This window comes from Lytechinus pictus, chromosome 9 (assembly GCF_037042905.1).
Source record: "Lytechinus pictus isolate F3 Inbred chromosome 9, Lp3.0, whole genome shotgun sequence".
NCBI classification, from domain to species: Eukaryota; Metazoa; Echinodermata; class Echinoidea; order Temnopleuroida; family Toxopneustidae; genus Lytechinus; species Lytechinus pictus.
The window spans coordinates 20,585,954-20,658,042 of NC_087253.1; the positions used below are offsets into that span (position 1 = coordinate 20,585,954).

Consider the following 72,089-nt stretch of genomic DNA (forward strand, 5'->3'; position numbering starts at 1 on the left):
GTAAGAGCATGAGTGAGACTGTGTTGGTTTAGTATGTTGGTTAAGTAAGGACTGCCCTCTCTAGGCCGCAAAAGCAACAACAACAAATAAGCTTAAGCGGTCAGTTGGGGCATGGTTGGGAGAAAAGTGGATGGAAAATATCCCCCTCCTCCTCGCCTAGAATCTGCCTTAGGTCAAAAAATTGTGCCCGTTCAAGATTTTACCTTACTTCCTCAAGATTTTAACCATTCAAAACTGAAAATATTTCGTAGCGTCTGTCCTCCACCTCCCCCATTTTCCCTTTCTTCCACTTTTTTTTCAATTCTTCTCCTTTTTCTATTTTCTTCTACATCTTCTTCTACTTCTTCTTCTCCTCCTCCACCTCCTTCTTCTTTTCCTCCTCCTTCTCCTCTTTGTTATCCTTCACAAATTCTTTCTATTTTAGTTTCTTTTTATACGTTTGCTTTATTTTTTTCAATGAATCACACAAATCGTACACAATAAAGCATATTCTTATTTCCGCGACAAAATGACGCGCGCGCTCTATTATGACGCAAAACGCGTCATCAACTCTACGCGCGGTTTAACTTAGAAACAGACATCCTTTATTATTGTATTCATTTAATTAATATCGTTATTAATTATTCATGTCTGTTCTCCTGTGCATTTGGTGAAGCGATTTTCAATTTAGATAGGACGGGCGTTGACTTAAAGGTAGGAACAATATCATCGTTACTTGCTTTGAACTGGAGTCCGACAGTCGTATTTTTTAAACATTTTTGTTTCGATTTCAAAGTCAATCGTAAACCTGTAATTAGCATTATTGTTATCAAATCAAGGTTAAAATGATGAATGCATTTATTTACGACCTACTCATTACAAAATGATATAGGAATTATTGATAAATTATTTACAGTTCTCATAACACATTGGGTTGGCTCTGCCCTTCCTTTGACAAATATGTCTGAAACTTGAACTAATATTTTTTTGTTTATATATAATTATAAGGAGCAGTTTGAGTATGTACCAGCATTAGACTCTAACGTTAGGCGTGATCGTGACTAAGGTTACATCGGCTAAATTAAAAGGGTGTAAGAAAACTTTTTAAGTTATAACCCCCGGACCCCAACTCCTTTCCTATATATCAATCAAAAAAGAAATGATATCAGAGATATGTCCCCATTATGGCATCCCTGATTCCAAATAAATAGGGTATGTAACCATGGTAACAGACATAAAAACCGTGAGCGCCATAATGTACGACCAACCACGTTCCGAGAATAACCATGAACTCATCTCACTTGCACCATCCCTCAAAATAAACATCATCACCGAACGGAGTATATGCCTTCGCGGAACGAACTCTCAGTGGATTCCCTCATGCATAACAATACTATTCATAAATCTATAGAGGCTTCAATATCGACCGACTCTCGCGACACCTATTGTTCCATAAATGCAATTCATCCCCACTTTTCGCCTTCGCATCATAGAGACTATGCTTCGCAAGCACTGTATACTGCGCACAAAATAGTATCCTCCATCTAGCTCCTGTACTATATTCGCGGCGCCGTACTGTGACTAGAGGACGCGGCGTTATATTTGAAATCCGGGCGTATATATTCTTTCACAAGTGACGAACATTGTGCTTCAGTTTGAAAGGTTTTATAGCACGGAATAAGGTAAGTCTTACCGACTTATGTAACCATTATGAATGTTGTTGAAAATGTTTCTGTGTTGAAAATGGTATTATGCATCTCGCGTTTATTACAGCATTTAACGTGCTGAATCTTATCTTACATAGCAACGCATAGCACCACTTCTCAATGTATTATATGAATGTATTCATGTACTGTTAATAATTCTGGTTTTGAGCATGGTGTCCTTGTTATACATGTACTTCCATACATACAGCACTGAATTCGTGTATGTATAAAGACGTCACCTCCAATAAATACGATATGAAGTCGTTAGTATAATAAAGTATTATCATGAATATAGAGGTAATATTTACGATGTTTACTTTGCTTTGCAAATATACCAATGTCTACAGTGAAATTACAAAATAAACATCGTTAGTATGAATACAAACGATGTCTTCTCGGGGACGTAACCTATTTTAACACTTTTTTCAAAACAGCAGTCAAATATTAGCTGGGTTTTGGTGTCACAGCTAGAGCACCACACCCTTGGCGTGTTAAAATTGCACCATAGAGATTTAACATAACACCAAGGAATATACAAGTAACAACCAAGTGTTATTAACACCTATATGTTATGAACGAACGCCAAGAACTGCGACACCGAATAATGATCCGTTTGGTGTGCTTATCAACACCATATTTCTTCTGTGTGTGTGTGTACTACACACACACACTACTGAAATCGGGGTAGTTTTTTGTACCCCTAAAGTCAGGTGCAAGGTAAAGTACTTCGTGGTTAAAAATAACCACGCTGCTTTTGAGGGTGTAATTTTAGACCACGCACATGGGCGGCAAACTCTTCTTTTTTCTTCTTATTCTTATTTTTCTTCTTTCTCTTCCTCTTCTTCTTTTCTTTTCTTCTTCTTCCTCTTCTTCTTCTTCTTCTTCTCCTCCTCCTTCTCCTCCTCCTTTTTTCCTTCACCTTCTCTACCTCCACCTCATCTCTCCGTTCTGCTCCTTCTCCCTCTCCCATACCCCTTCACCTCCTTGCTTTCTGACTATGTATATAATTCTATCAGATTTCAAATAAATCCATTATCATGATCACATAATTTAGATACGAATCGCTCGCTAAAATGCAAAGTCAGTAGCGTACGGGGGTACAGGGGGCCAATTTGTTTTTTAGACACTTTTTTGTTTGCTTGTCAACTTTTCATTCAGCAGGAACCCCCCCCCCCCCCTTCAAAATCCTGCTACGTTAATGTGCAAAGTGCATACATAAAAGCGCGCCACTGCTATAATACTGAACCCAGTAGCGGATCGGGGTAGGGGCTAAACCCCACCTCGGGCTCCCCTAGAAATTAAAAAAATAGTGTGGGATCAAAAACCAACATCCGTTCCCTGTAACATCGAGAGTTGGGCAAGCAGAACAGTGGCGGATCTACGGGGGGTGGGTAGGACTCATAACGTTGCAGATCTTCGTATTTGTCACCCCCCCCCCCCGCGCCACTGGAATCCACATCCACATTTTTCCTTACGAGGAGTCCAGTAACCGAAACCAACACTCCTATTAAAAACCTACCAATGTGACAAAAAAAAACAACTCAACTTTTGATCGGATAAACATGACCTTTAATCAGTTAATGGGAGAAAGAAACTCGTAGCTCTGTAGAAAGAAAAAGAAAAAAAATAATATTCTCGAAATGGATTCAGCAGCCTTATAAACGACACGCATGGATTGTTAATGCAGTAATACAGAATACATACCAAGTGTAAAGTACACATTATGACTATACTTGTGGAAAATACAAAGATCGTGTACATACCGAACAAAATGGTGTTGTTAAAATATTTGTCATTAGTACTGAAGTACATCCAGACGCCATTGTTCTTATATTGCTTTTACTATTTGAAATATTCAAAAGTTCAGCAACTCTCTTGATCAAGAAAAATTTCTTTTTGAAGAACATTCAAATAAAACAAAACAATAATAAGCAAAATATTCTTCCGTATACCTGTTTAGATATGTGTCAATGAAATGATCTTGCTTCCTAGTTTCATCCATGGCCGGTGTCATTTCTCCCACCCATCCCCCCCCCCCCCTCCGAAATTTTGAAAACTTCGATTTTTTTTTAATCATAATAATACAATAAAAGTCTTAAATTTCAATGTAGAAAATGCAAAGGTGCCCTGAAGAAAAGCTTCGCTTCCTTGCGTTTGAGTTTCTTCGAAATGTTTTATAACGTCTTGCCCCCCCCCCCCCGATAAAATTTCTGCGTATATACTGCCATGTTTCATCTGAGTTGCTCCCGTGTTATTTGATTTTTTTTTCAACCACACCCTTGCCTTGATCAAGGCGCAATTTGTTCTCGATTTTGGAAGTATATGGGGAGGTCTTTACCATTTGAAAAAGACATCATGCAGCATTTCACAAATTAATGATTCGTTCGGTAACGTGTCTGGAAGTTCGACTACTTCTCTTGTATAGATAATATTCATGAAGGTACAAAATAATAGAGATGAAAAGTCTATCTCTCTTAAGTGCATGGTTAAAGTTAATTTAATTTAGTGAGGTATTCGCGCGCGAGAGGAGAGGAGAGGGATCAGGGTCTAAAGAGTTTGGTGATCAAAACGAGTGAGGAAATCATAATATGAAAACGAAATTGCCATGCCCTCCAGGCCTCCGCCCCTAATACACCGTGATCACCACTGGAACAACAAGAACAATGGATAAAGAATGTTATTATTATTATTTTTTATGTGCTTCACAATCAGAGGAAAATTGGTAATGCCGAACACTTTTCATCCCGTCAACTCTGTATTGTTAGCTCCGCGTTTCCAAAATGGGTTTTCAAATCCATCAGTCATTTCAAAGATTATCTCCATGAATTATAATCTGAAAACATCCATTGTATAATTTCTGCGAAGCTGTTGCACTTTATTGATTAGAACAGCCTGTAGGTAACACCGTCCTCTTTCGCAGATTAGTTTATCCGACCGCGTACATTTTGAAAATAATTGTATTATTAAAAAAGAATCCTTTATAATGTTGGACGAGCGTTCATGATCAACTTTCAATGTTAGCTGCACAGATCGCGACTTGTGAACCTATAACTGTTATTGTATTCATGGTATTGATGGGGGGCGATATTTCTCTTTTCAATTTATTAGCTCGGCTTGCTCAAATTACTCAGAGAACTTCAATGAATGGCTTGAAAGTTCGCACCTTCTCATACACTGTAAAAACGCTGTTTGAAATTTTTAAGCACGTTGTTTAAGCCTGTCACTTTAACAACTACTGTTTAAACTTTTTAAACAACTGTTTGACCTTTTGAAACAACTGTTTGATTTTTTAAATAACTGAGTGAACTTTGTAAACAAGATGTTTAAAAGGTTTAAACAATTACAAAAAAATTAAACAACTTGTTAGAGTGAAAGAGTGAAGCAGCCATAAAAACAGGAAATCCTACAATGTAAAGACCAAAATACATTTGAATAATTTTTTTGTAATTGTTTAAACCTTTTAAACATCTTGTTTACAAAGTTCACTCAGTTGTTTAAAAAATCAAACAGTTGTTTCAAAAGGTCAAACAGTTGTTCAAAAAAGTTTAAACAGTAGTTGTTCAATGCTTTTTAAACTGTGTAATAGGGCAGAACAATAGGAGCAGGGGTGACCCTTATGTGCTATGATTTTTCGTAGTAAAACAAAAGAAAAAAAGAAGAAAAGTAAAGGAAATAAAGTGGAAACGAAGAGGAAGAAAGGAGAAATAAATCAAATGAGCATCTTCATACGAAGCTCGTGTGCCTCTTAATTGGCAACAGTGTGGATTTTACTTGTGCGAGCCCTGGCCCATGGGAATCCATTTTTACTCTGTTCTTTTTCCCCTTATCTATATCTAATTATTCAAAGGTATTTTGGTTTTTACATTGTAGGATTTCCTGTTCTTATGGCTGAATAAATAATCATAATTATTATTATTATATTTTCTTATTATCATTACAATTTCTATATGTATAGAGGGCCAACTCAACTGCGCATTACAATACTTGATTAGTAAAATTCTGAAATAGTTAACACGATAAGTAAACAAAAGTACGATTGAGTTATAATTACTGGAAAGGGGAGCCGACTGTCTCTACAAAAAACAAAAGATGACTTATTTATTGAAACTCTTTTGTAAAAAGGTAGGTTTTTAGTTTGGTTTCGAACGTTTGATTGAGAAAAATGACGTAAATTTTAGGCCACCTTGCCCCCCCCCCCTCCTCATCCCATCCCCCTCTCGATCGAATATCCTGACGCCCCCTCTGATTTTTATCCATGATCTGATGAAGTACTCTGCATTGTATTGCATATGAAAAAAATATTAAAATTGTTGGAATCACCCCCCCCCCCCATCCCTCTATATTCTTCCTCTACTGTTTGTCATTATCGTTTTATTATGTAAAATCTTCACCTTTTCCATTTTATCTTTATCTATGAAGAAATGTGATTTATCCTGCAAAATGCAAATGTATAAAAAAAACATGATTAAAGTCCCCCCTCCCCCCCACGGACGAATGGGGGTAACCATAATAGAGCTACACAGTAAAAAATATATATAACGCTGTTTACTATATGAACCTACAGTAATTGTTTAAACAGTTTAAACAAGTGTTTAAATCTTAAACAACAATGTTTAATTTTCAATATCTAATCTTCAACAAATTAAACATGACTGTTTAAATGGTTAAACAAATACTGTAAGGTTTATTTAGTAAACAGCGTTGTATAAAATCTTAAACAGCGTTTTTACTTTATAACCCAGTGTTCAACATGTAAATTAAAGACAACTTCTCTTTGATAAGTTTAAGGATATTTCGGAGATAGATACATGTATATACACAAAATATATATTAGGCCTATATAATCTATACAATTTTCAAATTCACTCCAAGTTCTTCTAATGATAATTTGGATGCACACAAAAATTCACCAGGTTGGGTTTAATCTTGTTTATTGTACATGGTCGAACGGTTGCAATTTCTTTCACGTATTTTTTAATGCATTTCCCAAAAAATGTATCGCTACACAAAATCGCAATTTTTTAGCGTGTGTGACATAACATATACATTATACATAGAAAGAGAAATTTGTGTGTTTCTTGAGCGCTTTTTTTTTCTTTCTTTTTTGCTATCGAGGTTGATATCAATAGGCATACAGCATGATTATAATTATGGTTGTGGCATTGTTTTTTTCAAATTAAATTTATTACCAAATATCACTGTCAGGTACAATCATAAGGAATAGTACATCACATATAAAAAAAAAACATTTGGTAATTGGAGCTAACATGATAGCAAGATGCTAATCGAGGTTACTCCAAATAATGTCATTATCATAGTTTAAACAATAATTTTAAATAAATCTCAATATTGTACATCAGTTTTACAATGTGAAAGCAGACTAATAAATATTTATCCATATTTCCTTTTCCCCCTGCATCTTTTGAACTCCACTTCACCTCCACTTCACACGAAAAGGCTTTATGATTTATCAAGGAATGTATAGGTCCTTAAACTATATCAATCACAGCTCGAGTGACAGAGACACAGGCATTTCGAACAATATGGTAGGAGTAGTAGTAGATGGGTAGTCTACGAGCACAGACTCACATTTGACACTTCAACCAATAACAGGTCTAGAGTGAAGACTAGACTCCAGAGACTAATGGGGTGTTGCAAGAAACTTTCGATCAATTGCAAGTCTATTTCCGTTCCCCAAATCAAGCACATGCCGTGCAATTTATTGCAAATTTGCGATTGATTGCTAATCTGCTCCATGAAACAAGGAGTGTATAAATCTGATTTGCTGTAGTTAAAAGTGATCAATCAATTGTAAAATTGCAACTGAATATTTGCGATTGATTGCAAATATTTTTTGCGATACCCCCTTAGTGTGCGTCAACCAGAGCACATAATGAATCTAGTCTTGCTAACTCAGACTCTGAGTTATGCACTGTGCGAGTTGCGAAAACCCAAAGGTCTGTCCCTGCAGACTAGTATGTGGAGTGAAATAACAACCATATTCATAACATAGCGGGAAAAGCATATGGATTAAGCTCTATGAACCCTGTGCTGGAAATCATTCTAAATTATTTGATTAAGACATTTTCTGCAAAGATTGTACTTTTTAGTGTGGAATTTAGTTTTCTAATCGACAATTTTTGTAATTTTCATTAATTCAATTATTCATTTACTATTATTGGCTATTTTCATCCGAGGGGTCCACGATTTAAAAGATAGCTTCACAGTGACCTTCTCCATTTCCCACATTGATATGTTATTTTCAGCTGTGATTGTTTCATGATCCATAAAAAAGTATTAAATAAATGTATTATTAAGATATGTTATATTTATACAATATCGAATTAAATGTTAGTTTCTTCATTCAATTGTTATGATTGCATTTCTATGAATTTTGTACTGATCTGTTGGAAATTAGGAAAATAAATCATTGCAGAAACTCTTTTATACTCCTACTAGGCAAAATATTAATATAGAGTTTTTCATATGGCTCTTTGATTATTAAAACATAGCGCGTTAGGAGACTTTTTGAACCACGCATGCTTCTTAAAATCGATTGAACGTGGACATGATTATTTAGTCGTATCTATGGAAGCTATCTTCATTGACGTTTGACAAGCGCATTTTATCCTCAGCTTATCTATATTACGTAACAATCACTTTCACTCAACGGTGCGTAACAGCTCACAATAGTCATTGTTACGTCAACACTGGCACCGATTATATTCACAATGCAATACACACGATCGAAAGAGTAACCAGCTTTTTCTCGGAGAGCAAAAAGAAATTCCGAAGACCTCCCCCCCCCCCCCCTCTCTCTCTCTCTCTCTTTCTCTCTCTGTCCCTGATTCTTCTAAAACCGTTGTATTTTGCGAGCTAGGGAAGCAAGCGACTGAGTGTAAATCATGAGTTTCTACTCAATAATGACGTGTGAATTTGGCCATACCATATGTACACATTGATCAAGTATTTTGATTTATTTTTATTCATCTCTTTTACTATAATGCATATACCCAAGTCTGATACCCCTTTCATAAACCTATCCTCCAATTAGCCGCCTAATAGTAATGCGGATAATTCAATAAAAATTGCGTTCACAAACTCAGAAAATTATCCGCATTATTTTTACGAGCGCCCGTCCTGAAAAAGGCGGATAATCGTCATGACAACTGGACACGCCCCCTCCGATGCGGTTGTGTTGGAAAAGGGTGACCTTGTGACCGCACCATGGCAATTATCCGCATTATTTGGAAATACGTTCATAAACTCAAAATCTTGTCCCGATGCTGCTATTATGCGGATAATTGCAGCATCAAAATAATGCGGATAACTCTGGTCCTCCTCCGATTTTACGACCAAATTATGCTGCTATTAGCCGCATAATTGGGTTTATGAAAGGGGTATGATAGAATGCATGTCAATCTACTTAACTTGCTGATGGCGTTGCTTTGCCTAGAAAATCCTGTATTTGCCCCTCTATTGAAATATCAATTTGCACATTCTATAAGTGCATACTTCTTTTTAACAGATTTCTTTCTCAAAGTTCAGAATGTATAATCTCTGTAATGAAATTTACGTAAAACACCATGTTTTAAGGCAATTAGAGGCATACACATCTCGCAAATATGATGAAAATGTAGGCCAATATAAACCGTGTTTACACTTGATCGGCTTTTGGTTCAGAACCAAAAGCCGATGCAGAATCGGCTTTTGGTTTATCCTGCACTGCGTTTACACGCTGTTACAGCTCGCGGTTCAGAACCGCGAGCCGATGCAAAAACCTGAAATGATACGCACACCAACAATATACGTCATAATAAAGACAACGCTGGATCCGTGCGCTTACAATTACGTCACAATGGTAAAGTAAATGAAATGCGCACCAATTGCCGATGCAGAATCGGCTTTCTGTTTAAACGTAGTAAACAAGCCGATTCTGCATCGGCTCGCGGTTCTGAACCTACTACTTTGGTGGTGCAAATTGCCGATTCTGAACCGCGAGTCGATGCAAGTTAATCGCGTTTACACGCTATGAAAAAGCCGATGCTGCGCAGGGCCGTAGCTAGAGGGGGGGTATGGGGGGGTGTGACACCCCCCCAACATTCATGGCAGTCGGCAAAATCATGTACCAGTTGGCAAAATGGAGGACAGGGGAGAAAAGGAAAGAGGGAGAGAAAGGAAGAGAAAAAAGAAGGAGAGAGGGGGAAAGAAAGAAAGAGAGAGAGGGGGAGAGAGAGAATGAAAGAAAGAAAGAAAAAAGGAAAGAAAAATAGGGGTACTAACTTCGAAGAAGGTTACGACTTTTAGAGTAAAGACAACCAGTTGGCAAATCCAAGTCCATGTAGCCAGGCTTAGAGCCCTACTAGTCAGCAAAATACAAAGGACAATACAGATGGAGCCATAACACACAAAGTAAGCCCCTGGCCCTCCCCCAATATAAACAAGCTTGTGAGTTTGCAAATTATACCACAATTATTGACGATTTAACAAACACATGAGTTTTGTAAGATTAGAGGCAAGACTAGGTAAATAAATATGGGGTGGGATGAATTTCCAAGGTTTAAGTTGAATAATCACAGCCAAAGTATAGTTGGCAAATTATAAAGTGGGCCTATTAAAATGGCAGAACACTATACGATCTACCAGTTAGCAAAGTGATGTACAAGTACTGCCCCGTTTCAGATCTGAAAAAAAACAGAACACAAGACTTTAAAAACTGGTAACTCTGCAGTTGGAAAATCCATAAAGACAAGTCTACAACTTGTAGACTTGCATGTCTACAAGTTTGCAGTTGGCAAATAACACAAAAATGTTCTAAGTTATTTTTACTAAATTCTGTCGCCGAAGATTTTTTTTTAATTTATGGTGTCAGAATGTGCTTGGGGTGGGGATGGGTGGGAGTGGGGGCAGGTTAGGGTTGCATCATTCCTGGTGCTCGCATTGTCTGACTAATGAGATATATAGTCCTGTTGTATTTTAAGTCCATATATATTATGCACCAATTTATCTCCTCACACTTCAAGTTATTATTGTTTTATGTAGTGACATATGCTTTTTTCATGACTATATACTTAAAGTGATTGCCCCCTTTTAAGGCCTTCATAAAAAAATTCCACTCTGTGCTTACGTTCGCATTGGTGAGGACCGATATAGATACCGGGCTGGTGTTAAATCAACACTGGCGTTTATGCAGTGCACGAATTCCTAAAGACAGTCCTTAAAATGTCCCTTTTTCTGATCTAATTATAACAAATTTTCAGCTCGCGCTTCGCGCTCGCATCACATAATTATTGAAAAAGTAAATTCCTACAAACAAGCCATAGAATGCCCCTTTTCAGGTCTGAATTTGTCAGCTCGCGCTTCTCGCCCCCAATATTCCATTAGTGAAATACGTATCATGTTCATGATTACAATGCCCACAAAAAGTGCTTCATGTGCCAGTGTAATTCTAACAAAATCAGCAAGCACTTGGCGCTCGCATTAGATGACTATGATGAGATACGTACGCACTTCATAAATTCCAAAAGATAGTCCTTAAAATGTCCCTTTTTAGGGTTAAGTTATACAAAAAATTTCAGCTCGCGCTTCGCGCTCGCATTGTTTGTTTTGTGAGACAGGTACGTATCATGATTACTAAACTTTGTTTATAATGTCCCTTTTTAGGACTGAATATCAAACATTTTCAGCTATTATTTGATCACTAAGATACATATCCGTTTAATGGCACAGTCCTTAAAATGTCTCTATTAGGTCAGTATACCTGGCAAATGAGCGCGCTTCGCGCGCCCACTCAATGACTCAAAAATTTTGCTGGTTCCCCCCCCCCATGCCGTGACCCATGGTACGCCACTGTTAGCAGTAGCACTCTTAAAAAATCAACAAATCTTTGATTTTGATATTATCAATGCATAGGGTATATCATTATACTGCAAGTTAGCAACTACGGCACACTTATAGCCTTTTTTTTAATCAAAAATGTTTATTTTTACAGTGCAAATATCTTTGTATATCTTTGTATAATTTACCTTAAAGTATTCACCAAATGCCGCTTATTCAATTCTAAAAATTCAAAAAATTTTAGCTTGTGATTATTGTAGGGGGGCACATCCCCCATCAGACTCCCCCTGTGCTCACGTTGGCGCTGTCACGCCAAATTTAGTTGGCAAATTTAGGTGGTACACCCCCCCCCCCCCAACAAAATGCTTCTGGCTACGGCCCTGATGCTGCGTCGGCTCGCGGTTCAGAACCGCGAGCCGATGCAAAAGCCGATTAAGTGTAAACACGGTAATATGTCTTCTTCGGAGATAATTCATGTATTTTTTTCTTGATAATTAATACGGTATAGATTGGGGTTATATACCTTCCTTTCTGTTCTTGATTCACCTTCTCTCTATATTCCTTCTACATATACTAGTATGTATATATTGTATAAACATGGATATACCTTTTCACCAGGTTTCAAGGCAAAATAATGGCGTTGAAATGATCCAAGCTTCAAGCCTGTCTGTTGCGATACCTTTGTGTGTTCTATTAATGATATTTTTATGTACGATTGTCGTTATATAATAATCATGTATCATTGTATTGTTATGTATGTGATTGTGGATTGTGTGAACACGCGTGAAATAATTAACAAATGAATAAATTAATGAATAAATGAATAAATACATAAATAACACCCACCCCCCCCCCCCCCCTATACACACAGAGGCTGTCGGTCTTTTCTCTCATGATGATGCACTTTCTATTAATAGCATGACTCAATAAGACCCGAACTAAAAGCATACATTAACTCACGGATGCATCAACAAACAGTGTCCAAATCGTCTAATCTTTACATGTATGTTTATCTGCTGTTATCTAAAAGCATTTTGTCTTCTCCATTTTGCATTATTATTATTATTATTTTATCATGATTATTAATATTGTGATTATTATCATTACTATTATTGTTATTATCATCATATCATTATCATTGGTATAAGACTCATAAACGCTATTTATTATCACTTTTATTATTTCATTTCTCATCGTCATCATTTTATTTATTATTGATATTGTAATCATTATCATTACTATTATTGTTATTATCATCATATCATTATTATTGGTATAATTATCATAAACAGTATTATTATCATTTCCATTATTTTATTACTCTTCATCATTATTTTTATCATTAGGAACATCTTCTTTTTTTACTAAAATGCTTAAACCGAGGAAGAGTGCATGAATGAAAGACCCCCCCCCCCCCAAAAAAAAAAAAAAAAAAAAATCGAGGTCCGCATCGATAGTAATGTTTATTTCCATGTTCTGGATACTGTTCGTCAGATGGAAAGCTCTGGGCACAAGATATGTGATTTGAGTGTATTGCTTTGATTCATGATATTCCAAACAGACACAATATGGACCTCATCGAGCATGAAAATGTGATATTCTCATTGAACACAATTTCAAGATCTAATACGCAGCATTAAGCCATTCCGTAACATAAAAGGGATTCCGTTTGCGTCACTGAGGCAATTATCACCGCGATCGGTCCATACACCACTATTGTGTTCTCCTTGAAAGCACTGTGTATGCGCTGAAGAACATTTATGCAATGCACTGCAGTGTAAAACTGTTTGCTTGTTACCGGTGCTACAAGCAAGAGATAGTCAACTCGTGTTATTTTGGTAACAAAAATAATAATATTCTCGCGCCGTATAATCTTCCCGTGCCATCATCTTATGCAATGCAAAGCCGCCGCACAACACCAAAACAAAAGCAAAACAAACTGGTTGAGATAGATGACTAGTCAATTTGTAGAAAACGAAGAACGGTAGTGATTGTTAAGACGTTTCTCTCTCTCTCTCTCTCTCTCTCTCCTTCTTCTTCTTCTTCAAGCGGCCCTTCACACTTTCGTACGATCTACACACTAGCAACGGCTGCATATAGTTGCACGACTATAATTTTGTGAAAGATATGCAAGTGAGCGAGCCAACGAAATCATACACTTGCCATTCGTTTTATGTGTACTTTGTTATGTGGAATCTATTTTTGACTCCTGTAAAAAGCGATTTTGACTCCTCCACAAATAAAAGGAATAAATATTCAAGAACAATCAGAGATTCATCATTAAAAGATCTAACGTGTATGATCATATTTATTATTCAATACAAAAAAGCAAAATGTATATGGAGGTGACGTCTTTAACACGCCCAGTTGCATTTCACCTGAGATGTATATATGTGATATGATCATAAATAATTCTTTAAATCAATGTCACAGCTTATTCTACACCTGATTTGTATCAATTTCACTGTTGTGTTGGTTTGTTATTCTCTAGGCCTATTCATTCTTTATTCCAACATTTTACTTAAATGGCAGGGTTGTTGATTTTTTAATTTTTTTTAAAAAATCAAAAAATCTGATTTTTTTTATTTAAATCGGATTTTTATGATTTAAATCAGATTTTTTTTATTTTTTTCCAACGAAAAATAATGGTCACACATAACAAGTTTTAAACTATATTTAAACTGTTTTACACCAATAATAGTGGTCAAGTAGTCTTTTGAACATTGTGTATTGTACTATTTGACACAATAATCCACTTATATACAGGTAATTTTTTTTTCTTTTTTTTTTATTTGCATTATAGAGAGGGACATTTTATGGAAGCCCAAGTAATGTTATGTATTAAGTATACATTTAAACTCTTGAAATGTTCATATCAGTCAGTTCAAAACATCCGAAGTGTTACTCTAATGCATGAAGTACTCAACGAACTTGATAATTTCCAGCAAAATTGACATTATTAAAGGCCTGTTAGGGTTCCTATACTGCCCTTGGGAATTCTAGCTGGGAATATTTCCTAGAATTATCACATGGGGGATTTTAGCTAGGAATATTTCCTAGAACTATCACATGGGGGACTTCCCAACTAACAGCTGGTAATAGCTAATAAACAAAGGGTTTTGCAACTTAAGTAATTGAAAGAATGGGTATTAATAGTCACAAGAAGGAGGTACATACAAGTATTTCAGCTGTTTTGTAAAAGTATCCAAGTTGTGGACTTTGAGCACCTTTGTAGATTTTATATATTATTTTATTGAAGATTTAACAGTTTGGTGTACATACAGAGAGTTATTTATCATTACTTCATTAGAAACTTGTTGTTTTCATCAGTTTTGCTTGTTTTACAATTTGAAAATAAAACAGTGGTGTTAAATCAGACTCCATGAGGGTGTATCATTCTTTTAAAGTATCTCTAAAGCATGTGGAACAGAAATGAAAATGATTACATTGAAAGTATCTGTTAAGAAGAAGAGAAAATAGAGAAAACTCATTTTTTTCATAAAAGTTTATTTAAATCAGTGATTTTTCTGAAAAAAATCAAGTGATTTAAATCTCGATTTAAATCATGATTTAAATCAAACAACCCTGTTAAATGGACTATGACTTCTGAAATATTCTATCGTGGTTTAAGTGGTTTTGTAAAGGGGCACCTGCCTACAAGATTTTAATTTTTTTGGTTGCCTCTTACCATATGTTGATTTTTCTTTTACATGAATGTATAAATAATATTTATTTGTTGTATGTGTTGCTGCATTTATATGTTACTTTACATTGTATCAAATATTTTTATATATGGCTAATAAATGAATTGAATTGAATTAAGCCATAAAACGTTCAAATAAAACTACGATACAGTCATGGCAGTAAAACACGTTCTTTTACAGACGCTCCCAACATGATATAGGATCGTGTATGTGATAATGATTTCCATCAATGCAGTGATGTTATTCACGCTTCAACTGATAAATCAATAAAACGCTTTATAAACAAAATATTTTTATTCATAAACACGTCACACGTCTCCCGTACACAAACACATTATATTCACTTGTATAGCATTATAATACAAGCGTGAAATATGTATAAGGCGGAATAATTAATGAGGCGGGCGGTAGCCAAACCTTTGCGCTGTTTGCAGAGTGGTAGTTTGCGTTTACCCAAGCTCCCGAAGTGTATACATACCTGGCGGGTTTTACAAAGCTGTTCGTAAGTTAAGAGCGACTTTATGAATGACTTTGAGTATGACTGGTGAAACTTTCTTATGCGCTAAATAATCACCAATGACCATTTTGATGGCGGACATCATATACCACAAAAAGGGATCACCAGTCGTTCTTAAAGTCACTCTTAACTTACGAACAGCTTTATGAACGGCCCCAGGGGCCCGTCGCATTAAACTTTTGACATAGAAAATTATAAACTTAACTAGCAATGACAGCATAAGTTTGTTTCGGTATGTTTCAAGTAGATTGTCTCTATGATTTTCAATTTGTTTGCAATTTCATATGGGATAGTGTGGTTACATTAATCCAATATTCTTTCATGAAAAAAAAATAATAATTAAAGTGCATGCATAAAGCTGGTTCTTGTAATGTTTTGGATGTTGATTTTAGCACTTCTATTTTCTCTCCTCTCCAAACTGAACATCATTTTCTAATATGCAACGAATGTAATAGTCAATGATGAAAATCATTCGATCATTATTGGGGTTGCTGGGTGCACTTACCCCCCCCCCCCCGTATTTACCTATGAGAAACATATTTTCAGTTATGAAACATTAACAACTGTGATTTACTGAATTGTTACGCCTATACGTGGTACGTACATTTGGCAGCTAATCGCGTATGACGCCATAAATTCAAGGCTCTGAAAATGTTATTACTCTCATTTTCTTCGATGGATTTGTTCAAACCTACACCAATATTTGTTCTATTTATACTTATTATTGTGGCTCAGTGGTATAGCGTCCGCATCATGAATGGGCCTAGGGGTCGTGGATTCCATCCCTGGCGCGGCCGAGTTATCCCAAATACTTGAAAAATGGAACCAGAACTGGTGCTCAACTTTCGAGAATGGAGAAGAGTATAACTGAAGAAAGGTCCGCTTGAAAATCAATCGTCGAAATAGCAATCTTGGGTAATCAAGAGTTATCAATAAAATTATTTATAAAACCATGCATGGACCTAGTAGGTCCATGATAAAACCAAACAAACGTATCGTTGAATTATAGGCCTAATTGTATTGGGAAATTAACTATTTGATTAATTGAAGACCCAGTACACCCCCTCCTCCCCTCCTCTACCCCCTTCAAGACACGCTACCTCCTATTATAATATTTTTATTATATTTTGTTTCGTATTTCTTGTATTACGTGCATGATACTTGTATTGTATCCATGCTATCAATTTAACTAAAGCAATGTTTTACGGTGGACAGGGGGTCAGAATTATTTTGTTAAAGATAAATACCAGTTGTGTATAACGATCTAAAAATTCGTTCAAAGAGAATCCAATGAAATTACCACCTAAGTGTATGTATGTATAAATTAAAAAATATGTGCCAAATGGCTCTGGAAGAAAATGCGTAATTGCTGAGAAATTAGCAAAATAAGCGCATAATTCCATGAAACGTCGGGTATTTTTTGAAGTAATATATATATATATATATATATATATATATATATATATATATATATATATATATATATATATATATATACTGTCCCACACATGCTTTTCTGTGTTAGTGATCATCAGAATTCTCGATTTTTAGCTAAAATTTCATGATTTCATAAAAGATAAGTACACGTTGATGCACCAGATGTAGATGTGTGATAATGTCATGACAATTAACATTGATTTTTAAAAATTTACTCATGAAATAATTGTTTGCTGCAACTACCTGACTACCTTTAAATGCGCCTTGATTGGAGGACAGAGAAAAAATCACCCCCCCCCCCCCTTCCCTCTTAGGGACCCATCAATGCCGTCCATGATATTATTCTTTCTCTTACCATGTTTATAAAACAATAAAGATAAACAATCATGTACATCCGGATATTTAAACCTATCAAAGCAAACATCGTTGTTATTCGAGCAACATGCTTGTTAATTGCTCAGCATAATTTAAAAATTACATTACAAACAGGCATGTATCATTTTCATCATCATCAGTACTAGAAGAAAGATAAACATCATGAACATATCAATTTTGAAATTCTATTTTTTTTCTATATTGTTTAATGTCAAGTCTTTTTAGTAACTTTTTGTTTTATCACCAACGATCACAATATTTATACTAGATTATCATAACAATTATAAAAGTAATAAATTATACAAGAATACATATCAAGAATAAAAAGGGAAAAGCACTATCGATATAATTTGATAATTTATATATATATACATATATATATATATACAAATTCATCCCTGAAGAAGGTCTATGACCGAAAATTTGGAAGATTATGTCTCCTTACGGCGTTTCTATTAAGTCTTTTTTTGTTTCTATATATATATATATATGATATGTATATTTATATATATATATATATACATATATGTATATATATGTTTTTGTTATTCTTATGGATGTTACAAGGGTCGGGATAAAATCCCGAGGACTATAGTAATTAATTTGACATTTTTTTCATTTCCCAAGTAACTTGGATTTTTACTGTAAACAACTTTGTTGTGTTTTTATCATTGTATGTTTTTCCATATTGTCATGTAAATTGCTTTATTTTTTCTATTGCCGAACAAGGTGTAGTAATAGTCAAAATGATAAAGCTAAGGTAATTTGTTATCTATGCTTATAAAGGGAGTGGGTCCTATTCCCATTCTGTGTAGGGGTGAGCAAGTGATCTGATTCGGGCCTTGAATAGATTGGAATTCCTTTCTACTTGACACAAGAATAGACCATATCCGTCCGAGTTTGTAAAGGAGCCTTAGTACAGAAGCAGGCAGTTGTCACCACGACCAAAAAGATACAAATAACCCAATTGAAATCAACATGGATGTAACATGGACTGGGCGTTGTGGCGTGCGCCTGTAATCCAAGCTGTGGGGAAGTTACAAATTGATGCAGAGGTTAGAGGTTCGAGCCCTGGTTGCGTCTCTCGGATGGTGACGTTAAAGGTCGGTCCCTGACGTAAATCATGTATATCTGATTGATACACGTCTGACAAAACTCAAATACACACACACGGTCCATAGAACACTGTAGAACGAGATTATGAATTTAAGTCAAAAGTCGATATGGGTAAAGGACGAGAGGGGTAATGTTTGGTTATTATAGGGCACATGAGAGTAATTCAACCGCGCGCAAAGTATGTCGGACAGGCGTAAGTAAAGATCACATGACTTAATTAAAATCTATTAAAAATAGACAAAATGTTTGAATATCAAAATATAAATGATAGAAACAATGTCATGTTCATACTCTTTCATAATTAAGGCCTTTGGGGAGGCTAGACTGCATTTTTGTATTTCATCTTAATAAATTATTATTATCCACAATGCAGTTCGGCTTTTTCTGGCAATGAACTGACCGAAATTATTGTTAGTCTTATTTCAAGCCATTTAACTTTGATTGAGCTGGGCGGGTACCCGATTAACATATCTAGTTTTAATGTACTGTTAATTGTGACTAATGTCAGTGAATTAAAACAAAATCGATCGTGGGGTTGATTTTTGATGATTTTTGATGAGCTATGATTTAACACGTGAGTGAATGGGGGTCAGTAATACTCATGTGAGCCCTATGGGAAGGTGAGGGTCATCATACTTTAGGGCAAAAAGAGGAAGAGGCGACATGTTGGATAGGAGCAGAGGGACATGGAATAGAGCGCGTGTAAGAGAGAGACATTATATGATTGCGATGATACATACATGTAAAGCTATTATGTTACTATTTAAAAATACAAACAATAGCAGATATGTGCAAGGAGGGCGCAGGAAATATAAAATAATTGTAATAATGACATTATTAAAGGTAATATGAAGTGGCCAATCTATTTTAATTTTCCATCTTAAAACGGGCATGAGTCTGAATAATAAGCTGAGAAAAGTATAAAGATTGCTAAATAAACTTATTGGTGAATTACAAAACGAATTGAAGTTCAGTGTTTTGGCCGGGGGGGGGGGGGGTCTTTACAATTTGATAAAGAATGAGGTCATGTCCCTTACTTATCTCGTGAGTTTGTTTCCTTGACAAGTTTTAGTTTTTATTTTGTGCACAATCAACTAAAGATCCGGGATTTATAGAAAATGGAGAGAGATTATCACGAACACAATGAATCATATAAATGAGTTTTATCATTTATTAATTTAATAAATCAATTATTTTCTGTCCATTTTTTTATGTGAAAAAAAATTCAATTACAATTCAAATTCGTTCCTCATAAAGTGAAATATTTGATACACTGTGTGCAATTCGTTACGGTTTTTTTTTTCACTGCAAGACATTATGTTTTAAGACTTCATGAATTTAATGGCTTAAATAGAATAATTAGACGTTGGTAAACAAAATGTGAGTACATTCGAAATCCCATCTGCAATCTAGATAACAAACAGTCGATGTCAAATTACCCATATTCTTCCACCGGTTAGCAGGAATATGTCATGATGGATAGAAGATTACGTGTAAAATAAATTGCCAAGTGGAAACAAAACGTGCGAGCTTAATCGGCTTGTTAAAAGTTTTCAATAGCTAGCCATGTACTCGTTCATTTCGAAGCTACTCATTTGTATCGGGTACGTCACTCTACCCCTATGTGGATTCCCATTGTTCCTTCTGACCCTATTTGTGATCTTCAACCAAAACCCGTTTATGGTTAGTGACGAAAGTACTACTTCTTTTGCCATTCATAAATCGGCTCAAATTCGGCTCCCGAATTGGCCAACGCCCCGATGCAGCGTGCGGCGTTTGTGAAGGCTTTTTATTTGACTATTGAAATTCGAACTGGTGTTTTGTTGTGTGTGAGTGTGTGCCATTAAGTGCATGGTACGGAATGCGTGTGTATGACTGTGTGTTGCTGTGGCGTTTATTTTCTGGGTGTGATCGGACGTAACTAGTAGTAAGTATTCCGAAAATTAAACATGATGTATTTCTAAAATGGGCTTGCGATTGTTGTGGCCGTGATGGTTGATATATTGCATGAATGTGTATACATGTAGTTTTGTGTTACTTTCAGTGCTGAAGTCCAAATGCATGTAGGCCTATTATTAGTTTAGATCTAGTTGAAACAAATGTCCTTGGAACATACAAAAGCCTTAACATCACTGCTTGTAAAGGGTTCGTGTGTACATGGACGTGTGACCGTGAAACTTTTTTGAGATGACAACCAGTGGCGGTGATCGATGGATATAGAATAATATTTATGTACTGTTTATAACACAACGACCATTTAACATATATATATATATGTATATATATAAGAGACAAAGAGGTAATGCATATATATATATATATATATACACACAGCAAAAAATGCGGTGTTAACCGGTGTACATAGAGGACCACACCAGTTATTTTACACCGTTGTTAAATTGACAGTGTTAGTTTAGCACCTATAGGTATTATTGCAACACCTTTGGTTGTTACATGTATACTCTTTGGTGTTATATTCGATCTCTAGGGTGTAATTTTAACACCAGAGGATGTGGTCCTCTATTAACACCCGCTGGTGTTAGTTTTAACACCACAGTTTTTGCAGTGTATATAAATATGTATATTTCATACATATATGCATATATATATTTTTTATGTATATACATATATATATATATACATTTATGTGTGTGAGGGTGTGTGTGTGTGTTGTGTTAAAAGAGATGGTTACCAACATTTTTTTAATTAAAAGATTCATTCTCATGCACATCCAGAAACTTAATTTACTGTTTGACTTGTAATGGTTGTGGAAAATATTATATTGGAGAAACGGGGGCATCTTGAGAAATTGAACGACCCATCATCGTCAACATATAAGAGAAAAAATATCAAATTCTTAATGTAAGTAAGCACTTATCAACATGAGCAAAAGGAATTAGTCCCGAGTTCCATGCGGTTCCTTTCTACAGATAATGAAAACGAACGGGAAAATACTTCATAGACATTTTCCAACCGGTTTTAAATAGACCGTGATTGTTTTAGTATTTCTCCGAATTTTATTAGAGAATGGGTCTTTTATTATTTCAATGATTGTAAATATGTAAATAGTAACGACAGAAGAATGATAATGAAATGTCTTAATTGTGACATTATGTTAACATAATGAGTTTAACAGTTACTACGCAACGCATCCAGTTACATAGCGTGTACATGTATGGCGCCAGCCCAGAGCGCACTTTTTGTAAGAATTTGCTTGTTCATTTCACTTTCTGAAGATTAAAAAAACCAAGTAAAAGTGGAATATTCTTCGGCTATTCTTCGTTTATTCTATATATATATATATATATATATATATATATTCACATTCTTGTAACACTGGCGTCAGAAGGGGGGCTCATGGCTGGGGGCATGGACCCCAAAGTTTTCATGACTAAGAAAAATAGAAAACTATAAAGAAAACGAATGAGAGAAGGGTTTTCTGAATATTATTTCAAAATCTTTCACAAAATTTAATTTCTGTAATGAAAATGTCAAGTTTTTTTACATGAATTATCACCGATCCTCCTTTTCTTCCCCAACCATTTTTCCCCCATATTTCGCCACTGGTTTTTATTGCAATTTAGATTTCATGATACACAAAAATACGACAAACTGAGAGTAGTTATTTTATAGAATAAAAGTCAAAATTTAAATGAAATGATTGGACATGATTCATATCAAGTATTGTACATGTAGGATGCATCAATACGATCCATGAGGATATATTTGCGAGCAACTGCTTCACCCCAAAATACAAGACCATTAATTTAATAAACATAGTTATTTTTCATATATTGAGGATAAACTTTCAATGATTTTCTGCAGACTTTAATTACACATCTTGCATCTTCAAAATTACATTTTTTTTTAAACCTAGAGTACTCCTTTAAACAAATACTTTGTTTAAAGGGATGGTCCGAGCTAAAAGTATGTATAGCTTAATAAATAGAGTAGAATTCACTGAGCAAAATGCCAAAAATTTCATCAAATTCGGATAACAAATAACAAAGTTATTGAATTTTAAAGTTTAGCAATATTTTGTGAAAACAGTCGTCATGAATATTCATTAGGTGGGCTGATGATGTCACATCTCCACTTGTTCTTTTGTATTTTATTATATGAAATTAGGTTTATTCAAATGTTTTCCTCCAAGAACTAGAAAAATTGGATTGACAACTGATTTAGTGCATTAGATATTTATTGCTGCAACTTATTTCATTATAAGGGATACATATTATTCACACAAGTTTGAAAAAATGAAAAAATTATGATTTTATGTAATAACATAAGAAAACGGAAAGTGGAGATGTGACATCATCAGACCACCTAATGAATATTCACGACGACTGTTTTCACAAAATATTGCTATACTTTAAACTTCAATAACTTTATTATTTTTTATCCGATTTTGATGAAATTTTCGGCATTTTGCTCAGTGAATTCTACTCTATGTATTAAGATATAAATATTTTCAGCCCGGACCATCCCTTTAATCAATTATCCCTTACCATAAATCCTCAATCTTTTCACAAACTTTCATTTTCGATTTCCTTTCAAACCGGAAAAAAATTTCCATTAACGTATAGACTTATTAAACGATTTGATTTCAAGTATTGGGTTGCACTCCATTACTAGATAGAAAAACAACAACCCGGTCATTTGGGAAATTATTTCCTTTTTGAAATAAACAAACTTGTTATCTGTATTGTGTTTCCTCGATCATCTGCACTATTTACATGAGCCGCGTGCAAACATGTAAAACAATATAATTCATGATGGTGTTTCTACATGGTCAGCCCCCTCCCCTCCCCATGCTTCAACTTCCACAGCGATTCCCCTTGGCTGAATACACAAAAAATTTTATGACCCACATGTAATACAGTGTATTGGCGATATTTAAGTACCCTTAAAAATAGAAATGAGGTTTTGTACACCGTCGCCTCCTTATCTACTTTTCTTTTTAGGTTTTAGGTTTGGTTTTTTTAGTTTGGATCATGATATATTTATTTATGAATGTGCTACTTCGTGTGGTTTGTGAATAAACTTCGATTATTTTATTGCTCAATTTGGGAGCGTTTCACTAACATTTTTCCGACAAGTATTCAGATCTGACATATTTCCTTGATTTTGATTGGCTGAGAAGCACTGTTACTATGGTAACTGTCGAATAAAACGTCCGACAAATCCTTGCATGAAATCGCCCCTATTGTGGTCTTCAGAAATGTTGTCAATGTTCATTTGGCTAATATGAATATGAAATATCTAGTGGATCGATTGTGAAGCGCTGTGTAAGAGTAAGAAAATCATAATAAATACTCATTGGATTTTATCTTAAAGAAGGGATCTTATTTAGAGGGATAGGGGGCCTTATTTATATATTTTTTTCTACATTCATGATATGTATGAATTCAGATATAGATTTCAATTAAGATTTTAAAAATCTCACCGTCTTAATTACGCGTATTATCTTTTATTTTTAGGTCAAGAAAAACTAATTCAAGATGGGCAGCGTGGAACTAGGCGGTTGTGCTAAGTGCTCCAAGTATCTTCTTATTATCTTCAATGTTCTATTCTTTGTAAGTAAAAATTGATTACGTAATGAATTGGGGATATCGACTGAAGTGATGATAAATCGACCGGGTTTTACATGATGGAGAGATTGGTAATGTGGTTTACAGATTAATACGACGAATGAATTGCTTGAGTGATTAATTTTTTATTGATTGATTGGTTGGTTGGTTGGTTGGTTGGTTGGTTGGTTGGTTGGTTGGTTGGTTGGTTGGTTGGTTGGTTGGTTGGTTGGTTGGTTGGTTGGTTGGTTGGTTGGTTGGTTGGTTGGTTGGTTGGTTGGTTGGTTGGTTGGTTGGTTGGTTGATTGATTGATTGATTGATTGATTGATTGATTGATTGATTGATTGATTGATTGATTGATTGATTGATTGATTGATTGATTGTTTAATTGGTTGATTGATTGATTGATTATTAAATTTGGATTATATCTAATATTTTTCCTCCTTGACCGAGAACATATTTCGTTCTTTCGTGTATATATATATATATATATAATATGTATATATATATAAATATATATATATCAATATGTTGTTTACGATCGTTTCAGAAATGGATTTTGAATTCTCTTTTTTAGTCACATCATGGGCACTGACGAAGAGTGTGACTTTACTTTTCATTTTTGAGAGCTATGCTCCTTTTAAAATCTACGATTTTATTTCCACGGCATTTACTAGACTATTTGTGATTATTATTATACATATATAATTATGTATAATTGTGTTTTCCCCGACGAAGGGGAAGGCGGGAAGAGGACCACCGAAAATTTGGATACTCAAATCATTTTGATTGGCATTCAATGAATTCCAGCAACACATCATTATGTATATGTAAATATTGGTCATCATAATATACGGATATCTATAATCTCTCATAATTATCTCTCATCTTAATTTAGCTGGTCGGCATCGCTCTCCTCGCCGTCGGCATCTGGGTCATCGTCCAGCCCTACCAGATTGCCATCCTCGAAATCCTGGACAACCCACTTATCCAGAACAGTGCCTACCTGATTATTGCCATTGGATCCTTCATTATTGTGGTATCAGCGTTAGGATGCTGCGGGGCCTGTATGAACTCCAAGTGCATGCTTGTGATTGTAAGTCGGGATATAGAAACTAAGTGGCCGGTGTTCTGAACTCAGGTTTGAATTAAAGAATGGTGTAAAGTTGTGGTTTAACTATGGATCGCCTATATTGGGGCACAAATCCCTAACAGTGCACATCCAATTTATTAACTGATTTGACACTCAAATTTGTCATAATTGTCTGGGAATGATAATTTAACTATTTGAAGTATTTTTTCTTCATTAAGAAAGCAACAGGAAACAAATAATGAACATAACAGATATACCATATCAACAGATTTTTTTAATTTTTGGCTCTCCACAATTTTAGCACAGTTATAGTAGACCGTGGTCTGACTTCAGAATACGATTAGTAGTAGAAGTAAGAAACCTTATGGAAGTCCCATCATATTTTTTTTTTAGGGGGGGTTGTTTTGTTTTTGTTTATTTGCTCTTGGCCATAAGTGCCGTGCCGGGGTTCGAACCCGAAACTTTTATGTATTACTTTAACAGTTTTTGTAAATGTCTTGTGTAAAAAGAATATGTAATATAATATTACATATTCTTTTTACACAAGACATTTTGAAATACTTAATTACATGACTGCGAGCCCTTCTCCCATTATAAATATCCCCATTATCGGAAACACAAATACACCCCGTGTTTAGATTATCCCCGCTTACCGGGTCATTACCCGGGGGATCTCTGTGTGGCTGTGTGATTGTTCCATTTTGTTGGTTGTTTTGGAACCCAGTTTATTTTAGTCTGGATGCCGAACAATATTGCCAGTGTAAAATAGAAAAATAATTTGACTAGAAAGTAATTTCAAAATACTGGTGACTTATTTTTATCGCTATCCTGTGTATATGAAAAGGACATCAGTTGGCCGGAGTTCTAGAACAGAAAAAGATGTTTTACTTTGATGTACATGTATAAGTAACGATTTTTTTTTCTTCACCTTATCCCCTCAGTACTTCATCATCATCTTGATCATCTTCATCGCACAGCTGGTTGGATGTGCTTTGGTTCTTGCATACAGGAGCAAGGTATGTTCAAATGATTTTAAACAATATAGGACCTAAAGCATTTCCATGTGGGACACTTCATATCTCGGTATTAATGTGATTTGTGACATAGGAGGTGGCAGGGGGGTTAATACGTTCATTGTACAGTGGTGGTGGTGGTGGTAGTAGTAGTAGTAGTAGTAGTAGTAGTAGTAGTAGTAGTAGTAGTAGTAGTAGTAGAAGAAGTAGTTGTAGAAGCAATAAAAGAAGTAGCAGCAGTAATAGTAGTAGAAGTATTAGCACTATAGCAATAGTTGTAGTAGTAGTAGTAGTAGAAGAGGTAGCAGTAGAAAGTGTAGCAGCAGTAATAATAGAAGATTAGCAGTATAGCAGTAGTCGTCGTGGAATTAGTAGTAATATTAGTACTTTTAATAATCTTTAATCTTTTTCGAGTTATTAAAGTTTTTTCTCCCCCTATACCTTACACCCCCTTCCCCGTTCCCCACTCCTTACCCCTCAAAATGGATTTTCCTCTTTTCATCCTATAACAGGTTGATGATTTCGTCACGAACTCGTTATCCTCCACCATGGATCTCTATGAAGGAGAGGCCGCTAACGATACCACCAGCACCGCATGGAATGCCATCCAGATTCTTGTAAGTTGGATTAACTTTGAGTACCTAGCTTATACCGCTTTCAGTAACTCGCTGACCCGGACTAGTCTCGGGCTAAGTTGTAAAATTTTATTCATGAATAGCGCGGGCTATTTCAGGCCCGGGCTATTTTGACGCTGCTTTTCTCAGCACCAGACCAGCGCCAGGCCCGCGTTTTTTTTTAATGGGTGATCGCAAAAGCAGCGCCGGTGTAGGCGCTGAATGAGACCAACAAAACACGGGACCAATCGGCAGGTAAAAGAGCCGCCGATTAGTCTTGCCGGTGCCTATCGGCTGCTCGGGCCAATTTGGCTATGACACTGGCTCTGCTGTATTTCCTGAACGCAAATAATGTGGACTAAATTTAGCGTGGGTCTGGTGCGGAGCAAAAAATCACTGAAAACTGAAAACGGTATTAAGATATGCAAATAAAGTGAGTTGTGTAGCCTACACACTGTCAGTGTATGCATAAAAATATTTCAAAAAGAAACCTTGAAAATTTCATTTCATAATCATCATGTCCCCGTCTTACAAAGGGATGCGATTGATCTGATCAGCCACAATACTGAAATTAATGTTTGCTCAAAATATTTCCTAGATATGCTATTAATTCATGCATTCATCATTACTTTTTTTTCAGTGTGCTTCTCTTTGTGTACAAAGGACATTGTGCTTTTTTTTTGGAAAAAATATGACATCGATCGGGATTTCCATATAGTTGAGGTTGATCGGATCAGTCGTAACTCTTTGTAAGATCAGTACATGCTTCGCAATTGGTTTTAAAAACCATGTAAAAACATAGTCCACTGAGTTAACTTAACTAGGGATGCTTATGACTACATTGTATATTCATCATTATCGCAGTAGTTAGGGGCCGATTAGCTTCAAACTTTTAGGTGATTCCTGTCTGACCAAGTCAGCTTGCAATGTTGATTTCAGCATCAGCTGCTGCAAGAGGATTAAAAAAGTCAAAATATCTTAAATGTTCGAAGTTAACAATCCCCTAAGTCAATGACAAGTCACAACAACAAATCCGACTCTAAACCGATGAAAGCTATTGCGTTATTACCAATGGTATAGCATCGGTCGGTTTGAAGTCGTTTTCGTTGGTGTGACTGTCACAGTGGCATTCGAGTTTAACATGTTTGAATTTTGGATATAAAAACTAAATTTCCTTAACCGTTAAATGATATAAATATGATGATTATGCTGATGATGAACAGCATTTTTGTTTGGTGCGCCATTTTTCCGTAAGAAAGACGCTGGCTCCCGAAAAGATAGGTCCTAAATTCAGATCTGAAAGTACAATTATATATGAAGTTAAAAGACTATAGGGGTAACGGAAGAGAATGCCCTATAAGATTTAACAAATAATTAGTAATAGCATGAAGAAACTCTCCTGTTTGTTATCATATCGATGCAAAGTAGTAATTCATAAAGTCGTAGAAATCTTAGTGAATATATATTATCTTTACGGCTGGTTTTGTATTGTTTTTTTTTTTTTCCTTGTTCTGCTTCTTTTAATGGCAGATTTAGTTACATGAAACGATGTAAACTATAAGTAATGACTTTGGAAATAGCAGGAACATGTATCTAATTTCAAGGTATAAAACAGTATTTTGAAAGTGAAGACCATAACCGACGTTTGAAAACGATACCTGACAATCTATTGTAAGAGCCCGTTTTGAATATTTGAATCTATAACTCCCACGTTCCGTTTGTATAACCTGTTGGGAATATAAATAAACGCATTATTTCCATTTGTAACCACGACAATCTTTTTCATGCGTTTCATTCACCATTTAATAATTATATTGGTCTCATGGGGGTCGAGGTCGGTCTGTACATTATATTTCACTTATTTTTGCGGGGTCCCCCCCCCCCCCTCCTTTATGTTTGTGATTTTAGCGTGTGACTTTAAAAGACTCCTTCAAATAACCCCATTTAGAATAGAAATAATCACCTATTTCGGGTTTTTTTACTGAAAATAACTTTTAACTTCTGGAGGCTTCCACGGCGAAGAAAGAAAAATGGTCATGTGTTTTTCCTAAAAAGGTGGGACTCGGTGGTCCTTTTCAGGACCAACACTTTCGCACAAAAGAATAAACTTACAAGTCATGGCGTGACATGAAACCCATTTGTAAGTAACCTGTTTCGCTCGGCTCGACCCAATGTAATAAACGAATGTTTTATATCATTTGTTAAGTGATTAAGAATTTTTTTTTCTTCTCCTGTAGCTTGAATGCTGTGGAACCGATGGATATGAGGACTGGGCCGATAGCACCTGGGTAAACGATACCAATCCAACGATCGCGATCGATGGCACCTCTTACGACCAGACTTACCCTGCAACATGCTGTGTGGTAAGACTGATCACTACAATTATACAGAGGGCAGAATATTCAGGGGCGTATCTAGGGGCGGACCCAAGATTAACCAGAAAAAGGGGGGGACAAACATTTTCTGACGAGCAAAAAAAAGATAAAGTAAAAGGAAAGCAGGTCGAAATTCTTGCATCTGCAATTTCCCTGATAAAGAATTCTGACAATCAAGTTAAATCCTTTAAAAGAGGAGAGGAGCGTTATATTACCCTGCCCCCCCCCCCCCCCCGCCATATCAACGCCCGGCCATACTGGACTGAATTGTGTCCCTTTCCAAGTTGTCATCCAAGTCCAGCTCGACCAACGAATACTTGATTTGAGTAAATTAAGGGGAAAAAATCAACATTGGTGGAAGTTTTCATCAACGTTGGATGTGAAATAAGGAAATTATAGTATTTTAAGCTTCATGCGTTTCTCTTTATTGAAACGCGAACAGAGGAATATCATGTTTATTATGTGCTCTATTTAGTGATATATTACATGTATTATGATCATGAAGAAAAAACAGATTCCGTATAGCTATGATTATAACACGTGTGCAGTAACTTCTTGTTTGTTCTGTGTTTTTAGATTTCTCACATCAATTCACTTTATTGTTTAATCTAATTAAATCTCTACTCGTTACTCATAATTATTTAAGTTGTTTTTATTTTTCTTCCAGTTTGTGGACAAGTACACAATTATTTCCGGTGGATATTGGCCGACACCAGTAAACATCTCATCGTGTATGGGTATCCAAGGACCACTCTCAAACGACACTCTCAATACAGGGGTAAGGGCATTACCCCTTCTGCACACATCCCGAATCCTTAACGGGGAGTTAACCCTGACACATAGTTTGTTGTAAAAAAAAAAAGCTGAAAAAATAATAATGAATGTTGGAGAAGGTTTAAGAAAAAAGAATTAGAAAGATATTAGAATTTGACGTTTTTTTATTTGTGACGTCATGTAAACGTCAAATTCTAATATCTTTCTTATTGCTGCCCCACATGTTATATAAAATGCATAATTTTTTTTTAGTGGTTCGTAATAACTTATTTTTTTAGGAGCGGGTGTGAAATGAATTGTCTATTGATATACCGGTATTAGAATAAAAACTATGAACAATTTTCGGGGAAATTACATTTTATTCATTTTTTTTACCATACGATATGTCGGAAGGCAGCCCGCATATGACGTCACAAATCAAATGATTAACATTCTAATAACTCTTTCATTCTTTGATGAATTTTCTTCAAACCTTCGCTGATATTTTTATTTATAACTGCTGCTGTTTTTACAAGAAACATATGTTCGGGGGTGAACTTTCCCTTTAAAGAAGAATGAAACCATTGGAGCAACTTGATTGGAGGAAGAAAATTCACAGAATAAGATCAAAGACAGTTATGAGCATTTGAATGTCAAGATACCTAATGCTATCAAGATCCTCCTATTGGCAATGCGAACACGATCTGGGATAATACATGGACAACTATCCCCTTTTGACTCTGAAAATATTATTCAATTTAAGGATATGACAAACAAGTATATATTCATCCACGGTATGATGTTGCGAAACCCTTATTACATATATGCCCTCTCATGAAGAGAGCATCTGTCTTTGATGGAGACTAGGAAAATAATAAAGTTAAAATTGAATAGATACTTAAGTAATTCAGAAGTTGTACGTTTGGGATACAAATCAGTGGACATAGTGGATATCACACATCTTGGTTGCATTGCCGATGAGAGGATCTACTTTGCATCAGCGATCAGTGGCGTACAGATGGAGGGGGGGGGGGCTTCCGGGAGGGGTGCTTTCCCCCACCCCCCCCCCCCCCCCCATTTCCACAACCAAGAAAAAATTAGAAAATAAATAAAGAAAAGTAAAGAGAGGATAAATATTACGTCAGAATGTATCACAAAATTTGATTTTTGTAATACAAATTTCAAAATGTTTGCTTGTTCGCTTCTCTCGCTCGCAAATTTTAATAACTTTTGCACGATACACCATATTTAGCTCATTACGCCACTGTCAGTGTTTTCCATTACATTCAAATGCTCTTATTTTTTATTCAATATTCCTTGAACTTTCAATGATTTGTTACTTTATTTTAAAAAAAATATCCCGTTTAAAGAAACATCAGTAGCGTAAGTGGGGGGGGGGGTTGAACCTCCCCCTTGATTTTTTGTGAAAGACACACTCCCCCTTAATAAACTACCCCCCCCCCCCCTCTTAAAAAAATCAACTCCCCCCCCCCTTATTTATTTCTTTTATTTTATTTTATTTTTTTTGCTTGTCAAATTTATTTTGGGTACGAAACGACGTCCATTTTAAGGTAAAGACCTTTTTTTTTCTTGTAAAAATTTTCGGCGTAAGAAATCACTTCAAATTTTGGCTGAAGACCTTTTTTTCTCCTTGTCAATTTTTTTTGCTATAAGAAACAACCTCCAATTTTTGGTGAGGACCTTTTTTCTTTTTGCTTGTCAACTTTTCATTCAGCTTGAGCCCCCCCCCCCTCAAAAATCCTATCTACGCTACTGAGTAACATGATACCACATACGATTTTCTAATCAGTAATATTTTAGTCAATTTTCCACCTGCCAAACTTAGAGTAAGACCACTTTTTTTAATCATTTTTTAATCACAGGGCTGTTACAATGCTTTCCAAGATTTTGTTACCAATCAAATCGCTTACGTCGGTGGAGTCGGCCTTGGACTTCTAATCTTCGAGGTAAGTTGGTTATAATTACAAGGGTAATTACCATGGCCTTGGGAAGTGGGGGTGCAGGGGTGCTGAAGGTTTGCCAGCGGGTGCCAGGGAGCATCCCTGGAAATCACCAGGTAGGTATGTTTAAAGGACAAGTCCACCCCAACAAAAAGTTGATTTGAATAAAAAGAGAAAAATCCAACAAGCATAACACTGAAAATTTCATCAAAATCGGATGTAAGATAAGAAAGTTATGACATTTTAAAGTTTTGCTAAATTTCACAAAACAGTTATATGCACATCCTGGTGGGTATGCAAATGAGGAGACTGATGACGTCATCCACTCACTATTTCTTTTGTATTTTATTGTATAAAATAGGGAATATCCTATTTTTCTCCTCATTGTCAAGTGAAACAACGATTAAATCCTCCCTGAATATGTGGAATGAGCATTGTTAAATACTGTACGATTCAGTCAAGTTGGTCCTTATTGTCAAATCTATGACAAATGAAATATTGTATAATTCAAACAATAAAAAACAAAAGAAATAGTGAGTGAAGGACATCATCGACTGTCTCGTTTCAGTTATGCATATCACTGTTTTGTGAAAAATAAGCAAAACTTTAAAATGTCATAACTTTTTTGTTTTACATCCGATTTTGATGAAATTTTCAGCGTTTGCTAGTTTGATTTTTCTCTATTTATTCAAATCAACATTTTTTATGGGGTGGACTTGACCTTTAAAAAGTATACATTTAACCAAAATCACCTTCGTCTTTTAATGAAAACATTTTTTTATTATTTTTGTCACATATTTTCTGACTCTATGTTGTAGTGAAAACTTCTTTGTTCTTTTGCTTGTCTACAAAAACCGAGCAACAAATCTAAATTTCCACTTCGCATAGGCTAGGGTTACTTGGGTTTCAAATTTGATAATTTGATAATCAGTAGTATGTATAGTCAATGCATGAATTGATAAATGAATGAATAAGTAAGTGAATGGATGAATATACAAGAATCAATTAACAAATAGATAAATGAATATATAAATAAGTAAACGAATGAATGAACTAATTGATTAATGAATGGATGGATGAATGAATGAATGAATGAATCTACTTTTTCTGTCTTTTCATCAGCTCCTGTCAATGGCATTCGCTATTATCCTGTGCCGCGGCATCTCCAAGGGAGAGGACGTTGTCTAGGCAACGCGTCGTCATACTCACCACGCTCACCATTCCACCACTTCCTTTAGTCTTCGCTCCAGACAAAGAACGTCCATAAAATAGTAAAATATTCCAGCCCCCCCCCCCCCCACCCATTGCGGTAACGACTTTATTAAACTATTATGAACGAATTGAATGAACTATTGGTAAGAAAGAACCTAAATGTTGTATATAGTTTTTAAAGGAAGATACCATTTTCTTTCTTCATTTGAGGAAGAAGGCTTGACATGAATTTTCATTGAAGCCCATGTTTTTTAACTCCTTCCGACTTGAGCTTTTTTTTCAATAATTCTCCATATTTTTCATAGATGGAGTGATTGGTACATAAAATTGATTTCACAGGAATATGTAGAAAAACAAGAAGTAAATAAGAAGATAATATACACGGGTTTTTGTCTTGTTTTATATCTAGTTAGTACTGGTTCTTAATTATGGACTGCAAATTTCAATGCTTTATCAATCATCCCCTGGTTCATTTAGCAGTCCATAATGTTACGCATGACTTTATAAACCACGCGCTACGAATTGTTTTAGGTATGACAAGCCAAATGGGTAAGCCTTTCAAGTGTTTATTCATTAAATCACTAATCCCTGCTCAATGGAACGTGTATTTCCTGCAACAATTTCACTTGATTATCTAAAATGCCGTACTTTGCTTGGACATCAGAAAAAAATGTTTGAGCACACCGTTTGGCGTTCCATACCCCACGCATCGGTGAAGTCACGCGTACCTGTGAAGCATTGAACTCTAGTGAATGAATAAGAACTGTTCGCTATTCCATGTTGGGTCATATCAAACTATGTATCCGGTTTCAAATATTGTGTTTATGTCATGAAGACTGCAATATTGAAGAAAATGAAATTTGCTACCCGTTCTTGTAATCATGATAATAGACAATCTCTTACTAGCAATACTCAAGCCGGGGTAGTGTGATTGATATAAGTATATTTTTGTCAGTTTGTACAGAATGAACGACCTTCGACTTTGAGGCTGTAATGGTAATAAGTAAAACTTTCTCCTTGACTACTACACAATATATTCTTTGATATATGGCATTAAATATCAATTAAGAGGCTCATTAAAAAGATGTTAATTCTTTGATATATGGCATTAAATATCAATTAAGAGGCTCATTAAAAAGATGTTACTTTATGAAAGTGTAATATTGGCTGAGAAACATTTTTTTACTTAAACGATCGTAATATTTTGAATGAGTAACATGTGTGTATTTTATCAAAATAGTTCGTGTTATATTCAGAGGTTTATATCAAAACAGTTCATACATTATATATTTAGGATAAATTATGTACATGATTATTATACATATTTAAGCCTTGGGGGCAGCTAGCCTCGTTCGGTTGCCTTAGGGTGTGTTGTAAGAAAATATTTGCGATCGATCGCAAAATTCAGGTGGAGGTGCCGTGGCCGAGTTGTCTAAGGCGCCTGGCTATACATGGAAAGTCCGGGGTTCGATCCCCGGCCGCGGCACCTATGACCGTGAGCAAGGCATTTAATCTACAATGCTCTTTTATTCTGCTTTCAAATAAATGGAAATGCTATATGCATTATTGGTAACTAGGTGTGCACTTGTTTGTTAAAAAAAAAAAAAAAAAAAAAAAAAGGTGCAAATTTACAAGTGTTAGATCACTTTTAACTAAAGCAAATCAATTTGTATTTTGTTGATGCAAGAAGCAGACCTTCAATCGATCAATGGCAAATTTATATAATGAAATGCATGAATTTTAACTGATTTTGGACCTAAAATTGATTTGCAAGTTGCAACCAGTAAGTTTCTTGCAACGCCCCGTTTGCGTTATCGATATCCGGATGCGTTAGTCGATTTATATATAGATACTTTCGATATCGATGCAAAAATTAACACACGATGCAACTGTTTTTTAATTGATTCGCTTGTCATTCTTTCGCCACCACCAAGCTATCGATCGCGGATGGGTCCATCAGATCCGTCGAAAAACATCTTCGTCTGAGGCTTAATAGATTTTTAGGGAGAAATAGGTATATGCGGTCTTTCAATATGCAAGATTATCTTCAATAAAATGATTATATGAATATTTTTGGTTGATAAACTCGTGATGGGGTTTGTTTATGATGTATATATATTTAAATATTTCCCTCACTACTTACTATTATCTAAATACTAAGCTCTGTACAAAAACACTATTTTTATTTTATATTATATACATAGCTCCTGTCTTTATTCCCCATGCCTATTTGATATTCTAAAATAACTTCCCTACTGAAAAGAACACAGTGTGTGCCACAGTGTGTTCATAGTGTGAAACACAAAGGGAAATCACGTTCACACTGTTAAAATTGAGCATTTAAACAGTGTGAATCATAATATTAAAATAGTCGACCATGTGAACACACTGTGATCACACTGTGTGACGCTGTTTTCTTTCAAGTGGGGTCGTTATGCTTCGAATTATAATTCTCGTTTCATCCCTCAACACTAATATTCATAACAAGTAAAGTGTTATTGTAACTTTATTGTGCTTAATAATCGCATACTAGCCTAGCATATAATCTAGGCGGAGGCTGCAGTTATTGTCTTTGCTGTTATGCTGAACGTAAGCATACGTCTGATCTGGCGAAGACTACGCATAGAGGCTAGATTATATGCTAATACTAGTTTTGCTTCGTAAGGCTAAATGTGTTACGAAGAGCAGGCGAACCATGATCCGGGGAATATAAATATAACGAGCGAATTTTACTTTCAGAAACAATAATATTAATGATAGACCTACATGTAATAAAGTTTAATAGTTCGCTTCCTTACATAAGAAAAGTGGAAATTGTATCATCATAATGGTATGAAAATGATTGAAATATCCAAGGTTATTTTTTATCAAAACACGCATGAGATTCCTATATGTTCAAGTGGATTTCGTGAATTCATGTCTGAACCGTTTTTGCAATTATGAATTAAAAACTCATATATATATATATATCATTGTTGAATAGCATAATGTACTTTCTAATACATGGAGTGCAATAGCAAGTCTTAACAAATAAACGCTATAATGTGAAAACGTTTTTGATTTTTGCATTTGAAATCTACGTGTCAAAATACTGTACAGTACACATAATTGCATCTTTTTCTGTCAATAATATGATAAACAATTTAATTTCTTTTCAATCTAGTTGTTAAGAATTCAAATCGTATGGTAAGCATCTCCTATCGGGGAGTTCGCAGTTGTTTTGCTCAATAGATAAAAATTACTTCTGTGTTATGTTTTGTCTTTGTACTTTTATTCAGTTCTTGATAATAAATATGTAGACAATGGAAAAAAAGAGTCTCGTATTATTGATTCGGGTTGTTAATATGACGTCATACAGGGGCCGAAACAGTATTGCCCGGGGGAGGCGAAGTTGATTTCATCCACACACGCTAGTACGCGGGGACGGGGGTTCAACCACTCTCCCCCCCCCCCCCCCCACTCAGATTTTTTTTGAAAACTTTTTTTTTCGCTTGTCAAATTTTCATTCAGCTCAACCCCCCCCCCCCCCCTTCCAAAATCCTGCCTACGCTACTGCATCCACATTTCCCCCTGATCGGTAGCACAAAGGGCTAAAAGCCAAAATTATGTCCTGTTTCTCATAAGAAATAAATAATGCGAGCGCCGAAGCGTGATTTGAATGTATGCTCATATACTGACTTGAAACAGAACATTCTACATTCATTTTTGTCGTAATTATGGGCGGGTTGCTTAATCTGCACGAATAATACGAACGAGAAGCGCGAGCAAATTTGTTTTCAAATGATGATACTGGCTAGAAAGCGAAACAATTTAAGAACTATTTGCAAAATGTAATGGACATGTTATCATATTTATAAGTATATATCTATCTATATATCTAAACAAATACTGCGAGCTCGGAGCGCAAGCCGAATTCTTTTGACATACATAATTTGAAAACTGGCCACTCTATGCACTATTAGTAATTAAAATAATGTATATTATTTTGCAGGGCAGTGCGCCATTCCTGCTAACAAGCGGATCTTTCTCCTATTCTCAAAATGTGTAACAAATCATTACGAAAGAGTTTTTTTTTCATCAAAGTAAACTAATACCTTGGTCACATTTGCTCTACGGCGGCCGTACGGCGAGTCGAAAATAGCCGTTTTAACATTCTTTTGTCCAACTACATATGGGTGGTTTGAATTAAAATAGCTAAAACGGCTGTTTTCGACTCGCCGTACAGCAAATGTGACCAAGGTATAAATATTATGATTACAAAGAAGTGCGCGTTCAAAAGCTGACCCGGAAGTTACCTACTGTGTTCATATCCGGTTCTTCTTGTTCCAAGCTGTCACGATCACTGGGAAGCTTTAACAAATCCTGCAAGGGATTCTTAAACCATAAAATGTTGTGTAAAGCCTTCATTTTCACTATTGTAATAATAATCGAATCCATGACCTCCCGTTCATGAAGCAGACGCTGTACCACTGATCACCATGCCCGGTTTTCTTTTCAAACATGAACCTCATTGGGAACAAATGCAGAACATGATAGCAAACATTCATTTAAGCAAGTCAGTAATCATTTTTTAATAAATAGTGTAGTATGTTGGCATTTTTATATTTTCTGTTGATTTAGAACCCCTCTTTACCATTTAAGCGTTTCAGGGGGCTCTGCACCCCCCCCCCCCCCCACCCACACACAATATTAGCGTGTTCCCGTGGAAAGTGAGCACACAGTCCATATTCTCAACAAGAAATTTGGAACTTCAACAAAAGTATTGGAGGGCCTTTTCACACGTAAATCATGAATCGCCATTGTAATGATGATTGCTATTGTAATCGTGACTGTGATTAGCGTTCGTGATTCTAATCATGTTCTAGTTTGCTTTCACGCGTGCCAAATATTCGTCATTAGCCTTATTTTTCACTGGAATCATCATTCAAATTACGATTTTTTCTTACCGTGTGAAAGGGCGATGAGAATGGCTGCTCTGAAGAATTGTATGAGATGTTATGTAATAGAATACTCTTCAATAGTAGCCTTGTGCCGCCCCCGTTTGCGATCTTCACCCAAAATCCATTGTTTACGGTCATTGACGAAAGAGCGACTTCTTGTGCCATTCAGAAATCGGCCCCAATTCGGCTCCCAAAATGGCCATTGCGTTTGTGAAGGCTTTTCATTTGATTATTGGAATTAGAACTGATGGTTTTGGGGGAGGTGTATGTGTGTCATTGGGTGTGTTGTACGAATGTGGGTATCCGGGTTGCTTTGGCGTTTATTTTTCTGGGAGAGATCGGACGGATAGTAAGTATTCTGAAAATTCAGCACGACGTATCTCTCAATTTAGCTTGCATTTGTTGTGGCCGCGATGGTTGATGCAATAGCTTCATGGTTGATGTATTGCGTGAATGTGTATATAGTTTTGTTTTACTTTCAATGCTGAAGTACAAATGCCTGTCTCTGGATAATATACACTGCTGGACCAATGATATTGGTATGAATACAGCGGTTGAGAGAGAGCGCGGTGATATCCAGTCGTATGGTAGGTGGCTCTTTTCGTTCTTCGATTTGAACACCTCTAGAGGCCCTAGTGATGCGCTGTTCACTACTTCAGGCATATAGGAGATTGTGGAAAGACCTCCTTATGTCCCCTCCACTAATTTAAAAAAATAAAATGAAAATCCCCCAAACCTTCTTCTTTCGTTCTGTTTTTCTTTCTTTTTTCTCTTCTTACTTCCGGTTGGAACTTGGATTCGAACCTCTCGTTGCAGAACAAGTCATCTCCAGTCTGTCGCCTTTCTCACTGAGCTAGCAGGAATTGTTGAAAGCTATGGGTTTCATACCAGTTATCATTGTGTGCGTGGGTGTATATTTTGTTTTGTAGTGATCTTTATTATTCATTCAAATAAATTTCTTACATACATAATCAAGGAAATGTAAAACAAAATTATTATTGCAGCAGTGCAATAAACAAATTAAATAACAGTGTAATAAACATAGCAGGCAAATTGTATCAGAACAGAGACATAATCCGAACCCATGCAAAAAAAACATTTCAACAACTTATGCAGCTAAAGCAAATAATAATTAAAAAAACAGACGTAACAACTACGCAAGTTGACGAATGAATGTATATTGAGCATTCTCACACCTCATGAACCCCCCCCCCCCCCCCCCCCCCATCAGACCCCAAAACTGAACAAACTAACACACCTACAACAACAAACAGGAGAAATAGACAGAGGGGAAAAAAATTTTGTCAGAGGTGTATCGATCAGATATGATTATTTATGTCTGGGGCCGACTTTTAACGTCACCATCCGAAAGACGTGACCAGGGCTAGACCCTCGAATGTCTTTATGAATATTCATTAGGTGGGCTGATGATGTCATATCTCCACATATTCTTTTGTATCTTATTATATGAAATTAGGTTTATTCAATTTTTTTCTACCAAGAACTGAAATAATTGAATTGACAACTAATTAAGTGCATTAGTTATTTACTGACGAAACTTTTTTTGTTCTTTGTTTCTTTGTTTTCCACTTTCTTGATATTATCTTCTTTCCTCTTTGTCATTTCTTTGTTCAATCTTCCAATAATTTCGCTAGAGTTGTCATTTTGGATTTTTACTTGTTTTAAGTCTTTACTGTATTGTTCACATCTACAGTCTTTATCTCCTTTCTAGTATTTTGGTTTCTCTTTAGTTCGATTATTTCTGTACCTAATGATTTGATTTCTTTGCTTTTCGAATCTGCCAGAATACAGAGTTATAAGATATGATTTTATGCTTGAAGGTTATGGCTGATATTTCTTAGTGTATTCAAAGTAGTTTAGGAAGACATATCGTTAATTTTGCTGTGCCTGATAGCAGTTGAATCGAATTCCATGGTTCACATTTGTTTTATCAAGTACATTAATGATAGGTAATCAGTTGAAGTATCTTATATACGGGTTTGAGTTTGTTGGCTGATTTGAGATATTCAGGCATAATTGATGCTGTGTGGTTTTTTATAGTTAAGTAACTGATCATGCTGATGGCGATGAAGAACAGGAACCATATCACTGCAGCAGTCTACAGTAAGAGGTTTATAGTTCTTAGGCTGATTACTTGATGTTGTTTTGATAGAATTTCCACTTTCCTAGATGTTTCATTTCTACACTATCTTTTTCTTAATCCGTTTCTACGTATAGTCCCATAGAGCAAGTTATGTGTTATTGTATAGGCATAGTGAAAGCCAAGTCGAAGAGCACACTGGAGGTCCACCCTATATTGTCCCGATTTGAATAATTTATCAAAGTTTTCAGAGAGAGAGAGAGCGACAGAGAGAGAGATAGAACTCCTTAGTTGTACTTTTGACAAGCTTCTCATCTAGATTTTACAAGTGTGCTATATAAGGTGTAATCTGCTTAAAGCCTCTAATTGGTAAGTTATTTGTTTCAGTAATTTAAATATTGTAAATTAATATAATATAACTCTGATATATACTTGCGATGGATCGTATTTGTTAATAGACACCTCGACTGCTATAATAAAAATTATGTAATAGTTTCGCAAGGTATACTTAATTAACATTCAAAGTAATTTAGATCAATAAGTAGTTCATTTTGTTGTGGTATTAAGAGTCCTTGGCAGTACAGTATTTGTATGAACAGTGAAGTTCGTTCTTTAGTACTTTGTAGTGATTAGTCTCAGTTACATGTGCATTGTGATCTGTTATATGTTTCTTTGTTTGTATTCGCAGTATTTTATATCGATCTTTGTCAGGCGCAGATCCAGGGGGGGGGGAATTAAACTTTGTAATGTAAAAATGCCATTGAAACAGAGGCGTGCGCCCTCTTTTGAAATTAAAGACTTTTTTTAACTTTTAAAATTTTTCCACCGAACAATTTGCCCCCCCCCCCCCATTTTTGGAAAATCCTGGATCCGCCCCTGATCTTGGTTCGTTTGGGGGCATTTTCACGGTAACTGACGTTACATAGCACAATTTTACACACTTTTCAAAAGCAAACTGTGTAAAATGGTGCCGTGTAACGTCAGTTACCGTGACAATGCCCGTGGAATGATAAAGCGCCATTTTACATAAGCCAACACCATTTTCGTGAATTTATTTCTTTTTGGAGTGTATTGACTTTGAAACTCTGCACTTTTACCGAGGGTAAAGTGAATATCAGGTGAATCAATATTGCACTGTAAAAACTGTAGTGTTAGAACTAAAACCAATTGGTGTTAATAGAGGACCACACCCTGAGGTGTTAAAATAACACCCTAGAGATTGAACATAACACCAAAGAGTGTAAATGTAACAACCATAGGTGTTGTAATAACACCTATAGGTGTAAAACTAACACCACCAATTTAACACCTGTGTAAAATAACTGGTGTGGTCCTCTAGGTACACCGGTTAACACCACAGTTTTTGCTGTGTGGGAAGCGCTTTGAAAACGTTAGAAAAGAGCGCCATACCCATTACTCATTGGATTTGAAGAGATTTATTTGCATTTGTGATATCATTATGTATGAATTTAGATATAAATTGAAAATGAAATAAAATGAAAATTTCTCCATCTTAATTGCGCATATTTTCGAATTTTCTCCTGTGTAGGTCATTGAAAACTAATTCAAGATGGCGGAAGATAACCATAATACCGCTGAGATAGCCACAAAGTATCTTCTGATTATCTTCAATTTCCTCTTCCTTGTAAGTAGATATTGATTACGTCATGAATTGCGAACTATCGATTGAATTGATGATAGATCGATCGGGTTTACATGATGGAGAGATTGGTACTAATTAACATGTTGAATGGTAAATTGGTTGGTTGGTTGGTTGGTTGGTCGGTCGGTCGGTCGGTCGGTCGGTCGGTCGGTCGGTCGGTCGGTCGGTCGGTCGGTCGGTCGGTAGGTAGGTCGGTCGGTCGGTGGCTGGCTGGATGGATGGATGGTTGGTTGTTTAATAAATGGATTTAATGATTGTTTGGTTGGTTGATTGCTTGCTTGGTTGGCTGCTTGGTTGTTTAATAAATGGATTTAATGGTTGCTTATTGACTTAAGGACTGATTGGTTAGTAAACTATAATCACTCTGCTTAGATCATAATGAATATCTTTATAACCTATCATCATTCTCTCTCATTTCAGCTGGTCGGCGTCGCTCTCTTAGCCGTCGGCATAGTGGTCATCGTCCAGACCAACCAGATAGACATCCTGGAAATACTGGACAACCCTCTTATTCGTAACGGTGCTTACCTCATTATTGGCCTTGGATCCTTTATCATTGTAGTATCGGTGGTAGGATACTTCGGGGCCTGTATGAACTCCAAGTGGACGCTTGTGATTGTAAGTCGTGTCCCCCGGGGGGGGGGGCACTCGACCAAAAAAGTAGTGGGCGAGACAAAAAACGGGGTCCTTGGATCGGGCTTATTGTGAAAAGGAGGGTCCTCGGAACGGGCTTCGGAACGACAAATGTTTGTGAAAACGGGGGTCCTTGGAACGGGTCGCCTGCGTGTGATTGCGTATTCATCCCTATGGAACGGGCATACGTTCATGCAACTAGCATGCTTGTTGCGCTAGCGCAGATGAAATGGTCGGACAGCGCTCTGCGGCCGCTTTTCACCAAACTTGCGGCACATTGTAGCAGATCAATACGGCCGGAACGTCGTAACGAAGAAATATGCGAAGCTTTGGAGCGAATTTCTTTCTTCTTTTTTTCTCGATAAGAAGAAAACGTTATGCTTTGGAGCGGCTTTCTTTGTTCTTTTTTTCTCTCAATAAGACAAAAATGCTATGCCTTAAAACGGAAATTTTAGTGTAAAAATGGGGGTTCCCTCCGCGGCACATACCCACTATGCATATACTGAGCCCCCCCCCCCCCCGGGGGGGAGGGTCGTGTTCTAGAAACTCTGTAGAAGCACAGACTGGAAATGGTTTATATTTAGACCTTAAAAGGCGGCAATCAGTTTAAAGGACAAGTCCACTCCAACAACAAGTTCATTCGAATAAAAACAGAAAAATCCAACAAGCATAACACTGACAATTTCATCAAAATCGGATGTAAAATAAGAAAGCTATGACATTTTAAAATTTCGCCTAATTTCACAAAACAGTTCTATTCACATTCTTGTCGGTATGCAAATGAGGAGAATGATGACATCACTCACTCACTATTTCTTTTGTATTTTGTTATATGAAATATGAAATATCCCTGTTGTCGTGTGAAACAACGATTTATTCCTCCTTGAACATGTGCAATTAGCACTGTTTAATCATTATGGTTCAATCAAGTTAGTACAAGTTGGTCCTTATTGTCAAATCTGTAAAAAAAAAATGAAATATTGTATAATTCAAACAAAAAACAAAAGAAATAGTGAGTGAGGGACATCATCGACTGTCTCATTTGCATGTCATTGAATTGTGCATATCACTGTTTTGTGAAAAATATGCGAAACTTTAAAATGTTATGATTTTCTTATTTTACATCAGATTTTGATGACATTTTCAGCATAATGCTTGTTTGACTTTTCTCTACTTATTCAAATGAACTTTTTCTGAGGTGGACTTGACCTTAAACTGGGCTATTTTGGACCAGTATATTCTGGGGGGGGGGTCAATTTGCACGCGTGTAGCGCCGGATGTAAGCTATACAAGACTGTATAGTAAAATTTTCACAACATTGATTGTTTATATTTTTTATTAATTTATTATGTAAATAAGCGTATGAAATTTTCCCTAAATTTGTTTTTTATGTATGTTTTTGCCTTTAACTCAATTTATATAGCTAGTAGAATGGTATTTTTGGTGGGAGTATCAATGATAACATTTCTAACAAATTTCTACAAAATATTGCAAAAATATAGTTATTTTTTATGTATTTTATTGTTTTTAAATTCTCATGTATTTCTTGTTTTAAAGCTTTGTTTTTTTTATTGATTTTTTTTCTATGGACTTTGACGGGGACCCTTTTGATCATAAATAGCATAGAATTAATCCATATAAACCAACAAAAGTAAAAATAATCATACATTTATGAGTTTTGGTTAAAAAACACAATTTGCATTGACTTTGTTCACTGAGTCACGTTTTTGAGCAATTTCGGGTCTGACATGCACTTGCAAAATGTTGAGTAATTTCGGAACCGCGTACGTGGGAGTCGCAAATTTTGTCTCGAAAGATGCGCAAGACTTGAAAGTAAAACGTCAGCTAGCGGCACGGTCAAAACATTTTGCGCGACTGCGTAGTGATAAAATTTGTTGAGGGGGGGGGTCAAATTGACCTCCCAGTTTAATAAGGGTTAATAGTAAAGGTTATTGATGGTGTGTTTTTTTTTTACCTGATTGCTAAGAAAGCAAGCAACCAGAGGACCGACGGCTTAAGGTCATCTCCATGGGATCTGGTAATGAGGATTTGAATGTTTTACCAAAGGGCACTATAGCGCACCACTTGGAAATCGAACCCGGGTCACCGGAAGACGAAACGCCCGCTTTACCGACTGGGCTATCGCGTATTCTCAGTTATTGGAGCTAACGTGCGTAAAAAAATATTGTACTATACGCTCTAGCTGGAGTTAGATATAACTTAGCTCTAGAAAAGAATAAGATGTTATACTTTGATGAATAAGAGTAACGATGTTTTGTTTTCACTTCTTTTCACCTAATGCCCTCAGTACATCACCATCATTCTGATCATCTTCATCGCACAGCTGGTTGGATGTGTTTTGGTTCTTGCATACAGGAGCAAGGTATGTTCACATAATTTTAAACAATATAGGACCTAAAGCATTTCCATGTTGAACACCTCATATCTTGGCATTCATCATCCCCCCACTTTTCAGGACAAAAACGGTATTTATTTAATCATCAAATTATTAGTATTCATGATTTTTTTTTTTTTTTGTACCTCTAAACGAGGGATTTATTCATAATTCATCACACATGTCATAATAAACTGAACATCACAATACATTTAACATTTTCTCCGGCAATCTCTTATCTGGCTTCTTCAATTCTTTGTTTGTAATTATTCTATTTTCCATTTCTCTTACAAAAAGGTATTTCAAACTTGAATCTCTTCTATCTATACCATATCTATTTCTATTATGCAACATTTTATGTATACACCAAAAGGCGACTGTCATTGTTAGATCTGTGTTTACATCGGTATTGATTTTTAGTAAACAAAAAGTATTCACATGAATTTTGACTTTAAAAGTATACATAACAACACTCTTAACAAAAGAAAAGAACTGTTTGTTCAAATCACATTCAATAAAAGCGTGTATTAAGTCTTCTTTTACGTGACAGTGCGGACAATATTTATCGTCAGCAAGACCCCATTTAAAAAGATTACTTCTAACGGGTAATAAATTGTATAAAAGTTTAAAATTAAATTCTCGTAAACGAAGCTCACCTATACATGTCAAGTTTCTTTTAAACACAGAAAACCAGTAAATATCAGTCTGCAGTATATTTTCCCAAAAGATACAACATCTATTCGTATAATTCGGTGTTAAACAAATCAGATTATAAAAACGTTTACTACTTATGTCACTCACTGCAACGAGCCTTTCTCCAATGAAAAAAGTAGGAGTTTCAAGAAAGTAATTTAAATCATTCGCTGTCTGTATATTTGTATAAAACTCTTTTAACCACACTTTTGGAATAGCTTTCTTTAACTTTGCATAATCAAATAACATATTCTGCTTGCCTTTCTTTGTTGTAAGGCGAGCTAGAATTGTTTCCATAGAAACAAACTGTCCTTCCTCAAAAAGATCCTGTACATAAATAATCCCACTATTGAACCAATCTTCATAAAACAAAGACTTATTATTCCAAACAATGTTCTTATTATGCCATATCACTTGTTTGTGAATATACATGTTTTTAACAGAACAGGTTTCACATGTAGTATTATTGTTTACATAACTCCATGCTTTTAAGATTTCCAGATAAAAATCAGGTATATGAACACTTCGAAAGTCTAATAAATTATAATCATAATTACAGTGCAACAAAAGATTTAAGCCACCGATACGATTATAAAAGTAATGAGAAATATCTTTCCATGGACCTTCACTATCATCTAACAGTCTTCCAAGCCATCTTAAACGAAAACTGAGTATTTGTTTGGTGATATCAATCATTCGTAATCCACCTTGGCTATAGTCTTGTGAGAGTGTACATCTTTTTACTTTTTCAACCTTAGAATTCCAAATGAAATTAAAAATTGATCTATTTAGTTTCTTGATATATATTTGCGGAGTCACATCTACTGTCATACGATGAATTACCTGACTCAAAGCAAGCGATTTTACAACGGTAATTCTTCCGAAAAAAGTTAAACATCTGCTCCTCCAGTTATCTAGGAGTTTCTGTAATTTCGACAATTTGTTTTCCCAACTTATTTTGATTGAGTAGTAGAGGTCCGTGGATATAAAATACCCTAAATATTTAACAGGCTCTGTTGTCCAACTTAGATTCAAGTCAGAAAGATTCCATCTTTTACTGGTGTCCCCAATCCAAAAAAAACACAGTCTTGTCTTTATTTAATTTTGGACCTGCAATGTTTCCAAATAAATCTAATTCACTTAATATATTAAGTAAAGACGGTTCATCTTTAACGAAGAACAGAGTGTCATCGGCGTACTGTAAAAGTTTTAAGACTGAAGTGCATCCTTTAAATTCAATACTTTTAATTCCATCATTTTGCCTTATTCTATTTGCCATAAATTCAGCTGCTAATATAAACAATAGTGCCGAGAGGGGGCAGCCTTGACGTATCCCTCTTTTCACAGAGAATGTTTCCGAGATCCAACCATTTACAATAACCGAACTTGTGATATTAGCATAAAGAACCCTTACCCACTTCTGAAAGTAAGGTCCAAAATTCATTTTTTTCTAGACAACTGTTTACAAACTGCATATTAATAACATCAAACGCTTTACTGAAGTCTACCAACATGATCGCTCCAGTTTTCTTATTCTTTATTGTATAGTGAATCACATCTTTTACGAGTCGTACATTATGGGCCGCCAGTCGACCTTTAACATAACCAGTTTGATTTGGGTCAACAATCCGAGATATAACTCTTTGTAATCTGTGGGCTAACACAGCTGCTATGACTTTATAATCACTATTTAAAAGTGTAATGGGTCTCCAATTCTTTAAATTAAGTCTGTCTCCTTTTTTATATAAAAGTGTAATGAGACCTTTCCTCTGAGTGTTTGACATGGTTCCATTACTATAACATTCATTCAGTGCTTCAACAAGCATATGACTAACGTCGGACCAAAACACCTGATAAAATTCGACGGGAAATCCATCACAGCCGGGAGCTTTATTCTTTTGCATGGAGAAAATCGCACGCTTACATTCCGAAACTGTCAACAAACCTTCACAAGAATTTTTATCATTATCATTCAGATACGGTACATTTTGTGATTGTACATATTCTTCAAAACTATCATCATTTATATTTTCATCAGTATATAAAATACTATAAAATTTCATTGTTTCTTTTAAAATATCATTTTCTTTATTGAGTATTCTTTTCCCATCTACTGATCTTATTTGGTTTATACCTTTCCGAGAAACGTTTCTTTTTTCCAAACTTAAGAAATACTTTGAGCTTCTTTCGCCTTCTTCCATCCATTTTACTCTTGCTCGAATACCTGCACCTTTTGATTCAAATTTATAAATAGTTTCGAGTTCTTCTTTTACTGATTTATAATTCATTTCTGTTTCAATATCATTCTTTTTTTCATCAATCTGTTTTCCAAGAAAATCCATTCTTTCCTGTAAAAAATCTTTTCTCTCCTTTTTCCCATTTTTCGGAAGAAGTAAAATCTTTAGTTTGAACCTTACATATAATATTACGAACGTTGTCTTGATAGTTTTCATCTTTCAAAATACTAGTGTTCATTTTCCAATAACCAGGACCTTTATTGTTGTTTTTTATTTTGATCCTAAGCGATATTGCGTTATGGTCGGCTCTTATTGCCGGTCTAATATCTGATTTTATTACTCTGGGCTGTACATTTTTGTTTACAAGCCAATAATCTAGTCTTGATGCGATTCGTAGAGATTGGTTTCTCCATGTAAATTGCCTGCATAATGGGTTCATTCTTCTCCAGATATCACAAAGGGAATATTGTTTTAACAGTTTACAAAAATTTCGTGGTTTTTTATAAAAATTTACTGTAGGTACCTTGAACATCACGAGCATTTAATACACAATTCCAGTCTCCACCTAAGATGAGATTAGAATCTGAATAATTCACACCATTCCTAGTAAGAAAAAGTTGTAAGTTTCTAAAAAATCTCTCCTTATTCTTTTTTGATGTAGGTCCATATATGTTAACAAGAGAATAGTGCATAGTATCAATAACAATTTTCAGAAGCAACATTCTCCCATAATTATTCTGTTTTACAGAAATAACATCAACATCAAATTTTTGATTAAAAAGAACTGCAATTCCTGATGAATGATTCGATCCATGTGAAAAGTAACATGGTCCTTGCCATTCATTTCTGATTAAATTCTCTATATCAGTTGTCCAATATGTTTCTTGTAGAAAGATTATATCAGCTTTTTGTCGTTGGAACCATCGGAATATCTGTCTTCTCTTTTCTTTATTTCTAAGTCCGCGGACATTAAGACTGATCAAATGACAGACTGACATCGGAAAAATGGATGTAGATGTATAAAATCGTATTCAGATATGCTCATTTCTTTTTTGATTGTTTTTTTATTCCTTTCTGCTTCCTTTTTTGACTATTGACGCTTCCAGATCTTAAACGAGGTCGAACAAACTCTGGTGACTCAGCTGAGACATCAGAGAAACGAGAATCAGCATGACCATTAGCGTGATGTTGACTTTGCACTGGTGTATCGCGGTAAGAAACTCCAGAAGCTTGGTCTTGTAGAAGCGGCGAATTGTTGCTGAAAGATCTTGTTGCGGGTTGCGTGTAGCGGAGACGAAACGTGTTATCTTCGATTGTGATGTTGTATCGCTTGACGCTCGATCGCGAATACGGGTGGGTCTTGACGGTTCGCTCTCATCATCCCCGTCGTTGCTAGAATCGTCGTTCGAAGATTGCGACTCGAAGGTGGGAACCACATTTTCCGTGACCTTGCTAACTGCCTTTCGTTCTTTCTGCAAGAATGTCGTGATCATGCTTTGTTGCGCTACATTTGGCGGTTGATTTCGTTTGGTAGATGGTGATGAGGCATCCTGTATTCCGGGTTGAGCGGTGTCGTCACGTGAAGCGGGGGAAGGGTCTGGGTCTGTAGTCGTGCAGTCTCTCTGATAGTGGCCAGGTTTGTGACAAAAGCGGCAGATGACTTCATTCTTGCACTTGGAACGGTGATGGCCCCTTTCCAGACAATTCGAACAAACCGTGGTCGTATTGTCGTCGGTGACCCGATTTGGGTGGAACACCCTCGCTTTGAAGGCGCCAAAATTGACAAACCTTGGCAGGGATTGGGAGGGGTTTTCGATGTATAACACTCTGTCACCGGTTAGACATTCTGTCAGTTTACCATCGACTCGAAGTCTTTGCAGTATGATCTTTCCCACTATTTTCAATTTCCTAGCTTGGAATTCATTCAAGATAACATCATCATGAACAGATAATGGCAAATCTTTGATCAGTACTCTGGTTAGGTTGCCCTGGCTTGCAGGTAGGTATGGGTTTAGCTCAAAGACAGTGACACATGAGTTTCGTAAGTCTAGACCTTTTGATATGAGGTCAATTCTACTTTTCTGATCCGACAAGTATAACCTCCAAAGTCCTCCTATCTTCTGAATGCCACGCAATTTCGTGAAGGAAAATGTTTTAGTCAGGGCTTTATACATTTCCTGGCTTGTTACGGCATTGTCCTTGGACAAAGGTATATCACTGTGCTTGATGAAAACAGGCTTACCTTCCGTGTTTATAGCGTGACGTTCATGTTCGTGTGCGCCTGCTTTCGTGGCGCTAGCGTAGCGTAGTATTCATGATAATGCGTGGATTCATCTTTAAATGCAGTAAAGGTGCTTAAACTGGCCTAATTTTGCATTCTAAGAACGCAAAATAGTAATCGATACTTACAGGAATTTTGCCGTGACAAGTCCATACGTTTATTGGAACCGGTTATATCGGCTGCATCGAACCAGTTATATCGGGTGCATCATGAGAGTATATGTTTATCCATTTATGAATTGAATGATTCAAATGAATTTCGAATTAACATAATCATGAACCAATCAAAACACTGGCAGCGGAGATCGTATCCTGGCATCAATGAAAGCGGGGGATAATTTGTACAAAAATAGCCCTTTACCCTATATTTTAAGATTAGTGTATAATATGAGTTACCGATGACATCGATATTATCAATGCCAATTAATGAAGCACTTATGCATGTTATATAGGACACCAATATTTCCCACATATCTTTACAATTTTATTTTTTTGTACGATACTTTCAATCACATTAATTAACTCTTTGCACGCTGAATTAGTTTTTAGGGAATAATAATGACGATAGTTTCAATGTTATTTTCTTTAATTCAAGATTTCCTTACTGCACCATTGATACTAATGATTATAATATAGATGTTAACCAAAAACTATAACCTTTTATTAGCTTCTCTAATTTGAAGGTAGGGGAGAAAACTAATGATTACGATTGTTAGATGTAATAGTACCAATGTGCAGGATTGCAACATTAGCGCGCAAACAATCAAAGTTTGAAGGTTGTATTACCTCAAAATAATCTCGCATATATTCACAAATTTTTCCTTTTTCATTTGCACAATTTTGCAATTTCCGCATATTTGGAGGTTTGTATTGTGGTATATGATGCCCTCAAAATATGATTTCATACGACATCCTTATTCCCGATGATCATGATTCCTTTTTACTTTTTCATCTCACTTCTTGACATTGAGCAAATGAGTTTTCATTCACCAAATTTAAACTCAGTGTTTGATCTTTAGTTGTTAGATCTTTTTGATATAACAACATATTTCCTTTTCCCCATTTCTTCTAAAGTTATTTGTTATTGATAAGTTGCTCTTTTATCCTCTGTATTATATATATATATATATATATATATATATATGAGGCAAAGTGGTAATGCATTGTACTTAAAATAAACTGTTGGAACTAAGTACAATGCATTACCACTTTGCCTCATTAATATTAATATCTTCTATGTCCAACACGCGGAACGTAATATCGTTATATATATATATATATATATATATATATATATAAATGTGTTAAGTTATACATGTACACCTTCACCCGACAAAGGAAATTATAATTGGTATAGTGTCGAAAATCTGTCTATCTGACGGTCAATTGGATCGGGGTCGCCCTAGCCACTAACCCGTCTCTGTGGTCTAGTGGTTAAGGCACCGGCGTTCAAAGCTGGGGGCCCGGGTTCGATTCCCGGCAGAGACATTTTTTCGGCATCACCAATTTTTCCAAAGGGTAGATAGCTCTGGGGAACCTTGATTTAAGCTACGCCTACCATTGTTCTCTTCATCCATTTCTTATTACGTTATTACCAATGTCATACCATCGGTCAGTTTGGAGTCGGTTTCGGTTACAGTCACACCAACGAAACCGACACAAGAACGATCGAAGCTATTACGTTATTACCAATGACATACCATCGGTCGGTTTGGAGTCCGGTTTCGGTTACAGTCACGCCAACGAAACCGACTCCAGACCGATCAAATATATTACGTTATTATACCAATGACATACCATCGATCGGGTTGGAGTCGGTTTTGCTGGTGTGAATGTTGCATTCGAGTTCAATATGTTAGAATTTTCAATATAAAAGTAAATTTCCCTAACCGTTAAATGATATAATCATGATGATATTACTGTGCCATTTGTCCGTAAAAAAGGCGCGGGCTCCCGAAAAGATAGGTCCTAAATTCAAATCTGAATATTCTGAAAGTCTCCATTTTGTTCAATTATGAAGTTAAAAGACCGGGGCAACGGAAGAGCAGGCTGTATAAGGTTTGAAAATATAATGAATATTAGCATAAAGATGCCTGATAAAAATCGCATACATTCGTCATTCCGAAGCTTCGTATTTCCGAAGGTTCGGTTATTCCGAAGGTTCGTATTTCCGAATGTTCGTAAATCCGAAGGTTCGTAATTCCGAAGGTTCGTTAATCCGAAAACGAAATAAGGTTCGTAATTCCGAAGGTTCGTTAGCCCGAAAACTAAATGAGGTTCGTAATTCCGAAGGTTCGTTAATCCGAAAACGAAAAGAGGTTCGTAATTCCGAAGGTTCGTCAGTCCGAAAACGAAATATGGTTCGTTAATCCGAAAATTAAATAAGGTTCGTATTTCCGAAAATGAAATTAATTCATTTTGGTAACAAAAGCGGTGTTGTCATTACATGATAACACGATATTATGCAAAAATAGTAAAAAACGATTGATGATACATGTGTGTGTTGTGGCAAAAGCATGTATTGCATTAAGAATCGGCTTAATTTCGATTTTATCTGAGCAACTGCTGCCTAAGCAAATGGTTTAAGGATGCAGGGAATAAGTTTGTTGGTCGCTTGCGAGTAACCTCCAGATAATAGGATTTGTATTGGAGGGGATGTCATTTTTGATAACAGCTTCTGCTGGTAATAAGAATAATACTAATGATGATCATAATAATCCAAACGATGATCATAATAAAAATTGCAATAAAAAATATAAATGTTAATAATATTTTATTGATCGTTACGCCTAGTGTTGACAATGTTAATGACGATAAAAATGATAACAGCTTAACATTTAATGTTCTTTTTTATCATAATCCATGTGAAATTTAAAAATGGAATGCATTTGAATTCGTATCCACCGAACAGTAGGCCTATGTGTGTGCATGTTGCGTGAGGGATGCTCATATATGAGTGGTGTGTGTTCGTGCATATCAGGGCCGAAGCCATGATTTTCTATGATGGGGTTCCGAATAAAAAAGAGAAGAGTGCACCCTTTATAGTTCACGATCAGTTCCGTTACCTCCCGGGGCTGATCCAGCTTTCGCCAATGCGGGGGAGGTGGGGATTTTCGTTACATTTTCCCCGATAAAAAACGAGTCGTGTATCTCAAGAAACAAATCAATGCAAGCTTAAGGACTGTTTATGCAGAGGGCAATTTCTTGTTACTAAAATGGAGGCAGGTCGGCGGAGAGCATTTTCGTTTAGGGGGGCAAAGTAAAAAAGGGCACTTATAATGTCAAAACCTAAGATTATCATCTGCGTGAAGTAGTTGTGTGTTTTGTAGTAATTAAGTTGAGCAAAGCCATTTTGAAGTGATTTCTGATTGATAACATATATATTTACGAAAAAAAATCAAATCTGAGGTTGTGGCGCTAATTTCTTTAAAAAGGACATCCTTGTGAGGTGTTGAAAGCGCGAATCGCGAACTCAAACTATTAAACATTTCATGTAACAAGACATGAACTTGAACATTCAACTTCCGGGGTAATAATATAGATGGGAGAACAGAACTGAAGTGGCTCCCTGGGTAAATAATATTTATATCATTATTATAATAATTATTTTAGGCCTACATGAAATTTCCAAAGGTTTGAGCACGAGATTCGCTCGCAACAATTCACAAGGACGCCCTTTTAACAGTAAATGACCAAAAACTTCAGATTAAATTTTTTTCCAAACTGCTTGCTCGCTACGCTCGCAAAAATAAAACCTAAATATATATCTTATCAATCAGAGATCACTTAAAAAAACTTTGCTCAACTTAATTACCACAAAATACACAATCTCTTTACACATATGATAATCTCATGTTGAAAATATCTGTTTGCACCAAAATGCCCTTTTTGACATATAAGTGCCTTTTTTTGGCTTTGCCCCCCCCCCCCACCCAAAAGTAAAATACGTTCCACCGCCCCTGGTTGAAACATGCATCGTCTTCATGGCTAAATGCCAAAGGTCCTTAACATGTCCCTTTTAGATCAGGCCAGAGCTTATATTTAAAATTTATGTTCGCGCTTCTTGCTCGCAGATATTATCTAGTTACATAGACATCTCGTTTTGAAGATCACAAACATATTGCCCATCATATTAAAAAAAAGCTCACGCTTCGCGCTCGCATTATTTAAACAGAGCTTATGATGTTGTTACATATTTACTTTATTTTATAAGAATAATGCAAATTATTGACTGTTAGGACTATATACCCTTTCAAAGAAACAAACAAAAATCAACTTTGAGCTGCCGATCGGGGAAAATATGGATGAAATTTTGTTTGCCCCCCCCCCTTTTGGCGAAAGTTTTATCCGCCGGGGAGGGGGGCAGAGGGCACTTGTACCCCAAAAAGAAAAAAAAACAAGGAAATGCTATTTTTCCAAAATGGGAAATTCCCTTTTTTCAAAAAAAATGTGCAGTTTTTCGAAATAAAATACTCTTTTTAAAGTATACATTTTTTATTAGTTTTCAGGCTGGAATATTACAAATTTTCAGCTCGCGCTTCGCATTCTCAATTATTCGATTGGTGAAATATGTATTCTAAAGTGGTCACTAAATGCTTTCTTTAACAGGTTCCTTTTCTGGTCAGTATATTTAAGCTCGCGTTTTGCGCTCGTGTTAATTCTTTAGTTAGATGCACATCTTTTAATGACAGCAGAAACGTGCTCGGGTTTTTTTTTCATTTCTTATTGAAATGCCCTTAAGTTTTAGTTTGTGATTCACGCTCGCAATACCTCGCAATAATGCCATTTTAAGAATAATTGACCCCCCAAAAAACGAGTTTTACAACTTTTTTCCAAGCCGCTCGATCATTATACTCTCTCGCGAAAAATAAAGCCTAAATATACATCTTTCCATAATCAGAAGTCACTTTAAAAAGGCTTTTCTCTACTTCATTACTATATAAAACACACAATGACTTCACGCAGATGATAATCTCAAGGTGAAAATATCACCAAAGTGTACGTTTTGACGTATGAGTTTCATTTTCGGCTCTGCCACTCAAACGAAAATTGGTTCGGCCGCCCTTGCCTTCCCATCCTCATAACAATTGAACAGAAACGGTGTCCCCCCCCCCCCCCCCCACTTGCCTCTGCCTCTGCTTTCCCGGTTTTCATTTTTCGGATTAACATACCTTATTTTGTTTTCGGATTAACGAACCTTCGGAACAACGAACCTTATTTCGTTTTCGGATTCACGAACCTTCGGAGCAACGAACCCTATTTCGCTTTCAGATTAACGAACTTTCGGAACAACGAACCCTATATCGTTTTCGGAATAACGAACCTTCGGAACAACGAACCTTATTTCGTTTTCAGAATATCGAAACTTCGGAATAACGAACCGTCGGAATAAAGCCACAAATGTTCGGATTAACGAACCCTTTTTCGTTTTCGGATTAACGAACATCGAGGTATAGGTAATTTACGTGTTTCGGAATCACGAACCTTCAGAATAAAGAACCTTCGGAATTACGAAGTGTAACAAAAAAAACTCATATTTGTTATCATATTGATGGAAAGTAGTAATTTATAAAATAGTAGTGTTTGAAATGACCATCATGACAATCTTTCTTATGTGTTTTTTCCACCATTTAACAATTCTATTTGTTTCATGGGGGTCGAGGTCCATCTGTACATCATATTTCACTTGTTTTTGCATCCCTCCCCCTGTTTTTACGCTTGTAATTTTATCTTGTTTTTTTAAAAGACTCCTTCAAATTATCCAAGAACTCACTTAATTAATCCAAGAACTCACTAACTGAAAATAACCTCTAACTTCTGGAGGCTTCCTCGGCGAAGAAAGAAAAGTTATAGACACTGGTAGCTGTTTCACCGTGATTGTGCACCATGTGAATACATGTATGGACACTTTTTTGTATGGACAATTGTTGTTGTATGGACAATTTTTTTTCATAAAAGGTGACTTTGGGAGCTCCATTTCAAGACCAACACATGTCGTGCTGTACCGTGAAAGCTCTACACCCTTTGAAAGTTACCTGTTTTGGGTAGCTAGACCCCGTAACGAACGAATGTTTTATCTTATCTCGTAAATGATTTAGAATATTTCTAAAACGTTTGATAATTTTTTTTTCTTCTTGGCGTAGTTTGAGTGCTGTGGAGCCGATGGATATGAAGACTGGGCCGATAGCACCTGGGTAAACGATACCAATCCAACGATCACGATCGATGGCACCTCCTACGCACAGACGTATCCTGCAACATGCTGCGTGGTAAGACTGATCACTACACAGCACAAACTGTGGTGTTAACCGGTGTACATAGAGGACCACATCAGTTTTTTTACACCGGTGTTAAATTGGTGTTGTTAGTTTTACACCTATAGGTGTTATTACAACACCTATGGTTGTTACATTTACACTCTTTGGTGTTATGTTCAATCTCTAGGGTGCTATTTTAACACCTCAGGGTGTGGTCCTCTAACACCAATTGGTGTCAGTTTTAACACCATAGTTTTTACAGTGTATAATTATACAGAAGGGCGAGGGCAGAATATTCAGGGGCGTATATTTAGGGGCGGGCCCAAGATTTACCAGAAAAAGGATGGGACAAAAAATTTCTGACGAGCAAAAAAAAATAAAGAAAAAGGAAAACGGGTCAAAATTCACCACCATCTGCATTCCCTCATAGAAAATCTGACTAGCAAGCAAAATTAGTTCAGAAGGAGGAGCATTATGTTCCCCTGTCTACTACCACCCACCCCCCCCCCCTCCCCCCCCCCCCCCCCCCGTTTCCGGTCTGATTCGCGCCAGGATTTCCTGCACAGAACTGCATAATAACTTGTAATACAGATCAAACTTGACCGACTAATACTTAATTTGAGTAAATTAAGGAGAAAAAATAAGCATACAAAGAAATGTCCATCATCGTCGGAAGTGAAATAAGGAAATGATAGTGAATTAGACTTCGCTTATAGTTTTATAGAAGAAAATATATGCACAACAAAGTTCTATGCCACCTCTTCCCTCGTATTATAAAAGGGAATATGTTCCACTTTCCATGATGTTTTGAATTAAGAATTTCCCCGTGGCTTCAAGGTCCTAGGCTAGGGGTGCACTGGGTGCACCCTCCCGCTGAGGCAGGGGAGTTCCGACACTGGCAAGCAAAACGAAATTTGTGCCCCTTTTTTCTGCTTTCAACAGTTCCTTTTCCAAACTTTTTAGTTCCACCCCCCCCCCCCCTAGGATGTGCACCTCGACATGCTCAAACCATCCTACGACTTTGGTCTTCCCAATTTAATAAAAAATTACGGGGATTTCTCACATTTGGTGTGGGGTGTGTGCGGTTGCCATGACGATTATCCGCCTTTTTCAGGACGGGCGCTCGTAAAAATAATGCGGATAATTTTCGGAGTTTGTGAACGCATTTTTTATTGAATTTTCCGCATTACTCTTAGGCGGCTAATTGGAGGATAGGTTTATGAAAGGGGTATAAGTTGTTGATATTTTTCTTCCAGTCTGAGGACAAGTTCACAAGTATTTCCGGTGGATATTGGCCGACACCAGTAAACATTTCTTCGTGTATGGGCATCCAAGGACCACTCTCAAACGACACTCTCAATACACGGGTAAGGGCGTTACCCCTTCTGCATCCATCCTGAATCCTTAAAGGGGAAAAGACGGGTCAATATATGGTTTGACCGGGAACAAACTGCAACAAAAGGTTTTTCAGCTGTTCCTGGCAGTATTTGGCCTCAGGAATAACATACTAAAAGACTACCCAAATCTGCATCCTTAAAAGTAGATATTTTTAAGATAGCGTCCAAGATGGCCGCCATTCACTGAAAATGGATCTAACTCACTCATTTTCCACCCTAGAATCCAATGTCGATTAAAATCCCATGGTCCAGGGGGTAAAAGAATTTGTTGATACAATTTAGAGTAAATATCAGTACTCCACGGTACCTGTAAAATCCAATATGGCGCCCAAAATGGTTGCTTTAGGCTAAATATCCACAATTCATCTATCACTTACTTCAGTGGCTTCAATTTGGTTTCTATTCAATGGTTTTAGGGTGAAGTAGTACAGCGGGACAAATTACAAGGCAGCCAGTGGTTTAGTGAGTCCAAAACTACAAGATGGCTTCCAAAAATGAGTTCTGTGGCTCTTGATACTTCAAATGGACATATGGAATGGACATAGCTTATTTCATATCCACCTGATATGATTTTGGTGTGTAGACCATGGTTTCAACGGTCAAATAATACATCGGGACAAGTTACAAGGACAGTCAGCGGTCCGGTATGTTTCAAAAAATCCAAGATGGCTTCCAAAGATTGGAGTCGAAAAATGCTATTATCTAAAAATGGACATAGTTCACTAAAAATCCACCAAGAAGATAAGATTTAGGTGTCCACAGTATGTTTTTATGATTTAAGTATACGATTGGACTGGTTGCAATGATATGCAGTTGTCCATTTTGCCTAAGAATCCAAGCGGGTTTTCAAAATGGCATCTAAAACGAATCCTATTACTCAGTAATGGTCAGATTTCATAGAATATCAATCTTTAAGACATAATTTGGTGTCTACACTGTGGTATGAATGGTCATGTAATAAGGATGGTTATTTTTTCCATTTTATCCAGAATTCAAAGGTAGATTCTGATTTTTTATCAAAATGGGTGCTTTTACTAACACATGTAATAATATGATAACGTATCCCCATGCATTTAACTGTAGGCACCAAAATGAACTGTGGCCAGTTTTAAGTAACACCAATCAATTTAGATCCCATTTTGGGAAGCCATCTTGGATTTCGTAGCATACCAGACCACTCACTGTTCTTGTAACTTGCCCTAGTTCATTACTTGACCCTTTAAACCATGGTTTAGACACCAAACTCATATTCCCAAGATAGATATTGAACGAACTATGTCCATTTATAAGTAACACCAGACAAGTTAGTTTCTCCATTTTTTGGAAGCCATCTTAAATGTAATTTTGGACATACTAGACCACTGACTGTCATTGTAACTTCTCCTAATGTAAAATTTAACCCTGGAAACCACAGTTTAGACACCAAAGTCATATCTCATAGGCAGCGGCGTACCTAGGATTTTCCACAGGGGGGGGGGGGGCAAATTCGTCCGCCCAAAAAATTGACAAGCAAAAAAAAAGGTCTTCAACCAGAAAAAAAATTACAAGCAAGAAAAAAAATTAATGATAATAAAAAAAAAGGTCCTCAACAGGATATAAAGGATATTTCACAGCAGAAAACAAATTGACAAGCAAAAAAAACAGCCATTTTAAACTCAATTTTTAGAAGCTTGTCCCTATGCATTTTGACCATTGAAACCATAGTCTAGACACCAAAATCATATCTCCCCGGCGGATATAAAGTGTTCATTTTATGTATCAACAGCCATTTTATACTCCATTTTTAGGCATCTTGGATTTTTTGACCCACCAGACAACTGACTGTCCTTGTAACTTGTTACAATATACTAATTCACCCTTAAAATCATTGAATTGTGATTTTTAGCATCCGGCAGCCATTTTGGGAACCATCTTGGATTTTCAGTTACCCTGGAGCGGGTATATTCATTCTAGCCTGTATCAGCTTGTGGATTTCGGAGTGGATAATGAGTTGTATCCATTGTCAGTAAATGGCGGCCATCTTGGACGCTATCTTGAAAATAAACACTTTCCCGGATGCGGATTTGGGTAGATTTTAGTATCTTATTCCTGACGCCAAATAGTGCCAAAAACCATTGAAAACTATTTGTTGCAATTTGTTCAGGGTAAGGGAATTTTAGGTCGTATATTGACCATTCTAGAAGTTCACCCTGACGAAAGGTTTTAGAATTAGAATTAGAGAGTTACTAGAATTTGAAGTTTTTTTTTATTTGTGACGTCATACACGAGCAGCTGCCCCCATGTCATGGAATATAGAATGCATATAGATTGTATTTTTAGGGTGTCTGATGACTTTTTTCTTCTTTTAAGGAGCGAGTATGAAATGGATTTTCTACTGATATACCGGTTTTAGAATAAAAGCTGATAACACGATTCTGAGAAAATGCGCATACACTCGTAATTCCGAAGCTTCGTTATGCTGAAGGTTCGGATATTCCGAAGGTTCGTATTTCCGAAGGTTCGTAAGTCTGAAAACGAAATGAGGTTCGTAATTCCGAAGCTTCGTTAGTCCGAAAACGAAATAAGGTTTGTTGTTCCGAACGTTCGTTAATCCGAAAACGAAATGAGGTTCGTAATTCCGAAGGTTCGTTAGTCCGAAATTGTAATAATTAACGAACCTTGATTCGTTTTCGGAATAACGAACATTCGGAACAACGAACCTCATTTCGTTTTCGGATTAACGAACCTTCGGAACAACAAACCTTATTTCGTTTTCGGACTAACGATCCTTCGGAGCATCGAACCTTATTTCGTTTTCGGATTATCGAACCTTCGGAATAACGCCACAAATGTTTGGATTAACGAACATCGAGGTATAGGCAATTTACGTGTTTCGGAATTACGAACCTTCGGAATTACGAAGTGTAACCGAGAAAATGATATATCCTTCATTTTTTACCATTCAATATGTAGGAAAGAAGCTCGCATATGACGTCACAAACTAAGTAATTAAAACTCACATAACTTTTGTATTCTTTGACGGATTTTCCGCAAACCTTCGCCGATATATTTGCCATTCTGTCTAATAACTAGTTGGTCCACCAGCCATTTAGTCTATTTGCCATTTGATCTAATAAAACTAAAGTGTTAATTGTGCAAAATGAAAAGAAAATGGGTGTAAGACCAGCTGGTTATTAGACGAGATGGTAATAGACGAACTGGCGATTAGACGAAGTGATGATTGGACCAAATGTTTATTGGAACAAATGGTTGTTAGACAAATATTGATGGACGGAATGGCATAAGATTAAATGAAGGTAGACCATGTTGTGAGTGGACGAGTTGGCAGTGGACGAATTGGCAATTTACCCATTGTTTAAGCCGTACGCTTCTTTATTTAGTAGCACGGTTTTATTATTACAAAATACACAATAATTGCCACTTTGGTCTGTAATTCCCTCTTTCGTGATCTATACAAATAATATGATTTTAATCATCTTATTTGTCGTAAGCTGTTAGTATTCAACATCTCGACGAAATTGCAGGATAAGATTATTGAATATAGTGATAACTAATTTCAAATTTATGGTGTCATTTCATTAAACAAATATTTGTGTCTGTAGACCAGAAGGAAAACTATTCTAATCACGTGAAATGTCAAAGATACTAGATGACGCCTATGCGTTATAAGTAACATTATCGAAAGTGATCAGAGAGTTTATCAAGACTCAAAAAAAAAAATCCATAGTATCCCCTTTGAATAAAGTAATAAAAATTTAAAATGTTTTTAATCAGTAATATTTTATCAATAGTCCACATGCCAAACCGCTAAACCTAAAGTAAGACCACTGTGATAATTCTTGAGTCGAATTATTTTTAATTTTGATTTTCTTAATCATTTGTTATCGCAGGGCTGTTACAATGTTTACTACGATTTCGTTACCAGGCAAATGACTTTAGTCGGTCAAGTAGGTCTGGGACTTCTTCTCCTTGAGGTAAGCTAGTTAATAAGAAAATAATTATGATTGAAATTGCATAAAATATGTACACTTCGAAATATCAAATCACTCTTTTATAGGTGAAGGTTTACATGCTCTCAAATTATAATGGCCGTAGCGGTTTGAGAAGCGATATCAAAATGGAGGAAAAATTGGGTTTGCGCGTAAGAAAGAAAAGGGTAAAATATTTAGATAAATTGCACATGACATTTTGGAGGCAATAAATTGATGACATAGATAGTCGTCACAATTTTAGTTCAAAACCTAGCCAGAAATATTTCATTACAAGGTGTCTAATTTCCACTTCGTATAGGCTGAGGCTACTAGGGTTTCACATTTTAAGCTTTGATAATTGTTTGTTTTATTTTATTTCTGCGTTCACAATACATTATCAAAATTATTTGCATTGTTTGCAATATATAAAAGAATCCATATTGTTTACAACATAAACATAATACATAATTAGAAAAAATGGTTTGGGCATATACTTCACATTACACAAATAGAAAAAAAATGGTTTGGGCATATACCTCACATTAGGATGATAATAAAAAGCAGCATAAACAAATAAACGCAGGAGACCGCCATCGTAAGCGGTTAAGCTTGGAGTTGATGATTATGAGTAAGAAATATAGTCAATACATGGATAAATGAATAAATACATAAATACCTGAATGAATCATTACATAAATAGATGAATGGATGAATGAATAAGTGAGTGAGTGGGTTAGTGAGTGAGTGAGTTGGAGTGAGTGAGCAGGTGAGTGGGTGAGTGAGTGAGTGGGTATGTGAGTGAGTGAGTGATTGAGTGAGTGAGTGAGTGGGTGAGTGAGTGGTGAGTTGGTGAGTGAGTGAGTGAGTGAGTGAGTGGGTGAGTGGGTAAGTGAGTGAGCGAGTGAGTGGGTGGGTAAGTGTGTGGGTGAGTGAGTGAGTGAGGGAGTGAGTGGGTGGGTGGGTGAGTGAGTGAGTGAGTGAGTGAGTGTGGGAGTGACTGAGTGAGGCCAGTGAGCCAGCGAGCCAGTCAATCAATTAATCAATCCATCCATCAAATCAATCTCCTTTTTTTTTTTCTTTTCAGCTCATACCAATGGCATTCGCTATTATCCTTTGCCGCGCTCTCTCAGATCCTTACCACGCTCGCCATTCCTACACTTCCTTTAGACTTCGCTCCAGACAAAAATAATAAAATATCCCAGGTTTCCCCATATTAAGGTAACGACTTTATTAGACTACTGGTAAAAAGGAACCTAAGAATTGTATATAGTTTTTATAAAAGGAAGATGCCATTTTTCTTTCTTCATTTGAGGACGACGGCATGGAGATACATTAATGTTTATAAAAACCTGTCCATGTGGTATTGTTGAATCTCCTTCCAACTTGACCTTTTTTTAAATAATGTTCATAATTTTTCATTAATTGAGTGATATCTGTTGTAATTCTGGTCCATAAATTTTTGTGATTTGCTGTATAGCTTAATAGTTTTAGTTGTGGGATGATTGGTTAGACGATTTATTTTCTCTTTCAATTGATATACTATTATTTTATAAAAAGTTGCCCTGTTTTCTTATTATTTTGTTTTGTTTTCTGTCCCCCCCCCCCCCTTCCCCCGTAATTGTTTACATTTTTGGCATGTATTATGTATTTTTGGTCTATATTATGGTGCACTCATCACAAGCTGTGCTTTCTGATTCGCTACCTCCATTGTTTTATTCAAGTTCTTAAATGTATTAATGTTTCGTGGAGTGCTGTGGCCCATTGGACAAGTCTTCTGACTTTGAAACAGAGGGTCGTGGGTTCGAATCCCAGCCATGGCGTAATTTCCTTCATCAAGAAATTTATCCACATTGTGCTGCACTCGACCCAGGTGAGGTGAATGGGTACCCGGCAGGATTAATTCCTTGAAAGCATGAGCGCTGAAAAGCAGCTCGAGCTAAAGCCGGGGTTATAGTAATAATAATAACAACGCGCCTCGAAATAGAATATTTCTAGATAGATGGCGCTATATAAATGCCTATTATTATTTTGTTATTGTTGAAATAACTGTACTTTTATCATCATCATTGGAATATGTAGTATCTGGAAAAATAAGAAGTAAATAACGAGATAATGAGTTTGGGTCTTGTTTTATATTTAGTTAGTACTGGCTCGTAATTATGGATTGGAACGTCAATAATATGCATCATCAATCATCACCTGTTTGACATTAGAGTCGCCAAGAAAAATGGGTTTACAAACGGCAATCGATGTGGATAAAAATAAGCTTATTTTATCCCCCTCTATGACGTCACGAATGATTTTAGGTATAGCAAGCCAAACGGATATATTATTTCATTTTTCTCACGTCGCTAAGATATCCTGTTCAAAGGAACGTCTATTTTCTGCAACAATTTCACTTTGATTATCTAAAATACCATACTTTGCTTAGACAACGAAAACTGAAAAGTGTTTGAGCATTTCGTTTGGCGTTCCATACTCCACTCGGCATTCGTTAAGTCACACGTATCTTTACGCGCTGTGAAACATTGAAATTTAGTGAATAAATGAATAAGAACTGTTCGCTATATTCCATGTTGTGTAATATCAAACTATGTCTCCGGTTTCAAATATTGTATGTAAGTCATAATGGCTGTAATATTGAAGAAAATGAATTTTGCTAACCGTTCTAAATCCGGGGCAGTGTTATATTGGTATAGTTGTAAAAAAAATAAACGACCTTCGACTTCGAGACTGTAATGGTAATAAGGAAAATGTTTTCCTTGTCTACTATATGCCTACAAAACATGCTTTGATATCAAAAATCTATTAAGAGGCTCGTTAAAAGAGATTTATGAATGTACTGTGTAATATTGGCTCAGAAATAGTTGTTTAACTTAAACGATAGTAACATCCCCCCCCCCCCGAATATGTACATGTATAAAACAATGTTTTATTATATGAGTCTTATGTTATTATGTAATCTTAAGCCATTCAATTCAATTTAATTCATTCAAGTCCATAAAGGAAATCTGTTTAGGGATTTACATATATTTCATGACACCATTGAAAAATACACGAGTGAAAGGCATACGAAAGTATAAACGGCAATTATAAAGAACTAGAGCACCATTACAAACAAATATACATGACATCAACAAACAAAAATCCTATAAACGAGTCTTCTTCTCCTCCCCCGCGCTTACCAAACAAGATGGTGAAACAATGTGTCAGTGTGAAGAGAGAGAAAAATAGGCACGAAGAGCAGGGAGACGAGAGAGAATAGAGAGGGGAGATTACCCCCGGAGAGAACGGGAGGCAGCGGGAGGGGGGGAGGGGGGCAAGACATAGCACGACCTATATTGCACACTGCATTGAGATAATTAGATATTGCATTTGCAAGTACTACATGTATATAGCATGAAAAAGTAATTGATTAAGACTTACTATCTACCTCCTTGTAAATCCTGAAACGCCCTCTGTGTCAAACGACTGCACAGTGCACATGAGGTATCACAGGCCAATTTCATTTCCCATAGACTCGTGTGTTAAAGAGACACTTTAAAAAAAATCATAAAAAATAAGGAGGAAATTCGAGGATATTTGTCTGACATTCCATATCTGACCAGAATAGGGTACCTCGACCGGCTCATTTTAAAAATAAATCGGCATTTATGAAGACTACACCTGACAGGATCAAATTCATCACTTGAGAGAGTGAAATGTCCCTAATTCTTCCGCCAGTTAAAAAATAGTTCCAAAGTGGTGATATATCTTTCCACTTTGGAAAAAAGGAGGTTCAGTAGGTACCCTCCCTAGAATCAGTGTTAAATTGTCAATCATATAGCAATATCAAATTTAAAAAATTAGAATGGGTTGGCTCGAATGAATATAATTTGCCTGCCAGTTGTTATTAGGCCCGTGTAACCATGATTGCACCTTCGTCTGTCAGTATACTTAAAGGTCAAGTCCACCTCAGAAAAATGTTGATTTGAATCAATAGAGAAAAATCAGACAAGCACAATGCTCAAAATTTCATCAAAATCGGATGTAAAATAAGAAAGTTGTGACATTTCAAAGTTTCGCTTATTTTTCACAAAATAGTTATATGAACGAGTCAGTTACATCCAAATGAGAGAGTCGATGATATCACTCACTCACTATTTCTTTTGTTTTTTATTGTTTGAATTATACAATATTTCAATTTTTTACGAATTTGACAATTAGGACTTCCTTGCCTGAACCACAAAATGTTAAAATAATGGAATTCCACGTGTTCAGGGAGGAATATAACTTCAATTCACATGATAATGACGAGAAAATCAAAATATTTCATATTTCATATAATATAATACAAAAGAAATAGTGAGTGAGTGATGTCATCAGTTCCCTCATTTGCATACCGACCGAGATGTGCATATAACTGTTTGTGAAATGAAGCGAAACTTTAATAACTTTCTCATTTTACATCCGATTTTGATGAAATTTTCAGCGTTATGCTTGTTGGATTTTTCTCTTTTTATTCAAATCAAGTTTTTGTTGGGGTGGACTTGTCCTTTAAAAGGTTTAATCTCTTCTCTATCTAGTTGTAAAAGAGTTCTTATCGGATGGAAAGCATCTCCTATCAGGGAGTTCGTAATCATTTTGCTTAATAGATAAAAAGTACTTCTGTTTTATGTTTTGTTTTAATGTTTTAAAGTTAAAAAGGAGGTAACGAAAGTGTAAAATATGCATTTTCACATATAAGAAAGAAGGTGGAAGAGACAATTTTACTCAAAATATGCATAATTTTGGATTGGAAAATGCCAAAATGGTGTATGAGGAAAATCCAATGTATGGCTTGTCAAGCAAGGTGTTTTAATGCCAAAACGTGCGTAAGAAGTATATTCATTATTCTTGTCAACAAATTATTGATAAATTTGGAAAGCAACACTATCATAATTTAAGAAAACAAAAATGATAATGAAGATATAGGTTTCCCATCAATAACAAATTAATAAACACTGAAACTTCTTTAAATTTCCTTGGTGTTAAGATTGACATTAACCTTGCTTGGAAAGACAATATAAATGACATTTACAAGATATCACGTACCGTTTGTTTCATGAATATGAATAGACTTGAAATTAATCACCATAAATTCGCATTAATCTATATAACCCAATGATCTGCATAATTCTACAAGTACGATGATACACCAACCTGGTGGACTGTACTTTAACAGATGATGATGATGATGATGATGATGATGATCTTGCCTTATCCATAACATATTATAATATACTATAGAGAAGCACATCATCGTTTTTATAACAAAAATATTTTTTATTGCCAAAACGTACAAAAAGAATGATCACTAATTCAACATATATTTCCAATACAGACCCATTGTTTCGGAAGCTTCCAAATTTTTTTTTAATGATTTACATCGCTATATTCTATTTATACTTTTTTATTAATCCAAATTAATCTTCTTTCTTAATCCAAAGTTGCCCTACTATATATACTTTTGATATTCATTAAGCTCCTAATACTAATACAAATACAAGAAATATTAATGACCGGGGGAGTGAAAGACGATTTAATCCACATCTCCCCTGATTGGTAGCACAAAGGGCCAAAAGCTAAAATTATATCTTGTATCTCATAAGATCGATATGAACAATACGAGCGCGAAGCGTACTTTGAGTGTATGCTCATATACTGACCTGAAACAGATAATTCTACATGCACTATTTGTCATGTTTGTTGTGATTATGGACGAGTTCAGTTGCATAATCTGTACGAATAATACGAACGACAAGCGCGAGCAAATTTGTTTTTATGTGATAATACTGGCCAGAAAGGGAAACAGTTTAAGAAGTGTTTGCAAACAAATAACATGTTTTCTCCCCCCCCCCCTCCATTCTCTCCCCCCCCCCCCTCTCTCTCTCCCTTTAAACAAATTTTGCGGGCACGAAGTGCAAGCCGAATTCTTTTGACATACAGCAATTCAAAACTTGCCATTCTATATACCTTAAAATAATGAACATATAGGCCTATAAAGGATTTTGCAAGGCACTGTACCATTCCTGCTTACTCCGGAAAACAAGCAGATGTCTTTCTCCGACTCTCAAAATGTGTAACAAATCATCCAGAAATTAAGAGTATCATTTTCCTCAGACTATAAGCATACAAAGCGCGTCTGAGAAGCTATCCCGGAAGTTACCTACAGCGTTCATATCCGGTTCATCTGGTACAGGCCACTGAACTGTTCAGTGGTACAGGTGTCACGCGCGTAAAACATTCCCCATAGACTTGTGTGTTAAAATGGCACTTTTGAAAAATTCATAAAAAAATAAATGTGAAATTAGAGGGTGGAATGTTTACTACCAATGGATAGGATATATATCTGACATTCCAAATCTGACCAGGAAAGGATACCGTAGCCAGCTCATTTTAAAAATAAATCGCCATTTATGAAGCTAACTATGAATCGATCAAATTCATCAACTGAAACACTAAAATACCCCTAATTATTCCGCCAGTCAAAAAATAGTTCCAAGTCACTTATTTATCTTCCCAATTTGGGCGAAGTAAGTTCAGAAGTTACCATTTCTCGAATCAGTGTTAGATTTTGAATCACTTTTATACATTTTTGTCAATCAGCAATATCAAATTGACAAAAATTCGAATAGGTTGGGTCGAACGAATATCTTTAGCCCTCCTGATGTAATTAGGCTCGTGGAACCTACAGGCTATCATGATTCAAGCATGAAGCTAATAGCTCCATGATTCAAGCTGTTACGAAAAGGTTTTGTGGTTTGGTTGGTTGATTCTTTGTTTGTAGGGTTTTCATAGTGAGCTAGCTACTATAGCTATTGTACTTATTTCCAATTGGAATTTGATTTCTAGTCCTATAACTTATTATCCTTTCTTCTCTCGCTGTGTTTTAATTGTTCAAATTAATGGTAATAGGAAAATTGGTATTACACAAAAAGAAAGACGAACAATGACCTTACATGATGGCAAGATGTATAATTGAGGAAGAAGGAGGAGGAGAAGGTGAAGGAGAAGAAGAAAAAGAAGAAGGAGGAGAAGGAGGGGGAGAAGAGAAAGAAGAATAAGAAGAAGGAGGAGGAAGAGAAGAAGGAGAAGAAGAAGAACAACAAGAACAAGGAGGAGGAGGAGAAGAAAGAGAAGAAGAGGAAGAACATGTTCGCTCATTTGGTTTACGCAGACGATGCAGTCTGCTAGTTTATACTATGTGTACGCATACCCTATTGCAAATCAAAATCGATTCCGGACTCGATACTACTAAATATTCGCCCTCTCAAAGAAGAAGAAGATGTAGTTGCCAACTGTCACTTGTTCAACTTCCACTTTGTCTCCTCTCTGTTTGGTTTCATCCCACATGGTTTGATCATATTGTTCATCTACAACCAGTTCTTCTACTAGCCATTTAATCTAATTGCCAATTACAATGAATCAACTATTTACCATTCTGTCTAAAGCCAGTTATACCCCAGACACATTTGCTCTACGGCGGCCGTATACGGCGAATCGAAAACAGCCAATTTATTCATTTTTTATTAAAACCTCCTATATATCAGTATATTAAGCTGGTACACAATAAATGTAAAAATGGTTGTTTTCGACTCGCCATACGGCCGCCAAAGAGCAAATGTGACTGAGGTATAAGGCTTAGGGTGTGTTCATATACCGATTTGATCTGCTAATATATCAAGTGAATACACGCAGTATGGGTATATGTGTAAAAGGGGGGGGGTAATGTAAGAAGTGTTATTGATCTACCTCAAAAAAAGTAATATTATCTTCACTCAATTTGAGATAGCCAGGATGGCCCTCGTACCTGTCGGTCAACTACTTCACTTGCATCAATGCTTGGAGCTCGTCTTCCATGAGAAACTCAAATCTTAAGGGGGTCAACCTGAAAAGGGGGAGCAGATATGTTCAACCTGAAAAGAAGTTGATTGTAAAAATGCCAAGAAAGTGATACAAAAAATATATAGGTCCTAGTTCGAGGAAAATCTATCAAAGATTGAAAAAGTTATTTGAATTTCTTGATTTGTAGCGTTTATATGCGAGCAGCTTCGCCATATATCGTGTAGTAAAAATGATTTAAATGTTTTTCTTCCTCTATTTTGTGCGTATATGGAAACGATGTGTCCGGTGTCGTATCCAATGCATGCACATGTAAATAAATTTTTAATGATCAACATTTTGTTTATAATGTACGGTATATATCACATAACATAATGGTAGTTGCCTATCGCATGTGACGCCACAAAATAAAAACTCTAAAAATCTATTATTTTATTGTTCTTTGATGCATGTTCGCCAAAATTTTATTTTTGATATTGCTATATTTATATAATTATGTTAATAATTGATGTTTTTTCTCTCATTTAACTGATTTAACCATTCAACCTACTTGACAAAGCAGTAAACTTGTAGGCCTACTTGATAAATGCAGAAAATATGGGAAACGTATTGATGAAAGTTTGACGAGAGTCGAGCTTCAGACTCGCATTTCTGTAACCATAATTTCATAAACTGGCCATTTTCCAGCGTTCCACTTGGCATTGAATATAATGTTATAAGATACATCATTTCACACATCTTTCGGTCATATATTTTACGTGAAAGAAAGTGAAAGTAGACGAATAGGTTTTATGATGTATATTAAAGCACCACACAAGTGACGTCACATATCCAATAAGATTTTTATATCTTTAATCTTGATTTTGCTAGCCTCTTTTTCAAGTCGTTTGAAGCATTTTCACCAAATTTAATCGATATGTTAATAACATTACTTTGAATCTACATACTTCGTGGTAACCCATGTTTGATCAACGCCTTTGGGCAAATACGTTGATTTAGAAGTCAACGAAAAAAAAAAACATGAAGCGGCGCCCGGTCTCAAGTTCACATTACTTTACAATCAGGTTGGGTAACACTATATTTTCGGGGTTTGGAGGTGTTGCGGCTAGATGACCAGAAGATGATTATTTCTATTGTTATTACATGAAACTTGGTACATGATCTAACCATCCCTTGTACCCCCCCCCCCCTTCTGTCCGAGTCCTCCCCTTCATCATCAGTAGAAATCATTGTTCCGCCGTTATTTCCCCCCAAGTCTTGTACATGATGACCGTTAAACGTATCTTATTATATCATTTCTAAATTTAATATTCATATCAATACAACTGACCCACGGAGACAGAAATAGTACGTGGGTGAGTTATTATGATATCAATCAACCAATCAGGTCTGATTATTACCAACAGCTGGGTGCTTGAACTATAATCAGGGGGCGGTGTCATGTTATTTAGACAGAGGGTCACGACTATCTAGTATAAGCTGACGTCATTTTTTATTTTTCTAAATTGAATCACAGAGTTATTACAGAGTAACTCGGCCCACACCTTTACTTTTCATACTGTTCTTCCCTCTTATTTCCCCTTTCTCCCTCAGATCCCCCTATTTTAATATTTGAAAAATCACAGGGGTAGTCGCCCCTGCCCCCATCCCGCGTTACCGCCACGGATTACAATGATGGAGACAGAAAATATCAGTTAGGAAAAAAATCTATTCCACATGGAATAGCATCTACTATTCACTGGTATTTGCGTAGGCGCGCTGTACAATTCCGATTCCAGGATATCATGTAGGGCACGCAACGGATGATGGTGTAGTTTATGAATGGTGATGACATTGAAGTCGTATTGATTCCACTTGAATTCATATTAATTTATGAAGGCTGCAAAGCTTTGTGTATATACCAACAATTCAGTGGGTGTGACAGCATACACCACGTACTCCAGTCTCCCCTGTGCACAGTTCACCTACAGTACATGGACGCTGGATGCCGGGATAATTAAGGTAACGCGTATTTAGGTCATAAAACTAGGAACCTTCTAACAAAACTATTTGAAAGCGGAATTTGAGGCAATCATACCAAAGGACCTTGCGATTTACATCCTATCCTAAGCTAGTTTACACCCCCACCATGATGAAGAAGCAGCATAAACGCGTTGTGGAGAAGAAAACGAGTAGGGTGATGTCGTCAACGCCCCGTTTCGTTTCGACGTCCCACTCAGCTACCGGTTCGTCTGAAGAGGCAGGGGACGCCTCATCATCGCTCCCGAGTCCCGTCAGCACATCGACCTTCTCAACATCCAGGATGGCGACGCGTACTTCGACATCGTCCAGTCGGAGGTCGACGTCGTCATCGTCGTCGAGATCGTTCGTCCGAGAAGAAAACGAACGCGAGGAAA

The 72,089-nt window shown here is 36.2% G+C and overlaps 4 protein-coding genes across 5 annotated transcripts in view; all 4 read left to right on the forward strand.

The window, feature by feature from the left end:
- Positions 1-20,160: 20,160 nt before the first annotated feature.
- LOC129268140 (tetraspanin-18-like) lies at positions 20,161-36,576 on the forward strand. 2 transcript variants are annotated; one of them, XM_064104906.1, is made up of 10 exons: positions 20,161-20,354; positions 24,152-24,247; positions 25,141-25,338; positions 26,277-26,351; positions 26,861-26,965; positions 29,200-29,325; positions 30,005-30,115; positions 31,974-32,057; positions 33,174-34,671; positions 34,884-36,576. In XM_064104906.1, the coding sequence occupies exons 2-9, from the start codon at positions 24,173-24,175 to the stop codon at positions 33,237-33,239; spliced, it is 840 nt and encodes a 279-aa protein (XP_063960976.1). In that variant the 5' UTR covers positions 20,161-20,354; positions 24,152-24,172; the 3' UTR covers positions 33,240-34,671; positions 34,884-36,576. The 2 variants fall into 2 exon arrangements, with proteins under 2 accessions (XP_063960976.1, XP_054761699.2); XM_054905724.2 differs by lacking the exon at positions 20,161-20,354 and adding an exon at positions 20,385-20,598.
- Positions 36,577-38,295: 1,719 nt separating this feature from the next.
- Positions 38,296-48,601, forward strand: LOC129268138 (tetraspanin-18-like). The gene is made up of 5 exons (XM_064104393.1): positions 38,296-38,552; positions 41,854-41,949; positions 42,388-42,585; positions 44,909-44,983; positions 48,587-48,601. Exons 2-5 carry the CDS (start codon positions 41,875-41,877, stop codon positions 48,599-48,601), a joined length of 363 nt encoding a protein of 120 aa, XP_063960463.1. The 5' UTR covers positions 38,296-38,552; positions 41,854-41,874.
- A 4,819-nt stretch (positions 48,602-53,420) lies between these two features.
- LOC129268139 (CD151 antigen-like) lies at positions 53,421-64,399 on the forward strand. Its single transcript, XM_064104394.1, has 5 exons — positions 53,421-53,426; positions 56,349-56,474; positions 57,719-57,829; positions 61,750-61,833; positions 62,915-64,399. Exons 1-5 carry the CDS (start codon positions 53,421-53,423, stop codon positions 63,017-63,019), a joined length of 432 nt encoding a protein of 143 aa, XP_063960464.1. The 3' UTR covers positions 63,020-64,399.
- Positions 64,400-71,471: 7,072 nt separating this feature from the next.
- The window catches only part of LOC129268688 (lamin-B1-like), a 12,044-nt gene continuing 11,426 nt past the window's right edge, over positions 71,472-72,089 (forward strand). Inside the window, exon 1 of the mRNA XM_054906214.2 lies at positions 71,472-72,089. This exon is cut by the window's right edge and continues 244 nt beyond it. Within this exon, the coding sequence (XP_054762189.2) occupies positions 71,822-72,089 (268 nt within the window). The 5' untranslated portion in view covers positions 71,472-71,821.

Excerpts from the sequence above, each read along its gene's own strand:
- LOC129268139 (XM_064104394.1), top strand. Across the intron at positions 57,830-61,749 it reads ACGACACTCTCAATACACGG|GGCTGTTACAATGTTTACTA; the intron begins GTAAGGGCGTTA and ends TTGTTATCGCAG. Across the intron at positions 61,834-62,914 it reads TGGGACTTCTTCTCCTTGAG|CTCATACCAATGGCATTCGC; the intron begins GTAAGCTAGTTA and ends TTTTCTTTTCAG.
- LOC129268138 (XM_064104393.1), top strand. The coding sequence starts at position 41,875 with ATGGCGGAAGATAACCATAATACCGCTGAGATAGCCACAAAGTATCTT. Across the intron at positions 41,950-42,387 it reads TCTTCAATTTCCTCTTCCTT|CTGGTCGGCGTCGCTCTCTT; the intron begins GTAAGTAGATAT and ends CTCTCATTTCAG. Across the intron at positions 42,586-44,908 it reads CCAAGTGGACGCTTGTGATT|TACATCACCATCATTCTGAT; the intron begins GTAAGTCGTGTC and ends TAATGCCCTCAG.
- LOC129268140 (XM_064104906.1), top strand. The coding sequence starts at position 24,173 with ATGGGCAGCGTGGAACTAGGCGGTTGTGCTAAGTGCTCCAAGTATCTT. Across the intron at positions 25,339-26,276 it reads CCAAGTGCATGCTTGTGATT|TACTTCATCATCATCTTGAT; the intron begins GTAAGTCGGGAT and ends TTATCCCCTCAG. Across the intron at positions 26,966-29,199 it reads GGAATGCCATCCAGATTCTT|CTTGAATGCTGTGGAACCGA; the intron begins GTAAGTTGGATT and ends CTTCTCCTGTAG.